This window comes from Triturus cristatus, chromosome 6 (assembly GCF_964204655.1).
Source record: "Triturus cristatus chromosome 6, aTriCri1.1, whole genome shotgun sequence".
Classification (NCBI taxonomy): Eukaryota; Metazoa; Chordata; class Amphibia; order Caudata; family Salamandridae; genus Triturus; species Triturus cristatus.
Window position 1 is genome coordinate 241,312,023 of NC_140589.1, and position 72,089 is coordinate 241,384,111.

The window sequence follows — 72,089 nt, forward strand, 5'->3', positions numbered from 1 at the left end:
CCCATTTAGCTAGAATAGGTAACTATGAGAATAATGATTTTGCTATTGATTGACTTTCATTTGAACTAATTTAGATAAAAGATGATCTTTGTTTGAATTCCAGTGTCGGGTGGTTATTTCCTTGTCATTTATTGAGTTTCAAATGTATTTTCTATGTCTAAAATCATGACTCAGGACAATTTCTTTAAGGTCGCATTGACCTCGCTTTAGATGCAGATTGGTTAGGTTTCTCTCATATATTCAGTGTGGATAGAGTAATAGAATGAATGTCAGTGTGATGGGCCCTAGCGTATGATGAGTGTATGTGCGTGCGACTGTGGATTTACTCTGTCCGTGGAAGTAGGGAGAATTTATATGCTCCGATCTGCAGCATGGTGTGCCTCCTTGACACAGACAAATCAGAATTTGCATAGGAAATTGAATCCCAACAAAACATAGGGGCAATTTATCATTAAGTGGCGTAGCACAGAGCAGCAAGTCACCTTGCTGCACAGCACTGTTTGACAGGGAAAGGGCAGGAATGCACTGTATTTAACATAATACGGCGCATTCCTCTCTTTTCCAAGTGCTGGCACTCAATGTGCTGCCTAGTGCCAACATAGAAACTCTCGCACCATGGTTAAGATATTTCTCCTCTTTACTCCTCCCCTTGGGATGCGTAGCATATTGGCGTATTCCCAGCTCTAAAGTGTTGTGTGGGAACACCCAGGCACCACCCACGGAATGCCTCCCTGGGGCAGACCAATGCATCACATCAATTTGTTCTGCAATGTGTTATTTCAGGTTTATCAAGCATCTCAGGGCCAAGCAAGGTGGCCTTGTGTGGCTTGGTAAATTGCATGTAAGGCTTGCCTTGCTTTAGCACCCTGTTTAGTGGCGCAAATGTGACACAACTCTAACTTAATTATGCCCTATGATGCACTGTTTGCGTCACTTTTAAATCATGGATTGCTGGACACTGCTCTCAAAATAGCAGTGTCCGTTTTTACTGTGAGTCTGATAGTACAGCACCAGCATCTACATGCCACTTTTCTTTCTCCCTTAATGTCTGTTTCAGTCTCTCTGACTTATTAACCTTATACTGTGTCACCAATGGCTTTCTATTTATTCTCAGTGTCCTCTATGCTGTTAATATGGGTGATTTCGTGGGGCAAGAACTGTCCTCTAACCCTGGGCGTAGTACTATGCTACGCTCCTGGAGCGTGCGTAGTTTGCGCTGCTACGTACTACGTGATTTGCACGTACCACAGTGCAAAAACACGTAGCGTAGTGGGCATTTTTGGCTTGCTCACGGTCCTCAATGTCAAGTTGGCGACCGCGAGCGAGCAAAATCAACATCCCGGCAAGACTTTTTCCTCGTTCGCGATCAGCAACATCAAGTTGCCGATCGCGAGCGTGGAAAATAAACCTCCCGGCGAGATTCTCAACGCAGGGAGGTCAGGTTTCTCATCGCGAGTGGTTGCGTATGCTCACGACTGCTCGCGATGAGAAACTACCAGTCCGCGTTGAGAAAGCTGCCGCTAGAGTACAAATCTACTTGAGCAGCAAAAAACGACCGCTTGCACTGTGCAAGATACCGTTTGCAATGATTGCACAGTGCGGACAAGCATCCGGCACTGTGCAATCAGTGCGAACAGCATTTCCCTACAGCAGTTCGCGTAGCTACGAGTAGCATGCGTAGTGCGAAGTGCACTTTGTGTAGCTACCCATAGCGCTACTACGCAAACTACGCCCAGGGTTACTGTCCTCTGCACGTATTAAGATGTACTCTTGCATCAGCAAATGCACAGAACACTTCATCTGTCCATATATCCATAAATCTATTGCATTAAAGTCCTCATCCAGTCTGCCACCACACCCTCCGGAAGTAGTTGCCTAAATTCTTTAAGGCCCCATAATAGCACTCGTTCAGCAAACAGGGTGTTTTACAGCACTCACCAGTTCAGCCAGTCCCAGATTTGTGCCTTTAGAGTCATAAAATAAGGGCCCTTGCCAGTTTGTCCTGGTTATTATATTCTCATATATTACAAATGTGCAGTGCCACAGTAACCTTTTAGAAATCTTTCTTCCCTATTCTCAGTTTGTGCCCACCACTGTGGTAAATATTAATTTTGTCAGGCAGTATGATTCCATGCCAAGGACTCCAATTCCCCCTTCTTCATATGGCAGTTGTAGTTTGTTACAATCTAACTCTCTGTCTATTACTATCCCAGATCACCTCTTTAAGCATACTCTCCAAATCCCTGTTCATCCTCTTGGGCAGTAAAATGAAACTTCCTTGCATGTAGCATCACAAAACTTTAACCTCTTTTAGCAAAGCTATTCCACCTGTCACAAAGAGCTGCAATTGGTTCCAAACCTCTACCTGGTGTCAGCATTTGTCAATATCCTAGCATTATTCTCTCTGATGCATCTGTGAGGAAAGCAGTTTTTTATATGGTGTGTTTGTGAGACCTCACCATTTAATAAACTCACTACCTGTATTGGGTCCAGTCAGATTTGTTTGAAAAACCTTAGCCAAACCCTCGGTAGCTGTGCTCCTGGCAGTCAGACTTTATTAAAGGAACATGGGTAGTAGCTCTCGACCTCTTGCTCGCTGCTTCCCTGCTGTTAATCCATTTAGCACAGCGGCACCTTTCGAGTTCTCTAGTCACGCTCAAACTGCTGTTCAACGCATGGTCCCTCCTTTTGGGATTTGTTTCTTCTTGAATAAAATTGTTTTTGGTGCTGTAAAAGTAATGTTTGGGTGAAAATAATATTTTATGTTGTATGGGTGCCTGGTATTTCATTGACACTGCATTTCTGTTTAACTGCTGTCTGCACCTCTTTAAATACTGCTCGTCAGTATCTCCTTCCCACTCCTTGATAGATTGTGTGTTGCGCTTGCTTTGTTGTTTCCTGTTTTCTTATTATTTGCTCCAGTCTGCCTGCTGCACCTTTTTTCCTGCTGCACAAGCTCCATGTCCTCCCACCTCCCGAACAGTCCCTACCACATTCCGGGCTACTTAATAGAGGGTGCAGTGTGGCCACGCAGCGGGTGCACCATAGGCGTACCAAAGTCACGCCAAACACAAGCCCATCTATGCCCATCCACCCCTGGACCGTGCCCATCTCCAGGAACCCTGGCCCTTTGAGCTCCCATAGGTACTCCACAGCAGACCTCTGTGCCCGCATAAAACAGCAACTGCTGCCTCACATCACCATGCTCCACAGCGGGACCTTTCACCTGCATCTACTGTGATTCACCGCCACCCCAATACCGATCACCACCCTATTGAATAACGCAGCACCAACCCCTGATGCTGACATCCCCCCAGATCAACTCAACTGCCTCCTGACCAACACTAGATCACTCTGCAAACAAGCCACCAAAATCTGGGACACCATCTCCATCATCTTCCCCAATGTGACCTTCATCAAAGAGATTGACTCACCCCACCTCGGCCCCAGACATCGCCACGTCAACTTCCACCGGCTACAAGATGAAACATCTCGACCGCACCAACAGACTTGGAGAGGGCATTGCTGCGGTACACAAGGAATCCATCACTTGCACCATCACCAACGATGACACCACGCTGATCATCGAACACCTGAATTTCCAGCTTCATGCCGATGCCAAAAACCCCATCAAAGGCACCCTCACATACAGATTGCCAGGACCACCAATCGGCCTCAGCAACTCTATCGCCAAATTAATCACCCAGCTCTTCAATGAATCCGAACACTACTTCTTCCTTTGACATCAACTTTCAGACAACATTGGCCTCAAACAGATAGTCACCAACACCACACACAAAGCAGGATACATGCTATACCTTAACTTTATTGTCACTGGCCTGCAGCCCACCGCTGCCCACCGCTGCCCACTGCCCTAACCAACACAGCACTCCCTAACGCAGTTGGACCAAGGTAACTCAGCAGCAATGGACAGATGCCCTCAGCACCACACAGCCCAACATTACCACCAACCTGGACCAGACAGTAGAGAATTTTAATGCATGGATCACCAGCACTGCTAACCAAGTCACCCCCACCAAACCAACCAAAACAGACAAACCCACCAAACAAGCCAGATGGTACATGCCAGAACTCAGCGCATCAAAACGCAGGTGGTAACAACTGAAAAGAAGATAGCGAACCAGCAAGAAGCACACCAACCAATCCGCCTTCAAATCAGCTCTCCACAACTACCACTGCCAGCTCAAAGCCACAAAAAGAGGCCCTGACACACCGGATCAAGGCCAGCCCCAACCAAACCAAAGAACTATTCACCTTTGTCACAGAAAACTCGATCCCGTCCTCAAAGGAACCCTGCAACGCCCTCGCCAACCGCCTACACAACAAGATAGCAACCATCTACAAAAACTTTGAACCCCAACCCTCTGACCTCTTCATCATCAACCACAACCACCGAACACAACCACAACCACCAGAAACCTGCTCACCTCATGGTAACAACTCAGCACACCAACAACGGCCACCCCGATGAACACCATCCACTCAGGAGGAACCACCGATCCATGCTCTTTTGACTTTTCAACCTCGGAAGCAACAAGATAAGCCACCAGCTCACCACTATCTTCAATCGCTCCATAACCACAACCACCTTTCCCGATGCATGAAAACACGCGGAGGTTAGACCCCTCTTCAAGAAATGTTTGGCAAACCCGAGCGAGCTCCAGAACTACTGTTCCATCTCCCTTCTCCCGTTCCCCATCAAAGTCCTGGAGAAGGCCATCAACCGTCAACTCACCAATCATCTGGAAAGAAACAAACTTCTGGACCCGTCCCAATTGAGTTTCAAAGCCAACAACAGCGCAGCTTTCAACACCATCCCCCAACCACATTTATTGATAGACTATGCCAAATTGAAATCACAGACAATGCACTCAAATGAATGGCATCCTTCCTCACAGGATGCACACAGATAGTTTGCCTCCCTTTACCTCGCAACCCTAGCACATCATCTTCAGAGTGCCCCAAGGTTCATCCCGAAACTCAACCCTCCTCAACATCTACATGACACCATTTTCAGACATCGTCAGATCACACAACATCATCATCTCCTACACCAATGACACAATGCTCGTCCTCTCACTCTCAGTGCACCCCAACTCGATGAAGACCAACTTCTACAACTGTATGAAGAACATCGCAACATCGATGAAATACAACTGCCTGGAACTCAACACTAACAAAATAGAAGTTCTGATCTTCAGCAGACACACAGCCCTTTGGAACAGCTCCTGGTGGCCAGCAGAGCTCGGACCCACCCCCATGCTGAAAGACCACACCCGCAACCTCAGCATCACTCTGGGCAGCGAACTCTCCATGAAAAATAAGGTCAACACCTTCTCCGCAGCCTACTTCCACAAGATCTGCATGCTCTGTAAAATTTTCAGATGGCTCACCATCAGCACAAGGAAAACTGTGACGCAGGCACTCATCACCAGCTGGCTTGGCTACAGCAACACACTCTATATTGGCACCACCACCGAACCCATGCAAAGAGCCCAGGCAATCCAGAACACAGCAGCCAGACTGATCCTCAACCTGCCCAAGAGGGCACACATCTCAAAGCACCTAAAAGACCTCCACTGGCTCCACGTCCAGAAGAGATGCAATTTTAAGCTTCTGACCCACGCCCACAAAGCCTTTCACAACCAACATGAACGACCACCTGATCTTCCTTCAACCTACCAGCCATCTGCGCTCTGCACACCTTGCTTTCGGTAGGGCACCACATATCTGCCTCAGTTGCTCCTGGAGGACGCTCCTTCTCACACTTCACCAGCAAAGCCTGGAACACCTTCCACCACTGCACTGCAACCTCACTGAACAGCTTCAGGAAGGGACTCAAGTCCTGGCTCTTGGGCTGATACCTGCAGCAGAGCACCTGGATACCCCCGCCGGGGTGATTAGCCACACTGTACAATTACTACTTGATTGATAGATTGATAAAACTTTAAGAGTTACCAAAGCAGTTGAATGAGTAACAAGACTCAATAAACCTCTGACTCCAATTTATTAAAATAGATTGTACTTTTATCTTCAAGGAGATACCTCAATGACATAAATCCACTGGATTATTGATAAGGGAACACTAAATCACTGCTTTTTCATTCAGCACCATGAATCATCATATTGGACCACGCTCTGAGACAGCTTTGGAAAACATTTATAAAGTTGTAAACTGCTACTCTGACTGATTTGGATGACCAACTCTGGCAGGGAGGGAGTCACAGATGCTGATCAGTATCAGGTATGTATTCCACTGTAAAGTCCATACGCTGCAGGAAAATTGACCATCTCAATAGTTTGGGGTCTCTTCTCTCACAGTTGCCACCAGAGAGGTATGTGGTCAATGTAAACTCTGAAGTGAGTCACAAAAAAGTAGTGTTTCAACTTCTCAACATCTCATCTACCTCGCAGTCAAATCAGTCTCTAGTCCAGTTCCAGGTTTGATGGGTGAACCCACCATAGACTTCAATAGAGTGGTCCTGCAAGGGGTAATTGATGCTGAAGATGCTGAAGGTTGCTGAGGATGCTAATGAAGTGACAATGGTCTTCCTGGGGCTCTCTGAGCACATTGTAGCAACTTTGGCCATAGGGTTTGATGTCCTTCAAAGTCCGGTTAAAGTCCAGCCAAAAATGAAATGCCACTGGTCTACTGGTCTCTGGTTACAGCGAAACCATCAGTTCCCTTTAACTGGCAATAACGTTCTTGCTGGGTAGCCAAACTGCACTCTGACAACTCTCCAGAGTTCAGCAGACTTGGGCACAACTTTTAAGGGTTAGGTCTTGTTCTCCCATGCAGCATGTTTGTAGTCAGCGGTAGCTAGGCATACTTTAACCTCTTCTATGCCTATGACGAGATAGTCTCGTCATGGAGCACGGTTGCGCTGTGCCCATGACGAGACTATCTCGTCATGAACCCCGCCCGCTAATGTAACGCCCGGCACAGGGCGGGGAAAGGGCGTGGCACTGAAGGGGTTAAAACCAACTCACCAAGGCAGGCTTTTCCAGCTTTTTTGACCCTGCAGTCGTAACCGGAAGTCAGACTAGTGACTCTTCAAGTCACTTCTTCTGTCTGAGGCTCAGGATGACTTTTTCTCAAGCAGTAGGTAAGTAAGCAAGTAAAAGATGTATAGAGTGGGCAAATGCTCAAAGGTGTCTTGGCACTAGCATCAGACAACACACCCAATAGATGAGCCTAAAGCGAGGGAGATTGCGCACAAATCCAGGTTTGTAGCTATTTACTAAATTGGAGTAGATCTGATTGAGCTCTAAATTGAAAGGGTAAAGAATTCCACAGTTTACATGTGTAGAAGGAGAAACTTCTACCACCCCAACGGACCTTATTGAATCTGGGGTTAGCCAACATTCTGGCTGCAGAAGACTGAAGTGTGTGCTATGGAGTGTACCATTGGAAAGCTTTTCTGAAGTGTTCAGGGCCGGCATTGTGAAGAGCATTATGGGCCATGCAAAGAGCTTTAAAATTGGCCCACTCGTAAATTGAAAGCCAACAAAGGTTAATGATAGATTGAGACACCAAACTGAATCTTCATGAGCAGTTGAGCTGCAGCATTTTGGAGAGTCTGGAGTTTCCCCAGCAAATGTTGTTGGATACCCATGTAAACAGCATTTCAATAGTCAATCCTAGAGATAACTAGGGCAAGAATAACCAATTTCTGAAGCTGCACCGGAATGAACAGAAAAATCTTTCTCAAGATTCTAAGCAGGATGAAGGAGGATGAAGTGACCTAATTTATTTGGTCAAAAAAAAAGATAGTTTTCTGAAGAGGACACTTAAGTATTTGGCTTTATTTAGACGGCAGGGAAGTGGATCAAGGTTTTGAGGCCACCAGGAAGGAGACCAAAATGATGTATCCTGGCCGAAGTAACTCAGATTTGTCGGAATTTAACTTGAGGCAATTATCTCTCATCCAGATAACAATTTGTTCCATACAGTTGTTAAACTGTTTGGTCACCACTTCGACATCACATAAGACTGAAACCACAATCTGGGTGCCTTTGGCATAGGAGATCACAGGAAAAACAAATGATTGAATAAGGTACGCCAATGGAGTCACATAGATATCGAAGAGAGTGGGGCTTAATGATGAGCACTGAGGGACCCCATATTGGAGGGAGAAAGGCTCAGATGTAAAATATCACTTGTTCTCTATCAGCCAGAAAAGACCTTAAAAGGGAAAGGGTTGAATCCCTGATACCTCTGTACTCTAGCTGGTCTACTTACAAAGAGTAGTTAACGGTATCAAATGTGGGTGATAGTTCAGAAGAATCAAGGTTGCATTTCCACCCTTTTCGATCAAGGCCCTGATTTCTTAGGGCTGATTCCGTACAGTGATTTTAAAAAAAAATTTATATAGCCAAACTAGACCCTAGACATCGGGTACTTTACATGAGCATCAGTTTCATTACAGATGGACACATTCATTTTTGGTAGCCACGGTGATTGGGCCTGGAACCATACTGAAAGCTATCTAGGAGTTGGTGTTTTTCAAGGTTAGCCATGACTTTGTATTCAATGCTTTCTCAAAAATCTTGGTTGGTAGTGGAAGGGTTTTTTAAGCAAGAGAAGTACAGATGTTTTCTTCCATGTTAAAGAGAAATGCCCTTAGATCATAATTTTGCTTAACGGTTCAGATAATTGAACTGCAACAGTCCCTGAGATGGTGTAAAGAACTTTAGGGGGACATGGATCTATAGAGGCACCTGATTTCATAGCTTTAAGAAGATTGGTGTAAAGTTCTTGGTGAATAAATCCAATGTAGCCAAAGTAAGATGAGTAGGTTTAATCAACAGGACATAGTACTCTCGCTAAGTCAATCCCAGGTAGAATGGTCCATAGAACATTCTATATGAGGTAATGACCAACAGTGTGATAAACATCAATTTGAAAACTTACAAAGGGAATTAAAGGAACAGGAGCATAAAAGGGGAAAAAGGCATTTCACAGTACAGCTATGTAACAATTGGCAACTTTTCCGCTGGTAAGAGGGGAGAAGACAAAGTATTAAATGTCACATTAGTTCAAACATTCCTACACACAGTGGGCTTGCCATTCAGATTGTAGATGAATTCATTGAAGATTGTGTTAACCTTGAAATAGAAAAAGTCAGCTAATTTATTGAAGAGAGTTTGGTTTCACTGTTTTAAATGATTATTTTGAGGAGTTTTTTGTGGTGTTAATTTTATCCATTATGTCTAGATTTTTCGGCTATAATCAGGGCTTTATGTTTCCTGATAAGTTGTTTGTATTTGTTCCTTTCATGAGGGCAGTAGTTGTTTCACCATCTTTTTTGTGATCTCTACATTTTTGTTTTAATAATGAGAGGGTTGCCTTCTGTGGTTTTTGTTCATCTTTGAAGGGGCTAACTGAGATTCTGCAGAATCAATCCAGTTCGAAACATTAGTGGTAGCCGTATCTTTGTTATTACCCAAAAGGGGTTGAGACTTCAAGAGAGAATTATTTAATTTGGTTTTATCAATTTGATTCCAGGGGCAGAATTTGATCATGGTAGGTACATGATGACTAGAACCATTGTTGGTAGGCACTTTGAGCCAGAAACACAATGCTTTGTGGTCAGTCCATGTCAGGGGCAAGGTTTTCTCAAACTCAGCGCCTGATTACCAGTAAAAACCCCATCAAGAGTGTGATTTGCCAGATGGTTGTTTAGAGTTAGGTCAAAACTGAGCAAGCTATCAATAAGGTATTCTGTATCTTTATTGTCTGAAATCTCTCAATGGAAGTCCCCAAGAATTGTAAAATTAGGGAGATCCATACGTGATTCAGGGAACTCGATTAGTGTTTGGATGAATTTTGCTCTAGGCCCAAAGGTACAATAGATTAAAATGCCATTTAAGGTAAGAATATTGTTCAATTTAAAATTAAACATAGTGATTCAGGGCACCGCAGGCACAGTCCTCTTTTTGCAATCCCAATGATCAGTAGGTACAGTCCAATCTTTGTGCAGCCTCTCTTTGCCAAGTCCTAGGAACAGCAGGACAGTTTTTCTTCAGTCCACTCTCCATTCCAGATGTGATCTGAGTTCTGGGTACCAGGGGTGTCACATTTATGTGCAGTTTGTTCCCTTGGGGGATTTGGCAACTACTACCCAATGGGTACATATCCCCTCCTGCCTAGCCACGGCTTCCTGTAAAGTGTGGCATCTAGTTATCCCAGGAATGCACCATTCTGCCCACTCCCATCATTGCAGAACCCTTCATCTGGTGTGTAGAGCTGTGTAACCCATCCTGAAGTGTGTGGCTACCTAGGGTTTACATGCCCATGGAAAAAATGGTTAAGCCATGGCTTTCATGTTTCTGTCCTCAATGCCAACCTGTGTGCAAGAACAAAAAGGCAGCTTCTCTAGTGTGTGTCCACCATTTGCCCTTTAAAAAAAGCAGCTTCTCCTTTGAAGTTCGACTTTTGGGCTCATACTCTGTTTGTCCTTCCTGTCCCGTCCATTTGGCTTCTTCCCCTCCCATCTCCATATGTTCCTCTTCTCCCTAGCCCCATCTGTGTTGCCTCAAGGAATAAAAGTGCCGTGATGCAGTCAGCGCTGGTCGTTTCAAAGGGCTTTTTAAAATGTGTACTGTGATTTATTGTTTGCACCATGCCACTATGAGGACTGTTAGTGCCCACATGTCCAAGGAACTTCTGTGAAAGGAAATGCATACAGTTAGGGGCTTGCCAATGAACAACTTCATGTCATGGTGCCAAATGGCAGCTATGTACTTCCTCAATCAGGGCTAGGATCCCCACTTATTGTTTACAGTTTGCTGCAAAAGTACGTATTTCTTCCAAGCAAAGACGTGGTCAGGGTGGTTTACTCAATTTACATTAGCATTAGCTAATTCCATTGAAAACATGTTGGCTCTCATCTTCATTTCCACTTGCCTTGTAAGCACTGGAAAGCAGGAATGCGGGAAGTATTCAATGTTCTTGAGTGACAATATATAAAAATGTTAACTGCATTGGGTTAATTTTGCTTCCTCCTCTAGCTCCCACAGTCAGTTTTGCTTCTTCCCCTCCCACCCTCTTCATTTTGCTTCTTCCCTCCCAACCCATCCATATGGCTCCCTCCCCTCCTACCTTCTGTCAATTTTCCTTCGTCCCCTCCCACCCCCGGACCAGGTTGCTTCTTGCCCTGCCACCTACCGTCTGTCTTGCTTAAAGGAGAAAAAGCTCTTTGACTTGGCCAGAACTGGCTGCTTTATATGGTTTAAAAAATTTTTTTACCATCCTGGTGACTATCCAAGCTGCTCTCCTGTTGAGCACCTGTACTCAATTAACAATGCAATAGTTTGCCATAGGCGATACCTATTGGCTTTACCAATACTTGTTACTGTTCAGGTGCTGAGGGGTGACAAAGAACGATGAAACAGAAAGGTCTACATATTTCCTCATCAAATAGTAGGGTCTGTGCTGTGAGGTCATACTATATAGACCTTTCACACACTTGCACAGCAGGACTTGTGGTCCAGCACCTCCCACTTGTCTATTGTGTTTTGCCTCTGGAACTGGCTTGCATCTGACCACAGCAAAAGCACTCTCACCAATGCCCTATCCACTTGACCCCTTTTCTAAACAAACTCCTTTCCAACATGTCACAGACTGCGGTGGGGTCTGTGAGGTGCTCTGAGCACAATGTACTCTGTGATAAGATGGGAAAGGGTGAAGTTAGAAATGAGTCTAACCCTATTCAGCAATTAAGTATCTTCCTACGTGTAAAGCACCTGGCCCAGATGATTTCAGTGTTGAATGTTGTCTTCATTTTTCACAACTTCTCTTTCCCAAACTTTTCAAACTACTTGATCACTTACTCCTCTGAACACTTCTACAGGTACTTTTTTTAGAGGCCATGATCTGTTTAATCTTTAAGAAAGACTGTGATCTGACTCAATGCAAAAAATACAGGTCCATCTCATTAATCAATACTGACTGTAAGATATTTGCTAAGGTGTTGGCTCTATGTTTACTCCCCTTTACACCTGATTGGCAATACCGGATTGGTCCAGACCAATCCGGTATTGCCCCTAGGTTCCCCTTGTCTACTTCCCATTCATCACTAATAAAGTGATCCCACCTCACAAGGCAGAAAAAAGCATGAAGAATGCTCCGCATATGCTGCTCCAATAAGGTGGTAGCCTATAAAGGCTATACTCACCCAGCAATCCTGTTTTTTCTGTCTTGTAGGACAGAGACAAGGAGAAGGCGGACTCTGCGGGTCTTGGTCTGTTGACACATGGTGGATTCCTGGGCACTGGGTCAGCATGGTATTGCTGTCTCTTCTGCACTGCTGGACTTTGGCAGGAGAGGCAAGAGGATTATTGGAGTGATTGGGGGAAGCCTGATTCCTCATGATTGTCTTTTCTTGTTGCGGTGTATGACAAGGGATCTGCACTTCCAGGTTACTGTGCCACACCTGTGTGAGGACCGGGAGTTCATGTATGCACGATGTAGCGCTGCTTTTGGATCCATGAGTCACAGGAAGGAGCTTTAAAATCAGTAGATCCAGGTAGGTCCACATAGAGTTTTTTGGAGGCCAGTATTGCAGTTTTGTGCTGATTTGTGGAGATAATTCTTGCTCTTGCCTGGGATGATTGTGGAGCACATTATGGGTAAGTGCTCCTACAAGGGGAAACAGGCTATGACCTCTCCTTCCTCTGATTCTTCTTCCTCTCCTGTGAGGAAGAGGTCTGGGGGATCTGAAGAGCTTGTGAAGCACATGATTAGAGGGACATTGCTCGAGTTATCTCCTGTGAAAAGGTTCAGCAGGAGTTTTTCAGAGCCCATTCTCCTAGGTCCTTGGGATCAGATAAGGATACTCTTGGGCCAGAAGAACAAAAGAGAAATATATAGGCAAGGAGATACTGCCTGAACGTTTATCACATGTTAAAGGCAATATCGGTTTTTAAGGAGAGCTGATGCCTGAGACCTCGTCTTTTGGATTACTGAGGCAACTCCAGAGTGCCTCGGAGTTGGATTTCCCAGTTCACCCTTTTATTTTGAGGGTCTTAAAGAAGGAATGGAAATGCCCAGACAAAGTTATGTAGCCCTGCTTCATGGCTAAGTTCCATCTCCTTAAAGACATGAAAATCAGTTTAATGGATTCCATTACTACTGATTCTTTTGTGCCGATCTTGGTGGGCAGGACCTCCCTAAATAAGGATGCCATTATTAAAGACATGACAAATAAAAAGGTTGATTCTGCCCTCAGGAAAACTTATTCCTACTCTCAATTGGCATTAAGAGTTCGTATTTATGGTTCTTATGCTTCCGCAGACCTTGCTCGGAAAATTATTCAGTGCTGTTGATGACTATTCTGAATGCTCCTCTTTGCTGGATAATATTGAGAAACAATTTGAATTCATGTCAGACATTGTTTTTGATGTGGTGCGGCTCTGATCTAACTTGGGGTGCCTGTCGCTGCCAGACGTAACCTACTCCCATAATGTACTGATGCTGCCCAAAAGTCCTCTTTCATGAGAATTCATTTTCAGGGTTCACAGCTCTTTGGATCAGAATTGGAGGAAAGACTTCATAAATTGCTCAAGCAAAAAAAACATTCCTCATCCTCAGAGTAGTCGGGTTCAGACAAGGTGACTTCCCAGAAATGCCCCTTCTTTCATCAATCCTCTTGCCGACAACAGCAGCAGCTTGCCCCGCAGAGGAAGTTCTATCCAAAGAAGGGAGGACAGAAGAAACCACAGAAACTTACTACTTTTGGTATTCACAGAAGTTAGGATTTTGTCTTAAATTTGTCTTAAGACAAACTTAAGACAGACTTAAGACAGTCTTAAGACAGACTTAAGACAAACTTAAGACAGACTTAAGACAGACTTAAGACACTTAAGTTAGGATTTTGTCTTAAGTTTGTCTTAAATTTGTCTTAAGTCTGTCTTAAGACTGTCTTAAGTCTGTCTTAAGACTGTCTTAAGTCTGTCTTAAGACTGTCTTAAGTCTGTCTTAAGACTGTCTTAAGTCTGTCTTAAGTTTGTCTTAAGACAAACTTAAGACAAAAACCTAACTTCTGTGAATACCAAAAGTAGTAAGTTTAGGATTTTGTCTTAAGTTAGTTCTGTGAATCAGCCCCTCTGTTTTGGAGGTGTTGAGCAAGAGGTGGTTCACAGTTAACCAGTTTTGAGTAGTCAGTATGGAAGTGTTGAGTGAGGTGATGTTATCCAGGGAGGATGTTGTTGTAATCCAAAAGATGTACTGGTCTTCTATAGTAGATTGGTTAAGTTCTTTATTTAAGTTGTTATGTAATCAAGAGAAACCCCACCAGGAGCAACTGTCCTGCTGCTCAGCCCATACCCAACTGACACTCACAGACATCTAACATTCCATCCATCCAACATTCCACGCAACACTCATTCTGGCTGAGCAGCTGATAAACACAAGTTACAACATATCTCCCTTCTTTACGGGGAACAAATGCATTGTGACATATATTAGATGAAACCATTACAATTAAGACAATATGGCAAATAACATATAGTCAAGATATTGAACACAATGCACTAATAATATAAAAATGCAAAACAATATAAACATCTCACATCGCAACCTGTCATACACAACACATCTCATCTGACTGACATAAAAGGAACCATCTATCCAACCATACTACATCTCCTCTCGCACTAAACACCACAACACATCTCATCAAACTGACATAATAGAAGCATCCTATCACAGCATCAGCATGCTACATCCCACCAAACTCACATGAGAAACAACTTACATTACATTCTGACCAAAGTATCACAACACTTTCCTGAATAAACCACCATCCTACATCATACGCCAAACATCATACACCAAAACCCACATGCCACCATTCACACCAGTTGGCCAGACCGGTACGACAAGCAACATACAAGTAACCAACCATAAGACAATACATATGTATCAGGAAACAACGTGCGCACCACAGGTCAGTAAACAAACACACTACTACCACTTCTACTCACACTTCCAATATAACTACTACTCTCCCTTACCACAAGAATCAATACTGAGACAATGAGTGTCTCATTCAGGTACCATTATACAACAAATAGTACCTTACAATGAGTGACTAAACAGAACACAGCCACCTCATGCACGACTCAAACCAATGAGTGGCCCAACAATTAACAACCACTTCATACACAACATTAACAGTGTTTCCGAAATTCTGGGACCTATGTCCCTTCCCCACTCCAATTATGGGACGTGGCTCTCCGTCGTAGTTCAAATTCAATACACTGTCAATAGGTGACTCATCCACATACTATCAATCTACAATAAATATGTAGTAATGAGTGACTCAACATAACACAGCCATCTCATACACGACTCAGACCAATGAGTGGCTTAACACTTACCAACCACTTCATACACTACATTAACAGTGTTTCAACATTCTGGTACACTTGTCCCCTCCCAACTCCAATTATGGGACTTGGCTCTCTGTCGTGGTTCAAATTCTGGAACCCTTTGTCCCCTTCTAATTTTGGTTCGATGACCAGCTACTGGGATCACTATCCCGGTCCCAAGCTCACTCAGGACACTAACTACTACTATGACTACCTTAATTCTGGACTCACTCTGAATTCCATCTCTTAGGATCATTGTCCCGGCTTTGTACTTGTGCCCTCTTGCTCTTAGTAAGGGTCTCTGCGGTGGTTCCGTAACTACAGTAAATACCTTTGAATATTTGAAATTCCAATACAAAGAGTGCAGACTCTCGAAGTAGTGTTCGTTTGTTAACCTCCGAACATGCAATTAATTATAAAATGCACCTAACACGCACCAATAAAGATTTGCTGAAAATAGAAAAAACAATTAACAAAAAAAAAACGGAGGACGCATACATAGGCAGAACTTCCTACACTACGACGAATCACAAGATGGCAGCACGTTTTCTGAGGTTAAGCCGGGTGGCTCTCGGCATATTCTCGAAGTACAGCATGAAGATCACAGGACAAGGCGTGGAAAGAATACAAGTCGCGTACCAATTCAAAGTTCAGTAAGAACGAGCAAAAACCGTTGGGGTGAATGTTAAACTGTCATTAGTTTTTCATTTTAAGATGGTGTAATTTTACCATCAAACAATACAATCTTGGTGTTAAATGATCTATTCCGCCGATCTTCACATTCCATTCTCACCAACTTCGTAATTTGACCATACTGCATAGTCGACAGTTATGAAGTGGATCCAACCAATTAAAGGTGTAAATCATTTTCATCAAACACCATCAGCAAACACCGGAGCCCGATCTCTGCTCCCGAACAACACTCCCCATGGTCACCTCACATTGGAACCTGAAACTTGCCCCTGATCCAAGACGTGGTTAAACATCACCACACACTGCATTGCCAACTCTCGACAACGAGGCCCGATCTATGCCCCCGATCATCATATTACACAATGTGTAATTCCACAGTGCCCTAGACCATTGCGTGGTCAGGACTTCACATCCGAGACTTTTATTTACCGAACAGTAGATTTCAACAATTACACTGGAGCTCGATCTCTGCCCCCGAACAACACTCCCCGTGGTCACCTCACATTGGGGAACATCACCACACACTACATTGTCAACACTTGACACCGGGGCCCGATCTTTGCCCCCGATCATCATATTACACAGTGTGTAATTCCACAGTGCCCTTGACCATTGCGTGGTCAGAACTTCACATCCGAGACTTTTTTTTTTCCCCGAGCAGTAGATCTCAAAAAAAAAAAATTACACTGGAGCTCGATTACCGCTCCCGAAATACACTTCTAAACTTTGTCTTTTAACACAACAAGGTCTGGCACACTTGGGTTTTCAGGGCGACCGATGACATGGTCACTGGTGGGGTTTGGGTGCCAGACAGTGTTACACACATACTTATGATTTCCTTAAAAAGACATTTACCTTGTGATTTTCGTAGCTTCTATTTTTCTTGCCTGTCAGGTTTCAGTTTTCCAACAAGCATGGACATCTCATCTCTCTTTTCTGTTCCAGTCAAATTCCATTTTTTTTTAAAGTTCCTTTAGGTGGCACACTTGGATTCTTCTTCTAAATCGTCGCCAAAATGTTGTAATCCAAAAGATGTACTGGTCTTCTATAGTAGATTGGTTAAGTTCTTTATTTAAGTTGTTATGTAATCAAGAGAAACCCCACCAGGAGCAACTGTCCTGCTGCTCAGCCCATACCCAACTGACACTCACAGACATCTAACATTCCATCCATCCAACATTCCACGCAACACTCATTCTGGCTGAGCAGCTGATAAACACAAGTTACAACAGATGTCCATGGAATTTAGTGCTTTAGCTAATGGTTCAAAGAACAAGTTGAAGAGTATGGGAGATAGGATGGACCCTTGGGGGACAGCCATGGATACAGGAGATGGCTGGGAGAGAGAGTGGTTTACCTTCACTCTTTGGGATCTGTGATGGAGGAAGGACGAGAACCATTGCAACACCGGACCAGACAGTCCCATCCTGTGCTCTAGAATGGATAGGAGGTTGTTATGATTAACAGTGTCAAATGCAGAGGAAAGGTCAAGGAGGATAAGGAGGCGCGATTCATTTTGATCAAGCATTTTTAAAATGTCATCCACGTGAGTAATAGCCAATTCGGTGCTATGCCGACTAAAAAGGCCAGATTGATGTTGGTCCAGGAAATGGAGATTTTCGATGTGAGCACAGAGTTGCGATTGGACACATTTTTCTAGGAGTTTGGCGAGGGTGGGGATGTTAGAGATAGAACAGAAGTTGTTAAGGTCAGCGCTGTCTGTGGTAGGTTTTTTTAAATATAGGTGTTACCTGAGCTGCTTTTAGGCACTTGTGACGAAGACACATTGACAATCTTTGAAGATGGAAGGTGGCAATGGGTCACTGAAGTGATTGGAAGGGTCAATACTCGGAAGAATCTTTTTAATGTTTCTTTCACTGAGGGGGTAAAGGTGTCCCAGGAGGTGTTGTTCTTGATGCCCAGGCTTATCGGTTTGATCTTGTCGAATAGGGCCAGGCGGGGTTCAGACCCATTGGATAGCAGTAGAGCCCGCATGGTATCCAGATCAATATTGATGAGTCTTTATTTCTCAGTAAAGAAAGCAGCCAGATCATCACATGATGGAGGGCTGACTTCAGACTCAGGGCGATTTGGTGCTTCCACCGATTGTTGTTTAACCAGTTCAAAAAGTTTCTTGGGGCGATTTGCGGCTTTATTAAGTTGGGATCTGAAATAGTCCACCTTGGCTCTCTTGATTTGCTTGTTATAGAAGCTCCTAACCAATCTAAGGATTTTTAGCTGGTCCGAGGATGGTTTGAATCTACAGGATCGTTCGATAGCCCTAAGGTTGCGACGTTCCGAGTTTAAGTTGCAGTTGAACTATGGTTTGTATTTGTTCTTGAGGCATTTATTTTTTGGAGTGGGGCAAAGGAATCCATTATGCTAGAGAAAGTAGAGTTGTAGAAGTCGGTGAGTGCATGAACCACAGACATATCAACTTGGGAAGAGAGGGCAAATTTACAGTGGGTTGCTAGATCAGCTGTGTTGATGTCGCTGAGGTCCCTTTTCCAGATCTTTGATTTTGTTGGTTGACCCTTCCTCCGAGACACCTCCATTTTAATATGGAAGAAGATGCTGTGGTGGTCGGACCAATCACAAGTGGTGATGGTATCCATTGTGATGGTATGTCCTTTGGTGATGATGAGATACAGAGTTTCTCCTTTATTATGGGTTGGCCGCTCACAATGTTGAATCAACTTGTGATCACTCAGGAAAGATTTGAGGCATGTTACAGCATGGTCATTAGGGTTAGACCAGTGGAGGTTCAAATCTCCAAGGTAGATGTGGGACAGAATGGAATCGACATTGCCAGAGATGATTTCCATTAATTGTTCGAAGAAGGGGAGGTTGTCCCAAGGGGGGTGATAGAATGTGTGTAGTTTGCACACTGGGTGATTGTTACTGGAGATGTTGAGACATAAATATTCACATGAGGATGAGGTAGAAGACTCAGAGAGGGAAACCACGAGTTTGCCCCGATGTATGCAGCCTAGGCCACCTCCCAGCTTCAAAGCTCTGTCTAGACAAATTATCTCATGGGTAGGAGGTACTAGGAGGTCTAGGATAGGAGTAGAAGAGGGATTGAGCCAAGTTTCAGTGATAATGATGATGTCTATCTCATTGTGTTGGATGAGGTCGAAGATATCAGAGGCATGTTTGCTGGCTGACCTGCAGTTGAGTAGTACACATTTAAGTTATGCCGGTGTAAGGGGGAGGGGAGTCTGTATGATGTTCACTCTCATGAGGTTGTCATTGTTTATGACTTTAAGGTTGTGGGGGGGTTTCTGTTTGGGTTTGCGTGAATGGCCTGAATTTGCCCCATAGGAATAGTGTTGGTGTCTAGGATAAGCGAGTAAGAGTTGAGTAAGTCATCGATATCTTTGAGCGCAAGATAGGCCAACGATATTCTGGAACGGGAGGGCGCATTAGGTAGTGGTACGGTTTTAGAGATAGAGAGGGAGATATTTAGTCAAGGCAAGCTCTAACTCTAGCGCTAGCAGGGTCACTGGGCAGATTAATACAAGGGAGGAGGGAGCTAATCCGGGGGAGATGTTCCAATGAGAGGGCTTTCAGATCCTGAAGTTCGAGGGTGAGAAGGTGCAGCTGGAGACATATATCGTCCAGGCGTGCCACCGAGTCTGGGTGCTAGGGAAGGGGTAGAGGTTGTGTGGGGAGAACTGGCGAGGAAGAAGGGACTCGTTGAGTGCCAGAAGGGTCAGTGGCGGGATTGAGAGGTTCCAGAGGAGGGAGTAGGTCACTGAGAACTTGCGGTGAACAATGCTTTGGAGTACCCTTGGCTTGTCAGGCTCTCCGCCTCTCAAACGGATTCAGCAGCATTCCTGTCGTGGGATGTCGGCCTCTTGGGCAGCACTCCATGGGGTTTCCATTGCCGAGATTTGTCAGACAGTCACTTGGGGTTCTCCAAATACTTTTGTCTGACATTATCGCTTGCATAATGTATTGCCAGATGCTACCAATTTTGGGGTGGGAATGCTGCAATCTGCATTGTCTTGAGTTTCTCTTATGGGCTATTCTCTAATAAATCACTTTTGGGGTTTGCAATCAAAAGAGGTTTAAATGTTCTTTTGTCTTTTCTGACTTAATGGTCAGTTTGATATTGCTTTGGAATTCCTCATTAATGACGAATGGGATGAGGACAAGAAGATTCTTGGGGCAGTGTCATATTACTTACCGGTAATCTTCATTACTCCTGGTCCTATTGTCCTCCTCCCAATCATCACGCCCCTCCCTCCCGTCAACCCGGCTTTCCGTTGGTGGAGAATTGGGATTTAAAGAGGAAAGCTTTGCAATTATAGCCTTAACTCCTTCCGTGCTCATGACGGAACCACACCGTCATGAGCCACGGTTGCCGTGTGTTCATGACGGAGTGGTTCCGTCATGCTGCGGCCGTTGGCGGCCTCACCGCCCACGCGGCGCTAATTCCCCGCCTGTGCGGGCGATTAGCGCTGTGGGCGCAGTCATGACGGAACCATTCCGTCATGAGCACAGCCCAACCGTGGCTCATGACGGAGTGGCTCCGTCATGAGCACCGCGCCACCGCGCTGCCCCCCCGCACCCCCCAGCGCTGCGGCGGAAGTTCCGCCGCAGCGAAGGGGTTAATAGGCTACCAATTTATGGGAGGAGCTAATACGGAGTATTCTTCTTGCTATTTTCTGTCGTGTGAAGTGGGATCACCTTGTTAGTGACAAATGGGATGAGGACAATTGGGCCAGGAGTAATGAGGATTACCTGTAACTAATATGACATTAGCCCTCATTGTAATTTTGCAGACATTTCTCGCACTTTTTAAATATTATCAACAAAGCTCATAAATTAAAGGACTATCTGGCAGCACTTTCTATGAATGCAGAGCAAGCCTTCTGCATGGCCAACAGGTCACTCTTAATGGAAGCTTTACAATGGCATAGATTCAGTCCTCATTTTTTACAACGTATTTCTTTACTGTATTCCGTGCCACAATCCTCTGTCATAGTTAATGGTACAAAGTCCCGCTATTTACCGCTTAGAGAAATGCTAGACAGGGTTGTCCTTTGTCTCCCCTGCTTTTTAGGTCTCACCTAGTGTTGCAGCGCATGCGCTGCACGCTTTGCAAGGCATTAAGTATACAGTATGGTGTGGAAGCTCCATGGAAGCTCCGCCCATTCTCCGCCTATTATTTTCATTGGGTTGGGTCTTAAATCCTGCCTTCTGATTGGTTGTAGGCTTGTTAGTCCCTCCTTATGATGACCATGTCGTCATTAGTGTCCTTCCATGGCTACTGGCCCCTTAACTGCACAGACTACTTTCTTCCCTTGCCCCCCTCCCGCAGTCTGATGATTCTTGCCCGCCCCCCCCCCCCGTGCCTTGTCACCCGCCCGCACTATCTCATTTGCAATGCAATAGGTCTCGCGTAAATGTGAGTTCTATTGCATTGCAAATGCATGTTGTAGTCCATTTTCTGTTTCCCTTATCTACATGTTTTACATCGGATTTGGAACGGAAGTGGAAGGGCAGTTCAAGCATGGGCGAGGGAGAGTCGAGAGAAAGAGTTGCTGTGCAAGGCAGTGCTCGTGTTTGGATTTGGTGCTGTGTTCACTATAGAGGGGACGGACAAAGCATCCTCCCATTTTGTTGGTATTTTTGCTGAGTATTGAAACGGGGGAGAGGGGAGTGTGATTTCCAGCCTCCCTTCAACCCTTTGGTATTTTGGGCAAGTGCGGGGCTTTGTTTGTAAGGCGGGAGCCGTCAAAATTTAATTGCAGCCATTGACGTAGTGTTTTATTTGTTGGGAGAGGTGGATAGTGGGTGTAATGTGTTCATGAGGTCTGCCTCACTGTTGCGATATTTAACAATCAGTTTTTTTTAAGAGGTTGGAAAAGCACCCCTCAAATCCGTGGGCTTGCACGTGGGGCTTTGTTTGCAACCCTGCAAGGACTGTTAAACGAGGTTCTTCCATCGAGGGGTAGAGACGGGCGAGCTAGCAGAGCGAGCGCCGAGCAAAAGTTGAGACTAGAGAAGGTCTGGTTCTTAGAACCCATGCACGAGTCAAGCCTTATAATTATTGTGTGTAAATCCGACAACAATGTTACAATCTGATAAAAATGGTTTCTAAATACCAGATAGGTGTATTTCGTCAACGTGCGTAAATGTTTCCCATTAGAAATTCACTGCATAAATGTCATAGCATAGAAGAATATTCATTAAAAGTGAAATGAACGGAGAAACAGTCCTGCCTTCCCCCTCAGATCAATGCTATTAGTGAACAATGAGGAAAGTCCATTTTCATGTGCACCCTCTATGTGACCTCGATTCTAATTATACATACAGCAACCTTGCAGTAAATTACATTGAATAAAAGGGGTTTTTGTGCTGCACAAATCCAGTTTTGAAGGTGCTCTCTCTCACATGGGATAATGAACAAAAGGTATTTGCCCAGGATCACACACTTTGGTCCACTAGGAAGCCAGGATTGATACTGGTTTCATAATTTCACACTGTGGTAATTCAGCCACTATATGGATATCTTTTTGCCATCAGAAGTTACATCTTGTCTTTAATTATTGCCACATGTGGTTAGAGCATGGTTGAGTGTTAGAAACCACTTTTTGGCTGATTTTTGTATAGCGCAAACCATGGCCAAAGACGTAAGAGCACTTAACAACACAGACTGCTTTACACCTTTATTGTTTTGTCAGCACATGAATATATATTAGACTGGATTCGCAGGATGTTGAACCAAGGCTTGGATTAGAACCTGTTTCCAAGGGGCATATCTTTCATTTTTGCAGCAGGCATAGCAGCAACAGGTTCAGACCTGAGGTGCCACTGACCTTGATTATTGCTGTATTTTCATTTCAAATAGCAGCCATGAGGAAGGGGGCACTCCCTCCCTTGCATTAGGACCCATGACACGCTGGTTCTGTCACTGCTGGTTCCCCACATACCAGGGTTGGTGTTTTAGCCACTAGACCACATCTCCTGTGAAAGCTGAGCTCCTTTTGAGGAGTAGGTTCAAACTGGACTTTTGCCAGAGCAGGCATCTAACCTGAGCCGGCCTCTGGCCATAGTGGCACTCCTACCACTATTAAGGGGGTGTACGAGCTCGCCTTTCAACACCAGAACAGCAGACTCAGTTGAATTTCATGTTTAGTTAATGCAAAAGTCTGAGTGTGTGGGATTTCATTGCAAAGGTGGTGGCAGTGGGCTTTTGTGTCTGAAAGTCTTGTTGTGATTCTCCACCAAAAATCCTGATGGGCTGACTGACACTTTATCATCTCTGATCATGCCAGGAAAACATCCTTTGTTGGCAAAAAAACATAGCACTCTAAAATAATTAATAGTGGGTCTTGGAAAGCAGAGCTATACATTAGGTGAAGACCCAGGAATGATACAGCCTTGTCACCTCACAACTTTACATATTTTATTACTGTATGTATTATGAAGAAGAGATACATACACTTTCTTGGTCTCCCTTAATATCTGCTTTTTTCATCCCCTTCTCTCCTCATTCCTTTCCTATTCTCCATTCAAATTTCGGACTGTACCCGCTTTTCTTCTCACTCTCTCTGCATTTGCTCTTCCTTCACTAACTGCTTTTCACTTTTCCCTTCCACTTTCCTTTTTCCCCATTTACGCTTTCGTTTCTAGTTCCTCTTTTTCTACCCTTCCCCCCTCTCCTTTCCCCTTTTTCAAATCTTGTATTTTCAGTGATATGACCACTGACAAACTGAAGGCCCTGCTTTTATATTAAAACAGAGCTATGGAATAGTGTCACACAGTTAGGTGCTTACTTTCCCTCCATGTTAAAGAACAGTAGATGTTTCAGACACAGGCTAACGTGCTGCATAGCTAAGTACGTATAAGGTCCCTAAGTTGAGGCCAATTGCATTGCAAATGCTTGTTTGTATTAGTTTTGAAACTTTTCCTCAACCAATTAACACATTCAGATCATTTTTTATGGATTTTAAGTCAATGACATTCACATTAAATTCACTACTTATGCAGATGACATCCTTTTATTTCTGTCACATACGGAACGTTCTCTCCCTGCATTTGTTCATGAACTTAGTCTATTCTGAAGTTTCAGGTTACAAATTTAATATCAACAAATCTGAAGTAAAGTTGCTCATAAAATACTGTATCTGGCAACCCTTTCTTGATGCAGGTCTTTCCTGGATCTCTTCCAAAAATATTTGCGTTGGAGTTTGGTACAGTGTTAATCTTAAGAATTTACCTTGAAGTAAATCCAAATGCTCTTTTTACTAAACTTCAACACCTCTCTCAGAAATGGTCTGAATTATACCTTTTATGGTGGGGTTACCTAGACACTATTAAAATGATGTTCCTCCTCATTATTCATTTTCCTCTCATGATGTTACCTATCAATATTACTAAAGTTTTTTTTAGCTCTGTTGATAAACTACTTACCAAATTTCTTTGGAATAGTAAACCACCTAGCATGTCGCTACAGAATGTAAAGCTTACCGAAGTTTCTAGTGGACTCAATTTCCCTGATTTTATTGCCTATCATAGGGCCTTTGGCATAAAACAAATACAGTGTTATTTGTCCCAATCTAACGATATTCCACCTTAAAAGTATGGTTTACTTTGTAGAATGTCGTGACATCCCCTTTTACACCCAAACATCTTCTTTTCATGCCTAACTCTCCTCAATCCTGTTTGCATGCAACTATAACACATGCTTGCACATTGTTGAAGCCATTCCTAGTCTGTCCTCTTACTTCCTCCAATAAATTCCTGAACAGTCCTATCTCACATAATACAAGGATTAAGAAAAATGGGAAAACTTTACGATGGAAAGCATGGATGAACAAAGGCCTACTACTCATTCCACTGTTATTTCACTCAGACTCTCTCATTGCATTCAATGCTTATCCTCCCCACACAATGTCGCACATACCACGTGTACCCATTATGCTGAGTTATCGGCTCTGACACAAACTGCTTTCACATACTATGTGGCAAATTATCAAGACAGGCGATAAAATTATCGCCGCTTTAGCGGCAGAAAACTGCCGCTAAAACGGCGATAATGAGCTTGATAATGTGCTCTATGGAATTCCAATTGAAGCCCATGTTAGATGTGAAGGACATCTAACCTGAGCTTCAATTGGAATTCCATAGAGCATATTATCAAGCCCATTATCGCCGTTTTAGCGGCAGTTTTCTGCAGCTAAAGCGGCAATAATTTTATCGCCTGTCTTGATAATATGCCCCTATATTTCTTCTGTTACCGTGCTCTCCTCACCTGCTTTCCTTGAACGTATAGTCACTACTATCTTTACATTGATTAGAATGCTCATTTCAGATGGCTAAAAAATACATTCCAATGCTTGCACTACTAGTCTCACTCAAACCTTATTTTGTTTCCATAATAGATTAGTTTTTACTTCCGTTTGTCTTTACAAGGCTAAACCTATTCCCGGAAACACTTGCTGGTGATGTAAGTCCAACCTAGGCATACATTTGCATGTGTTTTTTCTTGGAAAGCTCTTTCTAATTTTTGGTTAATAGTTTGGAAAATTATTACTGCTATCACTTTGGTTCATTTACCCCTTTCATATGATGTATTGTTTGTGGGCAGCATGCATGATGTTCTGGTCTACTGACAGAATGCTTGGAAAATTAGGCAACTTTCTGATTTAAATCACTATTCATGTTATCAGCTCCAAGTGGAAGTCCATGGACAATATTAATCTTCACTGCTGGTGGAATGTAATCTGCCACCATCATAGGCTAGACAGATACAGTCGGCTCAATATAGCTATCGGTTAGACGCACTAGCTTATGGATGCCACTTACTATTTATCTCTAAACCCAAGGTTTCATTTCAGTCCAGTCAATTTTTCATTCTTATTGCAATGTTTGCAAGCCATGTAGATGTTTATATATTTGATGTGTTTTATGCAAAGGATGATATCTTCTTGGCACTTCTTTTTCTTTTTTCACTTAGTAACTTGACTCAATAATTCTAGTTTTCTTTTTTTCTCTCCCTTCCCTTCTATCCAAACTCAATATGTTTACATTTCAGTTATTCATTTTAATTTTGATGTTTTCAGATTTGCATAGCTCTCAGATCTGCTTAACTTTTGAAGTAGTTTTCATAAGTTTGGCAATATTGTATTTTATGTATTGTTGTTCTTCAATAAAAATCTTTTTAACTCCCCCCCCCCCCCCAAAAAATGATTACTTTAGAATGGGATCTGTTCTAATACAGTTGTCACCACATTTGACTATGGGATGCCCAGGGGACTCAGCCACTTTGAGGACTTGCTGTCTGAGCCTTCTGCAACCTGCAGTGACCTCCAGGGGCCACCAATGCTGCGTCGCACCTCAAAAGAGCAGGGACTGCTCCCGCGATGCAGGATGCCGTGAGGACTCGGCACTGTGGGGACTCGCTGTACCAGCCTACTGTGACCTGCTGTGACCTCCAGGAGAAGGGGCCACCAATGCCACGTAGTGCTTCAGGAGTGCAGGACTGCTCCAGCGATGCGGGACACGTGCGGGCAGTGTCTGGCCCCGTCCTGTGCCCGTCAGTGCCTTCAATTCTGCTATTCAAAGGTACCAAATTTTATGATGTCACTCCCAGCTTTTTGAGCTGCTTGCTTCTTGAGTCATTGCACTTTGACTTGCATAATAATATTTTTTTTAGCACTACACTCGATCACTAATGGGGAAACAGAGGGCTGGTCCTACGAAAACCACGTCAGGTTCCACCCGAGATGGCTTTCTCCAACGTACTTTGGGGGTCATCAGTAGGTAAATTGAACTGGCTGAACGGCGTCTTACTTTGACATCTCTGCCTGAGCTGTTTTCTGAGCCATCAAAAGCTTTCCCTAAGCCCCATGTGTTTGCTAGAATGTCTTCCCCCAACAAAGATCCTCCCCTGCAAGCCTTGGGCCCTGATGAAACTTCCTTTTCCACCGGTACTAAAACCTTGAGTGTAGCTACTAAACTGTGGAGTGTGATGATAATACGGGGCGAGGCCAACCATCTGTGTGCACAATTAATTTGACTAACTATGAGATGACCAACAGCAGAGGGGGACAAGAGAAAGAGACTGGACAGGAATGATGATTCAAAAAAACTATATCCAGAACCACCTACCATGTCACCTACCCCAGCTCCAAACTGTGAAAGTAGGCCTCAATTAATGAGCTGTATGCAGGATTCTTTGTCGGTTTTGGGTAGGGAAATGTGTAAAAGTGTAATTTGTTCTCTTACTGCATCTCTGGGCCCTATTATAGACAGATTCGGTGAGGCTGAGGATGCTCTTGCCAAGTTGAGGGACACTCTGCTGGAGTGTCATTCTGCAAGATCTTTCCTGCCTGGCCCATCAGGCTGCACTACTGACTTGGCTCATTCATGACACTCTCACAGCCTTCGGTGGTATGACTGACTCCTCCAGGGCTCCCAAGGGTACTACCTGTAATTCTAGCCCAGCCAGGCCTACTCATACCTCACAGGCATGCCTGCAAAATCCTTCTGGAGGCACTAGTGAGGATCGGGATCAGCAAGCTGGATCCTGTGGGTTTAGAAGCATGAGCCTTGGCCCTGCTCAGCGCACTGGTCTCTCTAGGGACCACACATTGCATCTGCCTCCTCATTCAACCCATGTTGTTGTAATGTTAAGAAATGTACCCCACTAAGTAGGAGCTCACATGAGGATCACGACCAATTGGTCAATAAGGTCCTCCACGGGGCTAACACCTGACTGGGTGATCTTGTGCTATGTCACAGCCAGATTAATATTATATGCAGACGTCCTTGGGTGGGTAATAGCCCAACACCAGATGACACTGACTGCATTGTTATTAACTTTAGAGATAGAAGAGTAGCTAATTTTGTCTTGTCTAATTTATGCTTGGCCCGCTTTGCGCCAACTGCTATTGAGGCCCTCCAGCTTGCTACTTTTAATACACCTCAGGGTCGGCTGCCCACTCACTTGCCATCTTGACCTATTTTCCCAACCTCCAACTGCTCTTTCACAACTGGATCAACAGGACTCACTCCCTGGCGTAGTTATTTCCTTGGATATAAGTGATGTACCGATAGAGTGTGTGCAACCAGGGATTGACACTGAATCTACGCTCTTTGGGGCATATGTATGAAACGATTTTGTAGTCGCAAACGCTGCGAATCGCAAAAAAACAGCGTTTGCGAATACAAAATCGCTAAACGCGATGTATGAGACATTTTCGCATCGCAATATTAAGAAATTGCTAAATTTGCGATTTCTTAAGTTGCGAGGCAAGAATTCTGCGAACTTCTGTGCGAATTCTCAAACAGCGATTTTTCAGCTTGCGAAAATCGCTATTTGAGAATTCGCAGTTAAAGAAATCGCAAAGACATGTATGAAATAATCGCAAATTGCGAAAAATGAAAATTCGCATTTTTGCAAATCGCAATTAACACCAAGTACATGCAGGTGGTAACCAGGTGCAAGCTACTTAAACCAGCCCACAATGCTTCAGGTTCTTCCACAATGGCAGCACTATATGTAATAGCCAGGAGGCTGCGAATTCGGGCTGTAGCACAGAGGAGAATGCGACAAGAACGGATATTCAGACTGCCCGTCACTCCGTTCCAGCAGACTGAAGATGAGATCCATGAGAAGTACAGGCTGGACCCAAAGCCCATTTTAGACCTGATTAAGGAGCTGAAATCGTATCTGGAACACCCAACACGCAGGACCCAAACTATTCCCACCCATGTGCAGGTCCAGTGCTCCCGGCACCTCCTGGCCTCAGGGAGTTTTCAAGGGGTGATAGCAGTGGCAGGTGGGGTCTCACAGAGTGCCCTGTCGTGCTTCTTCCATGCCTTTTTAGATGCAATGTTACAGAGGCTACCACATCACACACACTTCCCCAGCACACAACAGCCATTACTGCTAACAAAACTGGACTTCTACCAGATTGCACGTTTCCTCCACATTATTGGCTGCATAGATGGGACCCATGTGGCCCTCACCCCCCATCCACAAATAAATATGTCTACAGAAACCGTAAATCCTACCATTCCCTGAATATACAGGTCGTGTTCAATGACAAACATATCATCAATGACATTGTAGCTAAATACCCAGGCAGTACTCACGACTCTTTCATCTTTAGACATAGTGGGATACATAGACGTCTGAATGTTGGCGAGTTTGGTGAGGGCTACCTGCTAGGTAAATGCATGGCGCACATCCATCCATACGGTACATCTTGTGAGGGGGGGGACAGTGACTCAGCTATTCTTTCTATCCCTGCAGGTGACAGTGCATATGCAGTGCGGGACTTCATCCTGACCCCGTATCGGAATCCAGCCAATACAAGGGAGAGGCGATTCAACAGGGCACACAGATCTACGCGCTGTGTCATAGAGCGTACGTTTGGGATCCTGAAGAGCCGTTTCTGGTGCCTGCATAAAAGTGGAGGAGCACCACAATACAGCCCTGAGATCTGCTGCAAAATCGTGGCGAGCTGTGCAATGCTCCACAACATAGCAATGAAAAAAGGCATCCCAATTGAAGTTACTGATACAGATACGTCGGACGATGATGGCCCAGGTCCCCCTGGCAGACCAGCATCTGGAGTTGGGGCAGCTGCTGGACATCAAAGACGTGCTGAGATCACACTGAACTACTTCTAGGTGAGTAAGGATGACATGAGGCAACATAATTATTTTAATCAGTTCTGTGTTTATTCATACCTTAACCAGCAGGATGAAAGTGTGTCACACAGTCTGACAAACACAATGACTGTTGCTGTCCACAGCACATGATATGTCCACAGTGCAGGTAGTCCTACAATTCAGTGGACTTTGTATGAATGGGTTGCATCACCCATTTGCGCGACTCTTTTAGTGTACAGTTCACCTCCTTCGGTGATGGACTGCTGCTGGCCGTTCTCCTGGCTGAGTGCCCTCTGTTGGGTACCTAGGTGCTGCACCCTGTCTGCCACTGCGCCTTCTTGTATCTGGCAATGTTGGTGTGCAGCTACTCCTGCTCGATGTCTCCTCACTTTCCTCTGAGACCATGAGTGCTGTGCCACCTGTGTTTGCCGTCTGCATCTGTTTTACAGCACTGGCGACCTGCGTCAGGCCTCTTACGATGTCGTGGCAGCAGTGTGACATTTCTACTTGCATGCTTATGCTGCAACGGGTCAAGTTGCTTGTGGTGGTGCACAGGCGGTTTACAGCCTTGGTGTAGCTGTGCAGACGGGCGTGGTCCTGGCTTCTTGGTCATGGTTCAATGTCACACACAGGTCACATATGGCACCTGCCATGGCAATGATGCCCTCCCCCATGTAGAGCTGATTTTTATTTAATTTGCAGAGCTGCCTATTTATTGACCGCAATGATTTTTGTTGCAGGCGCTGTACCTGCAGCATGCTGTTCCCCAGACCTGCGAAGACTGTGGGATCTTCTACTGTGGCAGTGCTGGTCCTGGCCCTTGACCTGCGTGTTTCTGTTGCTGGCTCCCTCAGTTGGGGTGTGTGCTATCCACGCATGTGTGAGACACCCTGCCTTGGCTCCGCTGGTTCATTATTCTCCCCTGTGGTCTCTGTGTTATCCTCCAATGGGGGCAGTGGGGGCATAATTGTGTGCTTCCTGCGTGTGATTGGTGTGGGCTCTGTGTCATCGCTTGAGTCCCCATCAACAGCCTGGTACTCAGGATTTCCAAAGTCCTCGCCCTCTGCACTGTCTTCCAGTGTCCAGGATTGTGCTGCGGATGAAAAGGGGAATTCATGAGTTTGTGACAATGTCTGCATTTTTCACTCAATAAGGTTTTTACAATTTGTGTTGGCTAACTTCTGACACTCTCTTTTCCCCTTTTCACTGATTCACATGTTGCATTTAATTTGCTATGTCTCATGGACACACTATTATGCATCTGACTACTTCTCCCATGATGCATTGCTGGGTGTGCTGTAAGAAGTGGACCGGAGTGACATGTGTATTTTGGGTTTGGTGCATTACTGACAGTGTGCATGGGATGGGGATGTGTGCAGCTATATTTTGTATGCATCTTACCTTGGCTGCTGGTTGCAGGGCCAGAGCTGTCGATGTCAGCCACACCACTGACGCTCTCAGGCAGGAGGGTTGACTTCACAAGCTTCTCATGGGTGTTGGGTCTGTTGCTGTGGATGCTCCTCCCCCGGTTTTGTTGGCCTCCTGCAACCTGGCTGCCACCCTCTCCTTCGACCTTTGCTGCATGTCATACCATCTTTTTCGTAATTCTTCCACCGTGTGATGGGTCACACCAACAGCATTTACTTTTTGCTGGATGTCCAGCCAGATCTTCCTTTTCCTGGACTCAGGGACCCAGAGTGACTTTTTTCCAAAGAGGAGCTCATGGCTGCACACCATCTACTCAATGATCACTTCCTGCTCCTTGTCACTAAATTTGTGCTTCCTCTTCCTTTTTTCTCCCTCCTTGCCCTCATGTTGTTTCTGGGACTCCATTGTGGATGTTCCTCTGCTGTGCTCACTCCTCTCACTCTCAAAACAGCCTTTGACTGTGGCTCAGGCAATCAGGTGCAGCAAATCACTCCCACTTCCTGGGTGTGATGTCATCAGGCTGCACCTGTATTGCAGATTCACATTTTTTGTGATTTCTTAATTCGCGAATTTCGCAATTAAGGAATCGCAAAACGAGTTTCTGAGAATTTTTAGCGATGTTTAAGAAATCGCGAATTGTTCGTGATTTTTTTATATACATCGAGATTTGCGCATCTCAAAATGGAAATCACAAAATTTCACATTTTGAGATTCGCAAATAGGGATTTTGATACATATGCCCCTTAGTGCCTCCAGCTGCTGGCCTATTTCCATCGAGGACACTGAAATCCAGATAAAGCGATAAAGCAATCATTATTGATAGCTTCATGGAACAATGCTGGTTTAGCTAGCAAATGGAACAGTCATGACTATCTTAGGTTTATTGAATGCCATGCTGCTATCTGTCTCCTACAGACTTGGCTTACTGACTAGGCCTGGGCGGTAAATTCCGTTCCGCTCACGGAATTTGCGGAATTTGGGTAATTTCGCGTTCCGCGGAGAACGCGAAATTGCCCAAAATTCTGCTTTCCGCGACTTCGCAAAATTTTTTGCTTGTTCGCGGTCTCAAAATGCGTGTTCGCAAGAGATTTCTCCCCGAGCACGCAAACAGCGATTGTGAACAGGAAAAAAGCATCGCGAACAAGCAATTCCGCGTGTTCGCGGAATTTCTGCGTGTTCGCGGAGATTTTTTACCGTTTCGCGGAGATTTGCGTAACGCGATTACGCAAATTCCGCCCACCCCTATTACTGACCCCATTTTGTGTACGGGTATGCTACTTACCATACACCAGAGGTGGCTGCCATCATGGGCAGGGCCAAGGGTGGTCTCACACTGCTCATCTCATGTATATTTCCAGCGCAGCTGACTTGGTCAAACTGTGCCTCAATATACTATCAGATGATCCTGCTTCAGTGTTCTGCAACAAAATTACTGCTGATGAATTTATGTAATGTATTTGACTATTCCAAGGTTGATCTAGTGTGCTCTATGCTTAAGGATATTGAGAAATGTATTAGTAACATTCAAGGGGGCTGTGCTGTGGTATTGCTGGGGGATTCTAATTTAAAAGCTCACCAGTTCTCCCAGGAAAATATCTGTTGGTTGGAGGATGAGGCTGGGGTTTCTCTCACCCACTTTGTACATTGTCCTCTTGGGGACGAACTCAATCTGCTGCTGGCTAAATTTAACCTTATATTTTCCCTTGATGCCCTAAGTTCAAAACCATATATTGCACCCACTTTTGTGGGACGAGGTACCCCGAGCCACGTTGATATTATTCTTTTCCATGCCACGTTGATATTATTCTTTTCTAAAAATCATTAAGAGATTGGGTTTTGGATTATAATCATTCAGATTTTTCCCCTCAGCGACCATAGACTTTTGTCTCTTTCTCTGCATGGCTCACTGTTTTCTAGAATGTCTGTAGTGGTCCACCCTTCTCGGTTATCATGTTCTAGGAATCTTTGGGAGATCAAAGCCTAGTCGAAGGTTGATGAACCTTCTTTTGAGCGCACTTAGGTGGATATTCACAAGGATCTATTGCCGAGTTAACAGCACTTTATCGCAGCCAAAGTTGCGATAAACTTATCACCCCAATCACAAGCTGGTGTTAACAGCCCACAGCACCAGTTTACCCGCAATATCAGCCGCAAAAAACTTCGCCACAGATGACCCCCACTACTATCGCTAATGAGATGCAGAGTAGGCGTTTCTGTGCCAAAAGCCTCGACAACACCACTCCAAAACATTTACAACGACCAGCCAGAACTGCGATAAGAACACAAAACAGGCGATAAGGCGCGTTAGCAGCAGCAAAATAACACCTGCTCTGACTTGGCGCAAAGTCAGACCACAGCCGGCACCACAAAAGGACATACACCTGAAGAACAACAGATGCACCTGGGCAACTGAACATGCAGCCCGGAGGGCCAAAAGGGCAACAACACCCGCCGCCACCAACCCGAGGACCCCCTCCCCCCCCTCCCCGGCACCCCCGACCAAAGACATGCCACATCAGCTATGCCTAAACATGTACAAAATAATCCGCTTGATGTCGCACAATCACAACTGGTGACATGCATGTGTCATCACAAAAATGAGCATCACACAATCCCTTTCGAAGCAACAAATGAAACTTTATTAAAATGAACACTGAAATGAAATGAAGACACATGGCGGCTCCCCTCGGGACAATCCGTAGGTCACAGCCTGCAAGACAAAAATCATGATGAGAAGGTGTGTCCTGAGCACATCAAAGGACAGAGAGAGAGCGAAGGAGAGAAAGAGGGGGAGAGAGAGAGATAAGAGAGGGGGAGAGAGAGAGATTAGAGAGGGGGAGAGAGAGAGATAAGAAGAGAGGGGGAGAGAGAGAGAAGAAGAGAGGGGAAGAAAGAGAGAGGAGAAGAGAGGGGGAGAGAGTGCCACCCCTGCGCAGCCAGGCTACACTGCTCACCTGCTGCCACCGGTGTGTCTCCAACCACTTGCCAGTATATATAGCAGTACACCAGGTCACACATCTGAGACAGAGCTGTCATCTGAAACAGAGTCCAGATACATGATTGGCACAGTACACACACTTGCACAAGACAACATCGCCTGCCCGCCCATGCACACCGAGGCAGAGGCACCCCAGCCCCACCCAGGCCTCACTGCTCACCTTCCACCACCGGCTTGTAGTCAGGAGGTCCCACCACATGCCGCTGCAAGCCACAAGCCCAGGGCCCTTGCACCCTCCACACCATGCAGCCCCGCTCCCCAGGCCACCGGGTCTCACGTTTGATGCTGGGTCTTCATTACTCCATGGCATAGGACATACCAGTGCACCCGCCATCATTGCAGGCTGCACACCCGCTCAGCCCAATGGGTGCCACTAACTCTGGGATCCCGGATGCTACACCACGTGATAGTAGGCCCGCGCTGCCCGCTGGCTCTGGCCTACACTGCGGTCCAGCAGGGCACACAAAACCTGAGCTGTCCGGACCTCCAGGATGGGGCATCATCGCAGGCTGCACACCCGCTCAGCACTTAAGGTGCCCCTACCTCATTGCACCCAAAGTCACCGTCCCATGGCTGGGTGCCATTGCCGGCTGCAAAGCTTCGGGTGCCACTAACCCTGTGCAACCCCAGTCAGCGCCACGTGGTGGTAGGCCCGCGACGGCTGCAAGGAATCGGGTGCCACAAACCCTGTGCGCAACAACTCATGGGCCCTTTATGATTGAGAACCGTGGAGCATCCGTCATCCAGTCACCACCGGCTGAGGGGAATGTGACGTTGTCGGCCCCTTATGTTGGCAAAGTCACATGGCCTGTGACGCCTGTGCCGGATGGGTGTGGTGTGCGTGCAAACCTGCCCTCAGGGAGTTGCTGTGACATGCTGACAACTAGACCAGTGACCTGCACACCACCAGTGAGTACGCCTGCGATGGGTAGCAATGAGGGCCCCCCTCGGAGCGTAAGCAGAGTGGTCTGGCCTGCTGTACGCCGGACCAGGGTAGGGCTTGCAACAATGGCTCATGGGCTCTGGGCGTGGTTCAGTTCATGTCTGGACATGGAAGTGACTGATGCATGTGTCCCTGTTGTAGTGTCCACGGCACCTGGTACACAATTTGCAATGTAGCAGCCCATGACTGGCATCCCACAGGATGAGCATCATTGACGCAAGGGAAATCACTGTCCCTACATTCATCCACACATTCATACATGAATGATGAAAGACATAACACAGCATAACGTCACTGGATGTTTATTGCACATCCAGGGCAGTTCTGCAGCTGGAGCTGTACAGGGCAATGCCGAGCACACTACACAATATGGGCCCGTGGAGGGCCAGCCAGAGACCATCCGGGGATGACCAGTACTGTGGAAGAGGAAAGGTGCGGTCCGCAGTCTGGTCGCCATGTCATTGGTCATCAAACAGGATATGGCAGTCCATGTCGCTGTCCAAGGTTAGTGCATTGGAGTGTATCGGGGGTCAGTGGAAGGTCAAGAGGCCATGTGCGGCACCAAGCAGAAACAGGCCAGGTGGCGGAAAGGAATGCTAGCGCCTCCTGATCACAAACTCATCCACGTCCTCATCCCCAGATGTGTGCTCTGCCACACCTCTGGGTGTTGCAGTACCGGCTGAGGCACTGTGTGCCACTGACACATCAGGTGCCAGAGTGGATACGTCTGCCGCACTGTGAGGCAATGGCACACCAGGGGGCAGAGATGTGAATGGTGTGGGGGCAGCAGCATTCATCTGCGCCACGCCTTGTGGCAGCAATGCCATGATGATGATCTGCAGGGCATGGTAGATCCCAGCTACATTTTGCTGATGTGGAGCAGTAGCTTCCATTCTTTCCGCCTCCATCCGCACCATGTCCTCCATGAGCCTCCGCATGTGTGCCAGCTCACGGCTGGTATCGCTGGTGCCCCTCTGAGCGGACAAGTGTTCTTCTCTCCGTATCAGGACTCCAGCGATGTCAGTCAGGGCTCGTTGGAGACCATGGAGCGGGCCTAGACACCCATGGATTGCGTCCAGTTTGGTGGCCATGAGGTTGAACCGCACCCACACCTGCTCAGCCGTCTCCCTCTGGGCCTCCAGCACACAGCGTTGGAAGGCTGTGTGTTGTTCCTGGGGGTCTTGGGAGACTGCTGGGCCGTGGGTGCCTCCTGCTGGGTGATTTGGGTGGTGGGTGGGGTCTCCTTGATGCAGCTGGTCAGCCCTGATCCTGGAGGTGAGTCGCAGATGATGTCTAGGAGGGCTTGTGCGTCGATGCTGAGGTTGTCCTCCTCGTCATCAGTGATGAGTGGTTGGGACTGCTCTGCAGGGGGTGTTGACGGTGGCCAAGCAATGTGAAGGGGAGATGGTGTATTGCAATGTGCCCACATGTACGTACCCGCATGGTACATGTTGACATTCAGACAGCATGGCATTGTACATTGTGACAGTCTATAGATCTGGGCAATGACCCAGAGTCATTGAGGGTGTGCACTGTGCTCTGCTTGATTGTGCATGTGTGCCATCGTGGCCATCTCCACCCATCCCCCAGTACCTGGTGGTCACTCACCCTGCTGTGCTTGTGTTGTGTCCTGTCGAGCAGTGTCCAGTCCCCCGACTCCGGCCACAGTATCCACACTGAGGACTGTCAACACCAGCTCCTCCATGTCATACAACACATTCTGTGGTGCTGGGCCCCCACCTCCAGTCTGCATTGTTGCCTTCTGGTTGGCTGCAAGTTTCTCCTTGGTCTTCCGATTGATGTCATTCCCTCGCCTCTTGACCTCGTCCATTGTCCTCTTGTGCTCTCCGACAGCATTCACCTTGTCTACGATGTCCCACCATATTCCCGTTTTAGTGCCCAATGACACGTTGGAGGTGATGAATAGTTGTTGGTGGTGTTCCATCACCTCCGTGACTATGATCCTGTCCTTGCCCTTCTCTGTCCCCTAGGTCACGGGCTGGTCTTCTGGGGTGCTTGTAGGGTTGCGCTCATCCTCTGCTCCTGCTCCGGATGCCTCCATGGTGCTTGGGTGTTGGTCAGTTTGTATTTGGGTGTTTTTTCTACTTGTATGGTGATTATTTCTGCCTGGCAGGTGTGTGTTGCAGGCCTGGAGCTGCTTATCGCTGATTTCCTCATCGCGCTTTGGCCCACCACAGGTTTTTTTGTGTTGTGTTTTTATCTCTGTCGAGGTGGTTGTATCGTGGGCATTGGCCGCGGTTTCGGCAAACTATTGCATGGGGCCGCCTTGTTGAGGAGTCCACGTTGACACAGGGTTATTTTCCCGCGATAGTCTGCGATGTTGAGATTTGCGTTAAGCTACTCTTGCGGCAGTTATTGCACATTCTTGTGAATATACCCCTTGGTGGTCTCTACATAGCCTGAATTGTTGGTCTGTTTATCAGATGATCATATTTAGGGTAGGGGTCCTGTGCTTCTCAATAGTTATGATAAGATCTGCAGAGCAGCATATGACCTCCTTCTGGTTCCAACTAAAATGGGTCGTAAGCTACCTGCAAAGTGGTTTGATGTTAACTGCACCTATGCACATAACCAGCTACTCGCTGCCCTGAAAACATCCCTAGAGATTAGGATGCTGTGCAGAGATACAGAGCTTTGTATTGAGATACCCTTAGAACCAGGAAGGATACTATTAGTGATGCAGCTTTTTCCTCACTGGTGCAGGCTAGCGAGATTGCAAGGCTCTTGGGTGACAGTGAATCGCAGTAATTTTGAGGTTAACAAAGATCCTGGTATTGATACTGTTATTCCACCTGATATCTGGTTTGCCCATTACACAAAGCTCTATGCTGTCCCTTACTCAGAGTCCTCTGATACCTCTGATTATACTCCAGTTTTACCTCAGCCGCCGCCCAGCCCTTCTACTGTTTCTCAGCCTCCTGTTAACTTTTCTGCCAGTCCAGGTATTGAATTGGTAGAGGTCTTGAGGCAGTGACAAATTGTCCAGTTGGGCGAGCACCTGGTCCATATGGGCTTCCCTCTGATTTTCTTAGAGAACTACACAATGACGATACTGCAGCATAAAGAATGACTTGGAGGGGAACTATGTCAGCCTTTAGACTTGCAAGGGGTCTACACCAAGGCTGTATCTTGCCCCCCTCCCTTTTTTCTATGTATATAAACAGTCTGGAGGAGCGGCTGGTCGAACTTATGGCAACGCCGACTGGACCCTTTTTGTGAGTTCATGGCCAGTCTAGATCTTATGGTCAATCAAAACAACACTCATATATGGATATTTGGGGGAGGGAAGAAGGATAACAGCAACAAAGTTTGCAATGTCACGCAAAGGTAGCGATGGTTTAGAACAGTTGCACATCACATTCAATAGTCCGTATAATTTTTGTTGTTTTTCACTACATTATAAGTTTCAAATGTGGTGCCCTTCGAGGTGACATGAACATCCCACAACCAAGGATGTAAGATTAAACAAGATTTCCTAAGAAACCTGTTATTACAATATGTTTCAAAAATAGTTGTCCCTCGGCACTCCAACAGTTAGTGTATTGTAGTTTTTTTTAAAAAGAAGGTGAGTAAGTATAACAAAAATGGCCTGTTCAGAATGATTTTACGTTAAGGATTTCTTTGTTTTGTCTTATAAGCAAAAACACATGGAAGAAAACCACTCCATTTAAAAAAAAAAAGAGAACATCAATTGGAGGTATTTGTGTATGGGATTTAATATTATTCCACCCAAATTTATTTTTCTTTCTAGAAAACACTATATGCCATTCACAATAGAATGCTGATAAATTACAACACAACAAAATACATTAAATAAGGATTCTGAAAGACAACAAAGTACAATCTGTGTGATCTCGACTATACACTGTTCCACATTGCCACACAGAGTCGGGGATTGGATACATTAGCAATCTAATTAAAGTTCAACCCCTCCTTCTGTGACTTAGAATTTGGACTAAAAGCCAGACTTACTTTAATAGGGCTATGCTTGCAGATTGCCTGAAACTCAACCTTTGCCTGGGTATTCCTTGGATGAAGTATAAATCAGAACATCTGATGTAGCTTGGGCGGAAGGATTTGGTTACCTCTCCAGGTAGTGCGCTAGCCAGCTCTATTGTTACTTTGAAGAAAGCTTTTTTAGAGGGATGTCTGGAGGACAGAATGCGGAGGGCTGTAGATAAGCCAACGGTCCTGGCTTTTATGGGGATTTGTTTGAGTGTCAGTCCTGCGCCATGCTTAATATGGGTGGGCAACAAGCATCACAAATATTTACTAGTCAAACCGTGCACATTTTGGCTGCTTTTTCGTCACAAGACTCCTAGTTTTTCCCAAATACCTATGTGCCCCTGTGATGATCACTCACCACAAACTACTTAAAATGTTATGTTTTTCTGTAAATTTTACATGCTGTTGAAGAAACACTATCTATTGCCATTCTTAGGGAGGCAAATACTCACTACTGCAGAGTAGCTTTCACTGATCTGCAAACTTTGCCTACCATTAAGATCTGTATTCTTGCTGCTGTATACATTGAATGTGCCATTAAGCGCAGAGGGCCAACGTTCTTAAGTGGTGTTTTATGGGCTGTGAACAATTATTTATTATGGAATCACTGTACGCTGATGTGTTTTTATATATGCTTTATGATTGTTTTTTGTATGTTTATAGCCTAACTAGAATGCATAAAGTTATTTGAACTGACTATCTTCAATTCAAGCATCAGAGAAGGTACAGGGATGCCACTGGCAGGCTGTGTGCGCGTCCTTCCTTCCTTCCTTCCTTCCTTCCTTCCTTCCTTCCTTCCTTCCTTCCTTCCTTCCTTCCTTCCTTCCTTCCTTCCTTCCTTCCTTCCTTCCTTCCTTCCTTCCTTCCTTCCTTCCTTCCTTCCTTCCTTCCTTCCTTCCCTTGGAGCACATAAAGCTCATGGGAGTCCAGATCCCCTAGATTAGCATTCAGAATCAGGCCCCAGCAGAAAAACTGAAAAGTGACAGGTCAATATAGGGCATTAAAATGTGCCTATTCAATGCCACAGGTCAGAGAAAACGTAGCCTAGCCCAGAATGTTGACAAAATGCTTGGAAATCATAAAAAATGTCAGTGGGCCTTAAAAGACTTCCAATACTGATAAACACCAATGACGACAATAAATACACATTATAAGATGGCTATCTGTCCTAAAGTAGACTAGCAAACACATGAAGGAGAAGGATTGCTAACAAAGTGCAATGAAAATACCAGGTTCCCAAGTAAACCTTTGTATACACAGGGACCCCCACAGGAAAATTAGGGGATAAATGAGAGGAGATTAGGAAAAATATATCTGGTCTCTATAAGGCCCTCAACACCTCCAGAACTCCCAGCAGAAAGAGTAGAAGATAGCAGAGCGTAGAGGGAAATTGATGAGAAGACACCACACACACATATGCACAAACATACACACACACTTATTTTTCAAACTTCTCGACCCAGAAACAAAGACATGAAAAACATTTATGCATCTTTAAAGATGACCGCCTGCCCTTGAACACCTCACATAAAAGTGGAAGCACAAGAATTGCACAAACAAATCTCCAGATCTTTAAACAGTATAATCATATTCCTATGCCCCTAGCATACACCCCTGTACAACTATATGAAGACTGAAAAAAAGGGAGCAAAATGTTAAGAAGAGGAAATTCTTGCTCCCACACACAAGGAGCTGTATTTTCAGCTGCTCCCTGGGTGCAAGAGCAATACTGGCCTTGAGGCTACCCCCCCCCCCACAGTCCCATTGCACACTGGGTGCCCTATGGGCGCCTAGGTGACATGTCCAGATGCTGGGGAATAGGGCCCAGTGCCGAATGAGCCCGTGGAGGGGGGCAGATTGGCATGGCCAATGACACCATTGATGACATCTCAAATGACACCACTGATTACATCATCCTGCCCGTGATTGTGAGAGTGTTCTAAAGGTTACTAAGCGTTAAAAATAAATACAAAGGTAAGTGGCTATGGGAGTGCTTGTATGGGTCAGTGATATATACATATTATCTACTGGCGGTCGCCAGTAGATAGTTATAGTTAGGACCGTGTTTCCATAGGAAATCCGCAACATTCTATTTGGAATAACTTTGGCGCCGGTTGACGAATCCTCGCGAAATTATCAAAATAGGTGGGGCGCTCCGCTCCGCTCCTACCCTGAAAGTCTCGGGGGGATTCGTCAAGCGGGGGCTGAGAAAAAAGGGGGGTCCCAAAACGCATTTTCCCCATGCAATTTTCCATAGGGACCTTTAGTCCAAGGTACAGCCCGAACGGCTGAACAGAATTACTTGAAATTTGGCAGAGAGGTAGTCCTCAGCTCAGGGATGTGCCTTTTGCATATATAGAGTCAATATGTTCAGTAGTTCCTGAGAAAATCAAAAGTAAAATCATATATATATATGTGGGCGGAGCCTCACCACACATCTCATCCTGAGATCTGATTGGCTGTCAGCACTTCATCCAAGAATTGTTGGCAGCCATCTTGGGACCAATATACATGATAGCACCTCATTAAAAAGCATTGCCGTTAATAGAAGGTTTTAAGACTTTAGTTACATTATAAATCATTTGTTGATGGAACCATACTCATTTTAGGAATTGTGGTATGTTCTAAGGTGATTTCACCATGTGAAAAAGCCTTCTGCTGGGATATCATGATTGAGAGAAAAATATTTTCTCATGCTTTTCCCACAGAGGTTTGGAAGGTGATCTATAAGCTAAACTGAGAGCTTATTTTCTGTAAATTCACATTATCTTTCTCAGTCATGTGAGAATTAAGTCTGACATTCTCAGTAAAACATGCACATCCAACAAGGGCAGAGACTGTCAGTTGATTCCTTTGTGTTCTACTGCAGCTTCCCAGAGTGTTCCAAAGAACAACTAGAGCGCTAACAGTCCTACTTATGATAAACGTATGGCACACCTGAAGCCATTTGCTTGGATTAAAGTGGTAACTCTTAAAACATTTAATTTAAAAAGGAACAAAATGAGGGGGTTCATTTTTCCATAAAAAGTATGATTAGTGCTGCAGAAAGAAAAATTAGGGCACATTTTGAGTGACTTCTCAAATCATCTTCTATTTCATTAAACAATTCTGACATGCAGACTGAAACATGCACTTTCAATACCAGCAGCAGTTTTCCCTGGTGAGCAGTAGCTTTACTACAGTGATCTAATGAGCAAAAAGAGTGCTAACATTCTGAATTTATGGCAAATGTGTGACACATCTGAATGCCTTCTTGATGGAATCAAAGTAAAAAACTGAAAGTATTTCCTACTGAGGAGACTGCAGTAAATGAGGAAATTAGGAAACTTCATAACAAATAAGTCTCCCAAGATGGCCACCAGAGACAAAAGAGCCCAAATGTAGCCCAAATATCACCCAGATGTAGCCCAAGTATAGCCCGATGACAGAATGTCTCAGAGTGTTCTTAAAAACAACTAGAGCGCTTACTGTCTTCATTATGACAAAAGTATGGCACACCTGAAGCCATCTTGATTGGAATAAACTGGTAACACTTAAAGCATTTAATTTAAAAAGGAACACAATGAGGGGGTTCATTTTGTCATAGAAATTATGATTAATGCTGAAGAAAGAAAATGAGGGCACATTTTGAGTGACTTCTCAAATCCTCTTCTATTTCATTAAAAAATTCTGACATGCAGACTGAAACATGCACTTTTAATACCAGGAGCAGACTTCCATGGTGAACAGTAGTTTTACTACAGTGATCTAATGAGCAACTAGAGTGCTAACATTCAGAATTTATGGCAAATGTGTGACATATCTGAATACCTTCATGATGGAATCAAAGTAAAAAACTGAAAGCATTTCCTACTGAGGAGACTGCAGTACATGAGGAAATTAGGAAACTTCATAACAAATAAATCTCCCAAGATGGCCAACGGAGACAAAAGAGCCCAAATGTAGCCCAAAATCACCCAGATGTAGCCCAAATATAGCCCAATGACAGAAGTGTGCAAAACACTTATTATTTTGTGTTTTTGCAGTGTTATATAGTGCAGACTTGTCAGGTATTGGAGTGCTTTACATGAGCATTGGTTACATCACACAAGAACAAATTCATTTTGGTTGTAGACATGGGGAGATTAATTAATTTGACCAGAATCACAGAATGTCGAGCTGAAGCAGAAACTCCAACCTGGTTCCCCAGTTGCAAAGTCTGCAGTTCTGGAAGTAACACCACATCCTCTCCCCTAGGTGCAACATTTAATCGAGTGGTAAACTGGATAAAAAAACATAAAGATAACAAATAATTTAAAAGTGCTTTGTCGCTATTTGAAAACTCAGAAAATATTTACTTATTTTAGTCGTTTAGAGCACTAACCATAATTTTGATGCCAATAAGACCCTCTCATATATGTAATTTCTAAAGGAAATGCTCTAGGTATTACAGTTTTGATTACATCAAGATGACGTCAGGCGTTCCACACTTTTGTAATAAATATAGAATGTTAGCAATCTAGTTGTTCATTAGGATACTGTTGAGAGGCAGAGGCCAGGGGCACGGACTCTGAAAATTGAAGGCAGGTAGGAGGGTGCAAAGGCAACAATTTAACCACACTGAGCAGGCAGGAAGGGCTGTGGCAGCACAACAGACTATGGAGGGCAGTGGAAAGGGGGGCAGGGGCAATAAACCAACAATACAGGACTTGCAAGAGAGGCTGTGGCAATGTAACAGACCATTGTGGGCAGAAGGAAGAGGCAATGGTAGTACAAACATACATGCCAACAGACCCGATTCAGCCAGGAAACGTCCAATGTTTTTAAGCTCAAATGGGCTTTATTTGATCTGTCTCCTGTCTACAATATCCTCTTTTTCAATGTAACTCAAAGGGGAAAATCAATACCCCAGTTTTTTTTCAAAATCTCCCTCTTACCAAGTTCAAAATGTTCGCAAGTATGGTACATTGGATCATGGAAGGAAATGGGGTAGGGACATGGACTTGGATAACAGAGGACAGGAGGGACATGGAGAGGTGCACCAAACTGACCCTGCAGGGCAGGCATCAGGGTTTGCAGCAGCACAATACACCACACAGGGCATGCCGGACGGGAGTGCAGCACAACAATCCATAGAAATCAAGAGGGAGGGGACAGGACCATGCACATGGACAACAGAGAACAGAGGGGCAAGAGGCAATGGTAGCTAGCTGACCATAATGGACAGACAGGAGAGAAAGCTGCAGCATAACAGACCATAAAGGGCAGGAGGGACGGACCAGGGGCATTACAATGGAACAGACAAGCCAGGAGGGAGGGAGTAGGGGTCTGCACATGTAAACAGAGGGCTGGGGGCAAGGGGGCAGGGCAGGAGCAGCAAGATAGCCATGGAGGTCAGGCAGGATGGGCACTAGAAGCAAGACACACCATGAAGAGCAACAGTGAGACTGTGATGGCATACACACAGACCATGGAGGGAAGGTGGGAGGGGGTCAGGGGCAGCTAACTGACCACACAAAGAAGGTGGGAGGGGCCATGGCAGCACAGAAGACCATGCATGGCAAGTGGGAGGGTTAGTGGCAGCACAATGGCTATGATGGGCAAGAAGGCGGGTGCAGGGGCATGCACAAAGGACGATGGAGGATAGAAGGGAGGGTCAGGACCTGTGCACAGACAAGAAAGTTCAGGGAAAGGGGCCTCACAACAGACCGCATGGGGCAGGCAGGAGGAGCAGTTGCAGCACAACAGACCAGGGAGGGCAGAAGGGTGCGGCAGTAAAATGGACCATGGAGGACAGGAGGAAGAGGATAGGGGCATGGCATGTGGACAGGCAGGGTGGAGGTGGCAGGGACAGGTTACAGTCATCTGACAATGCTAGGCAGGTGGGAGGGGAGTGGCAGCTCAACAGAACACTCAGAGTAGATAGGAGTGGCAGGTCCATGGAACATGGTGGGCAAAAAGGATGGAGCAGGGGCATGCACAAAGACATCGGAGGGCAGGGGGAAGGAGAATAGGGGCAGCAAGCTAAGCATAGAGTTTAAGCAGGAGGTCAATGATGGGGCATAGAATTGGGCAATGGAGGGCAGGAGGAGTGGACTGGTACATCATACTAAATTGAGGGCAGTGGCAGCACATCAGACCATGCATGGCAGGAGGGAGGAGGCTAGTCCATGGATTCACACAACAGAAGATAGGAAGGAGGGGGATGGGGCAGCAAGCTAACTGTTCAGAGAAGGCGGGTATTAGGAACTTTATTGTTTTTAAAACGTGTGTCTGTGCGAACTACTTAAAATATGAACAAGTATGCAGCATAATCTCACTTTTATTCAGGAAGAAGAGGACGTTTGTGACTGTGACTCCGGGCTCACTTGGCAGAAACACCCCCTGACCCTCCACCCCCTATCGCAAAATGTAATGCCCGTGAAAAGGGTAGGTGAACACAGTGTTATATAGAACATAGTCCTGAGAGCACGATTGAAAATGAAAACTAGATATAGTGTATGGTATAAACTATGCACCAAAAAATGTGATATAAGATGAACCGGGCGTGAAATATAATATGCAATACATAGTGCGCAATGACAGATTCATTGGAGAGCGCGAGATAGCACAGGCACTAGCGCGTACTATGCGATATGCGCCTTGGAGTGTAATATGCACAGGGCAGTGTTGTGTAACCTAACTAGTCTCTAAAGTTGTAATATAAAATATGTGCTGGGGAGTGTAATGTTGCATATGCACTGTGACAAAGATAAGGAACCCAGATTGTAAAATGTATGGCATAGCACTGTGCGTTATAACATAGGCATCGAGGAAGGCACGTTAGATGGGGCAATATAACCCTTGCGAAGACAAGTGTGGCATGACATATTCACGGGGTGGTGTTACAGTGCACATGGGCTAGAGAGTGTCATAGCATATGCACTAGCTAGTGGAATACAACACAGAGGTGTGTGGCACTCAGCAGGCAATGGTGGGTGTAACACAGCATTGGGCTCTGCCAGGAGCGCGCTGTGACTCTCAAGTGATGTTCGTCCCCCTTTCCAGAGAGTAAAATAAAAAGTATTACACATCCGGCAGTGGATGTGTGTTTTATTAACCATGAGGGGGGTTTCTTGCATAGTTTTTGTCGAATTTTTGTCGAATCCCCTTTGAATGGCTTGGTGTGCATGTGTATTAAATGTGCCCGTCAATACCTACCCTTGTTTGTATAAATAAACGACAAGGGTGTCCACCGGGATTAGGCACGGTAGGGCATCAGACATGTCAGAGCTTCACTAGTGGTGTAAATACATTCCACGTGGATTCATTTTATGCATAGTCGACTTTTAATGAATATCACGCAAATCGTCATGGTGATAGGTACGTACGGTTTGTCCAGCATGTCCTAGGTGTGTCTATAAATATATATTTTTTAAAAATAATAAAACACAGTGTCTGGCCCTGGGGATTGGGGTAAAAAAAATATAATTAGGAGACAGGCCCTGGGGGATGGGGTCATCAGGGCCAATAAATTAGAATAAGAAGGGGAACCACACAGCCCCCCTTCTTAAAAAATTAAAATAAATAAAAGACTGGCATCGTGCCGGAGGCCACGCCCCCTCCTTGCAGCACTCTGCAAACGCGCCCCCTGGCGAGTTGTAAGTTGGGGAATTATTCCTCTTCAATACTGAGGGTCCCTGAGGGCCAACTAGCCCAACAGGCATCTCCAGTATGCGCCAGGGAGCTGCGCTGCAGACAGGTGTTCTGAGGCCAAGCCCCTTTTTACACCTCTCTGCAACGCAGCTCTGTGGCGCTTACTGGAGGTACCTAGTGGTCTATTTTGACCCTAGGGACCCTTAGGATTCAAGGGGACTTAATCTCTCAACTTAGAACAGCCACAGGGCGCGTTTACACAGTGGTGAAGGGAAGGGACGGGGCCTGAGGTGATGTGTGCAAACACGCACTATGGCACGTTTTAAATTGGGGATATAATTTCCCTTCAATACTGAGGGCCGCTGGGGGCTAACTAGCCCACCAAGTGCTTCCAGTAAGCGCCACTGAGCTGCATTGCAGAGAGGTGGTCCAGGCCGTGCCACTTTTTACACCTCTCTGCAACGCAGCTCTGTGGCACTTACTGGAGGTACCTAGTGGGCTAGTTGGACTCTAGGGACCCTCAGGATTCAAATGAACTTAATCTCCCAACTAAAAACGGACACAGGGCGTGTTTACACAGTGGTGAAGGGAGGGGACGGGGCCTGAGTTAACGTGTGCAAAAACGCCCTGTGGCCTGTTTTAAGAGGTAGTTTTAATCCCCCTGCCCTATTATATACTAGGGGCTTACAGAGGAGGTCATGCTAATCACAGGGGGACCCAACGCATAATGTTCCCTAGTGTATGTAGGTGTTTTCACTGTATTCCAAGTGTCTTTTAACATAGCACTGGCTCTAGGACTGGTTAGTCAGACTCAGTTACCACCAGTATCCGTCTGAAAAAGTTGAGGGTACAGGATGATTTTGCAACAAGGCTTCTTTCTGCTCTTCTTTTTATTCTTTCTGCACGTTATCCTTCTTCCTGCACATTTCTTCGTCTTTGAGGACTTCTGTTGCTTCTTTCTGCACTTCTTTTTTTTCTTTCTGTGCATTTTTTCTTCTTTCTTCACATGTCCTATCTCTGTAGGCATAGTTAGAAATTAGCATTTAAAAAACCTTTGAAATTCACAGAAAAAACCATAGGTTTCAGGCACGTTATAGTTAGGAATTAGCATTTAAAAAACCTCAGAAATTCACTTAAAAAACCATAGGTTTCAGGGGTGTTATAGTTATCTGGACTTTTCACTTGTACAAAACCATTGAAATTCCCCCGTTATAGTTAGTTCCGCTAACTATAACTCGCGCGCCCACAATGCACTGCTGATGACGTCACATATTACATCACTCATGACATGGTCAGTGACATCACTCATGACATCACTGATGACATCTCAAATGACATCACTGATGACATCATCCTTGTGATAGAGTGGCAGACCTCCTCTCACCCTAATATAACCTTTGATACACACATTCAAAAATAGAGACTAAAATTTTCAAAACAATGGACATACCAATACCAGTTACAACAACCTCTTCAGTAATTCTAAGATCCACATACACATCCACTCATTCACCAACAGTCCTATACAGTCACTCATACATGTACTCACTCATCATATGTACTCATACACCTATACATCCTGTTACACAATGCCACTCATCCATAGAGTTACTCAGACACATAGTCACTCATGCTAATAAAGAATCAAACATACATTTACTTGCATATACAGTTATACACACAACACCACACTTACTTCTACGGAAACTTATACATACTTAGTCTTTTAAACAATCACTTATAGAAACACATACGTATTCATACAGGAACTCTTTCAATCTCTCACTCTCACATATACTCACTTATATACACTAATAGTCACATATACTAGTTTAAAACATATGTAGTTACTCATAAAGACACTATTGAGACAGTCATTCACTCACTAACACACCCATACACACACTCATCCACCCATACAGTCCTGCACACATGCTGTCTTCAACACATACAAACAGTGAGTCACTCATTCATGCACCTATGCACTACATAATACCCCCACTGAACCATGCAGACACTCAGACTGATACTCAAAAAACCAACTAATAACCTATATAGACACCCATGTAGCTACTCACCAACCCATGCAGCCACTTATACACAAAGTGAGAGACTGATACAGATATTTACATATTTAAGCATTACTCACTAAGCCATGTATTCACTATGATACACTTAATCAGTCAGTTACACAATCAATTTTTCAAAAACAAATCATCCATTTAGACACTTATATACCCATTTATTCTTCCATCGACCTTGAGATATACATGTATAAAACATATTTAATTTTCAGAAAAACACACATTCACTGGATGATGTCATCAGTGATGTCATTTGAGATGTCATCAGTGATGTCATGAGTGATGTCACTGACCATGTCATGAGTGATGTAATATGTGACGTCATCAGCAGTGCATTGCGGGCGCGCGAGTTATAGTTAGCTGAACTAACTATAACAGGGGAATTTCAATGGTTTTGTACAAGTGAAAAGTGCAGCTAACTATAACAACCCTGAAACCTATGGTTTTTTCAGTGAATATATATATATATATATATATATATATATTACCTGCTGGCGGTCGCCAGTAGGTAGTTATAGTTAAGACCTAGTTACCATAGGAAAATGGCAACATTCTATTCCCAATAACTTTGGTGTCGATTGACGAATCTTCGCGGAATTGTCAAAACTAATTCTTTGTTGAGATCAGCTCCTCTGTTGAAAGTTTGGGGGTGTTTCGTCAAGTAGGGACGAGAAAAAAGGGGGATCCTAAAACGTGTTTTCTCCATGTTAATTTCCATAGGAAACTTTATACAAGGCTACAGCACGCTTTTGTTTATTTGGTGTAAATTCGTTCAGTAATTTTTGAGAGTTATCAAAATTTACAGATATCGATAATTGGGAATTCTGCCATCTAATTGGCTGAGGCGTTGCGAGCACAAGCTTGTTGCTGATTGGCTGAGAGTGGTTGCAACTAGGAAGTGTTGGCCGCCATTTTGTGATTCCATTGAAGCGAGTAAGGTGAAAAAAGGTGGAAAAAAGTGGGGAAAAGTGGGAAATAGGAGGGTAGGAGCACTGTAACCTCTGTGGAGTGTTTCGGGTGTGCTATAAAGGGGGTGCGAAGCGAAGTATTTACCCCTACCGGTGTGTAAGTGGTAGGCTACAGATATTATGAGAGGTATTGGGTAGAGTCTGATGCGGGGAAGGTGAGCTGGTGTGGGACTCGGGGATTCAAGCGTGAGCCCAAATTGTGTGTCTTATGCTGTGAAGTCATGTGCTGTGAACGCTGCACTACAGTTGTGGAAGTAGTGTCCGGATGTGTTTATAACTACTAGGACGAACTACTGACCCGTACTGGTATGAAAGTCCTGGGGTACGGAATATATGTGAGGTATTGTCTAGAGTCTCATGTTGCTAAGCTGAGCTGCTGCTGGAGTCGGGGGTTAAAGCGTGAGTCCAAACTGTGTGTCATATGCTGTGAAGTCATGTGCTCTGGCCGCTGTGCAACATCTGTGCAAGTTGTGTCAGCATGTAGTTATAGGTACTGGGATGAACTTTTGTTTAGAACATTGTTAAAATTATCGCCGCTTTAGCAGCAGGAAACTGCCACTAAAACGGCGATAATGGGCTTGAGAATATGCCATAGAGAATTCCATAGAGAATTCCAATAGAAGCCCATGTTAACACCCGAACATGGGCTTCTATTGGAATTCTCTACGGCATATTATCAAGCCCATTATCACCGTTTTAGCGGCAGTTTCCTGCCACTAAAGCGGTGATAATTGTAACACCATTCCTTGATAATATGGCCCTCAGTATGTAATGTTAGAATGTAGGGCTGCCATGAGGGGAACCTTGCGGAGTTTGTACATGGTGCTGGATTAGATGGTTGCTTTGCTGCCTGCTCCTGTTGGTAGTTGTTTCAGGTGTCTTGTTTTCTTGTAATAAATCTACTTATTGGATTCACTGCTGTCTGTCTGCCTCTTCACTACATAAATTTGGCGACGAGTGGGAGAAGGCAAAAAGAAGGCACCACTCAGCAAAATTGCTTGCGTTGTGCTGAAGACCCGTTTTGTTCGTGTAGCTGTTTCTACTCATGCCAGGGTCGTCGGCTCATTGAACTATGTCATCCGACTTCTGGTAGGATTTTTTTTTTTAACTTTATTACATAACGATACATAGCGATACATTATGCAGTGAGTCGCAGTGCAATCCCCATGTTCCACACAGGTAGGTACCACATGTGCAAACGAATGCAGCAGAGTCAATCTTTGAACCAATCCGTACAATCAAAAGGTATACATGACACATAGAGATGAAGCATTGTGCGCATACACGTAGAGATTCACCAATCAGGAAGCAGTCAAGGGGCCGGTGATCCGAGCCTCTGGCGACAATGCTCAATGGGCATGCGGCGTCCAACCTCGACGGCCCCAGTGAGGCTGAAATCATCAACATATACATATCCAACAAAACACCCCCTATCAGCATTTAATCAGTTACATTTGGAGCAGAGTCTCCATCTGCGGATCTAAGTAATAGTAAGTACCTCTGGAGAGGTTTCCATATATCTCTGGGCCTGGAGTTGGGTGTCACTGTCTCAGCATATATAGCGGTCTGTTCTTGGCAATATGTTAAGTCTGTCAACCAGTCTTTGAATTTCGGGGCCCGGCCCTGTCCCCACCTACATGCCACTCTCTGTTTGGCTAATAACAGTGAGATAGCAAGAAATTTCCTATGGGCGCTAGGTATCTGTGCCGTGTACCCCAAGAGTGCCATCAGAGGGTCTCTCTCGAGTTCTCTGCCAGTCATCTTTTCTAGTGCCACTAACACTTGTACCCAGGACTCTTGTATTTTCGGGCACTCCCACGCCAAGTGTAGGAACCCCGCTCCTGGATGGTGACATCTCTCACACCTATCAGTTGTAGCCAATTTAAATTTATATTTCTTCAGTGGTGTATCGTAAAGGCGATGCAGGTATTTATAGTGTATCACTCGCAGTCTACAGCTCGCTGAGATCTGTGCCGTCTGTAGACAGCAATATTTCCACTGTTCGTCTGTGATTTCCCGCCCGATATCTTCCCCCCACTGCACTCGCGCCGAGCTGTGAACTCCTTCCCTGTTGGTTCGTATGGCAGTGTATAGGGCTGATACGAGATGTTTTCCATCTTTGGAGCCTAGCATGTTATGAAGCGGAACTAGACTTAAGGGTTCCTGCGGGAAATCCGGAATGATTGAACGCATTCCCTGCCTTAAACGTACATAAAGGAATGCATCCAAGGGTGTATGTTGCATATTCTGTAAAAACTGCTCTAGTGTGCGAAACTTCCCAGCATTAAACAAATCGCCCCACGTGGAAACTTCCGCTCGTTGGCATAGCTCCAAGAATCCCTTCTCCTGCAGCAATGACAGCTTGGGATGATATGTCAGCGGTAGCCTAGGGGAGGAAAGGACAGGTACAGCCAGCAAAGCCATTATCTTGTTCCACGCGTCTACTGTGCCTGTGATGGTAGTGGGCGGCATCATGCGTGAGCGCGTAGATCCATGTATCAAGCCACTCAGTGGCACCGGCTCTGCCAGCCAGTCCTCCACAGCTATTTGCGGCATATATTTGGGGGGATGTATCCAATAGTATGCATAATGTGCCTGTGCACTTAGAAAATAAAGTTCAAAATCAGGAATATCAAAACGCCCCTGATCGTAAGGTCGTATTAGAGTCGACCATTTAAGTCTTGCTTGTTTCCCTCCCCATACTAGTCTGATCAATTCAGAGCGCAACGTCTGAAAGAAATGCTGTCCAGGATGGTATGGAATATTGAGAAATAGATAAAGCAATTTCGGTAATGTAATCATCTTTATGAGGGATGTCCTCCCTGCCAACGAGAGCGGTAACGAAACCCAACGTGTAATGTTTGCTGTGAGTCGTGTGATAGCCGTACCATAATTTGCCCGTATTGTTTCTTCTTTATCCCTGGTGATCTGTATGCCAAGATATCGCACATCACTATCACACCAGTCCAGTGGGAAGTCAAGCGGAAATCTAGGCCTGCTGGTGTGAGAGGGAAGAACTGCGACTTCCCCCAGTTGATATTAATGCCCGATAAACTTCCAAACCGAAGGAACTCTCGCAATATAGGATTGATATTCTGCATGGGGTCCCTGACATAAAGCGTCATATCGTCAGCATACAATGTAATTTGTATCTGACGCATGCAGCAGCTAAATGCCTTATCCATGTGGATTTGGCGTAATCTGGAAGCTAGAGGCTCCACAGCTATGGCAAACAGTAGTTGGGACAGGGGGCACCCCTGTCGAGTGCCTCTCGAGATCACTATTGGCTGGGACAATTGTCCATTAATTAATATCTTGGCAGTGGGGTGTTGATATAGTAATTTGATCCAAGATAAGTAGATATGTGGGAAGCCCATTCTCTGTAAGACCCCAAACAGATAGTCTCACTCCACGGAATCAAATACCTTAGTGGCATCCAAAAATACTGCAGTGAGTGGGAACTCTGGGTCTACCGTTCGAATTAAGGAAAATAAGGTTCTGAGGTTATGGGATGTGTTTCTCCCCGGTACAAAACCTGATTGGTCCGGGAGTATTAGTTTATCCATTAGTAAGGCCAACCGATTAGCCAACGTTTTTGCTAGGATTTTGGTGTCACAGTTTAACAACGACAACGGACGGTATGAGTCACAGGACTCAGGGGGTTTGCCGGGTTTCAGCAAAGAGGTAACTATCGCTTCCTTCATCGAGGGGGGGAGTATACCCACCTCCAGGGATTCTTCCTACACCTCCTTTAACACTGGCGCCGTGATGTCAATATAGGCTTTATAAAATTCTGCCGGTAAGCCATCAGAACCCGGGGCCTTCCCATTCTGCAACTGCATGATGGCCTCCCTAATTTCGTCAACCTCCAACGGGTGCATGAAAAACTCTCTTTGTGCATCACTAAGCCATGCAAGTGCTATGTCCCCCATGAAGTCATCTAATTCTAGAGGCCCTTGTCTCTGGGATGTGTACAGAGTGCCCTAATGTGTGAGGAACGCATCTAAAATGGCTTGTGTGTCACGCTGCAACAATTCCCCAGGTCCCTGTATCTCTAAAATGTATGCATTGAAACGTAGATTCCTTATCATCTCAGCTAGTGCCCTGCCCGGCCTCTCCCCTTCCCCGTATTTCCGGGCTGTCCAATACTTGCCCCTAAATTTTGACTCTCTGAGTGCCGTGTCTTCATAGTCAGTCAATTTTTCCAGAAAATGTGTTTGCACTTTTCCCACTTCTCCTCTCCCCATCCGCCTCTCCAGCTCTCGCAATTCATGTTCTAATTTACACAAGGTATTCTGTAAGTCCTTCAACACTCCAAAACTTTTGGACATGCAGAAACCCCTGATCGTTACTTTGAAAGCTTCCCGTATCACTTCAACGCTATCCACTGTCCCTTTATTCCTGGTAAAAAAATCCTTAATCTCCTCTCCCAACTCTGCCTGAAACACCGTATCCAACAGCGCTGTGGGCTGCAATCTCCAGCTTGGCCTAGGCCTATCATACCCCGGGGGAGTAAGCGCCAACTTCACCGGGCAGTGGTCCAAAAACGTCCTAGCTAAATGTGATACACTACATATGGTCGGCACCAATCCCTTAGACAGCAGACAATAGTCTATCCTCGCCCATGTCCCTCTATGGGATGTTAAGTGTGTGCCTTCCTGTCCCTGCGGATGCGTATACCTCCAACTGTCTATTAGTTCACCTTCTGCAATGATCCCACTCAGCGCCTCCTGCGCTTTCGTGTGATGATGTGCAGCCACATTAGATCTGTCACGGAGCGGATTCAAAGCCACATTAAAATCGCCGCCCCAGATGATATAAGTGGAGCCAATATTTAGTATTTTGCCCCATAGAATAGTAAAGAATTCAGGGCTGTCCATGTTGGATCCATAACAATTCTCAATCGTGACCGACTCCCTGCCTAGCCTCCCCCATGTGATGACAAACCGGCCCTGCGGATCCACCTCCACCCCCGCCACCTTGAAAGGAGTTTGTTTTTTAAACAGTGCCACAAGCATATGTGGAGTAGGATGAAAATAAGCGACAGCTTGCCCATTGACTGGCGAAGGTGTTAGTCGCTGTTGGGCTGATATGTGTTTCCTGCAGCAAGGCTATTTGTATTTACTGCCGATCCAGATATGCTAGAATTTGCCTCCGCTTTCTCGGGTCTCCCAGGCCCCTGACATTCCACAACAGCACCTTCAGTACGGCTCTATCCTCCTGTGCCATCGCACCTCTGTGTCACCACCCGACCTGCGCATCGTGTACGCCCGCACAGTAGCAAACCCACGTCTGTATAGATATCGTTACCATCATGTGATCGCATTACTTCCTCACTGCAAATATTAAGTTCTCCCCCATCCCTCCCCCTCCCACTGAAACATCCTAAACATGTCAGCCACAGTGAACCCACCCCCCACCCCTACACCCCTTTGCTCCTGTATCATATTCTCAAAACCTGTGGTTTCCCAATGAGAACTTAAGAAGCAATTTAAAGAAAACTAAAAACATACAAAAAACAACAAGGGGGATCTCCCAATTGGAGGATGCATATGGGTGATCCATGAAAACCTCTTCTCAGTCCAAATGGGACAAAGCAACTTGTATGTCTCTGGGTAGGGTTCGAGGGTGTCCGGCTTCAGAATTATTTAGCATTCCCTACGAAGCGCACGTCTTCACTCAAATAATCCCAGTTCCACACTTCCTCTGTGGTGACATGCTTGTGCTGCATTAACCCTCGGTTGGAGCTATAGTCATCCTCCATGAGTCATGTCTTGGTAATGGCGATTTACAAGTAACGGCGTCAGTAAATGTATGGACTACAAGTGATATCATGGGGAGTCCTCCTGCGTCTCCGTGTGCCGTCTTGACCTCTGGAGTCGCTTCAGAAACTCCTCAACCTGTTGAGGCTTTGTGAAAAAAGTTTGGGCTCATTGATGCGTGATGCGCAGGCGAGCTGGGTATAATAAGGCGTAGTCAATCTGAGCTTGCTTCAGCTTCTGCTTCACAGCCATGAACTTGCGGCATTCCTCCTGCACATGCAACGTGAAGTCTGGGTACATAGTAAATGACACTCCGTCATAGGTCAGCTGTTGCTTCTCCCTGGCCACCCTCAATGCTGTATCCCTGTCCCTATAGTTCAGCAAACGAGCAATTATGGGCCTGGGTGTATTTCCAGGGGGCGGACGCGGACCAAGCAACCGATGAGCCCTTTCCACTATGAAATGAGGAGATAGGAGTTCAGGCCCCACAACTGCCACCAGTAATTTCTCAATATATTCTTCCATCTTGCCCATATTTGTACTCTCTGGTATACCCAAAACGCGTATGTTATTCCGTCTACTGCGCACTTCAATGTCCTCATTCTTAGCCGCTATAACTTTAAGCAGCTTATCCAGCTGCGCCGTCGTTTTTTGTACTTGAGTCGCGGTGTCCTCTACGTCTGAAATGCGGTGTTCTGCCTCATTAAGGCGCGTTTCGTGCCCCTCTATTGTACGGGCTAACGCATCCATGTGGGTGCTTATCGTGTCCACTTAATCCGCAATGGTCGCAAATCCCTGCCGCATTTCTAGCAGAATTGAGTTCAGGTCTACCCCCGATGGCGGCTGGGAATCCAACTGTTGTGTGTCCGTCGCCCCAGCTCGTTCTGGCGAGTGCTGCTTCGTGGGCTTCCTGCTTTCAAACGGCAGTCAGGACTGACGGGCATCCGTCTTCCCCATCTTGGCTTTGCCTCCCATGCCGTCTATCCCCTCCGAAGGAAAGCAGGCAACGGGCGGTATCACCTCCTCTCCTCTTCCACACTACTGCGCAGGTCCGTCTCGCGCTGTTCCACAGCCGCGATTCACAGGCCCGCATTCACAGCACGCTCATTCCATAGAACTGTCCACAGGGAGGGGGGGATATCAGTGATGAACACGACAATTCCGGAGGCCACAGTATGGTGTACTCCAATGCCGTTGTCCCTCAGTCTGCGTGCTGCCGGACGCATCACACCAGTCACTAGCCAAGGCGCAGCAACCACCCGTAGTTTCTTCCAACACACCACGCAGTACTCATGGTTATCAATGGTATCTGTTTTGCTGCAGGTTCCTTTAATGTGAGCAGATCCGGTGTCCGTGATCTCCTTTACCTAGCCTTGCCTCATTTTCTCTTCGTTTCCAGCACAGCATCCCCGGAGCACAGACTGGGGAACCGGGACAATGTCAAGCCTCCTCCCAGCCGCAGCGTCTCCACGTTCCGAGCCCCACCTCTGAGTCACTGGCAATCGTCCCTGGTGGTCTGTGTCACTCCCCGGCTACGCAGATGATCCGCACACCCCTCTGCTGAGATTCTGAAGTGGGTGCTTAAGCCCTGAGCCGGTGCATATGCTGGGGCCCGTAACCACTCTCAGACGCGGGCCGCAGCACTCCGTGAGATGCGTGGCAAATAGTCACCGCGCCCCGCTGATCGGTGCGCGTTTTCCTCTCCACTCCGCCAGCAGACTAAATTCTGCTTCCTGCAGCTCAACCACGTCTCTGCGCTTCTCCGTTTTCTTGGCGGGAGTATCTGCTAACCGCTCCAGTGCTCACCACCGTACTCCGTCAGCCAGCGCTTTCCGCCATGAAGCAGCCCGCTCGTCTCACAGGAGCCTCGGCCCTCGAGTAGTGCGCCACATCTCCCAGCCACTCCAGACTCTACGGCCAGCGCCGCCGGCAACACCGCCTCGCGTCGATCTCCAGCGCCAGCACGCTTCGCTAACAACAAACACCACACCAACAAGTGCCTGTCCAATTACGCTATAGATTACCGACAGGTTGTGAAGGCTCTCCGCCTCAGAGAGAGGATAAATATCGGATCACGAAGCCGGACTGCGGGAGCCTCACAGAGTGGCGGCCATTCCGCTCGTGCGCCTCCTAGCGCCCCTTCTGGTAGGATTTATATTTTTAGATTGTGCACTTCCTCTGCTTCTTCACTACATTCTGGTCGCTGTACTACAAGTGTGTAGGTAGTGTTAGTATGCGTTTATACTAACAAATGCATCATGGTAGTAGGGAGGGTGACCTCTCAGGCGCAGCTCATACAATGTCCCGGGGTGTGCATTCGCTGGACATTTGTGCTTGCTATTAGAGGGTGGTGCATGGCTTCCACCCTGTGATAGCAAATACTTGTTCGACTACTTGAAGCGAGAGGAGGAAAAATTCGTATCGCTGTAATAGAGGGGATGCAGATGTAAAAATGGAGAGAAAAGAACAAAAAAAAAAAGCGGGGTCTCACCCGTTCTTTTAAATGAGGCCCCTGGTGGGTGGGTAATGTTCCGTGGCCAATCCAATTATTATATTGCGGGGTATCTGTAGGATTGGGGATCTTAATGTCACATGTAAATTAGGCGCGGAAGGGCACAGAGACGTTTTGCAGCCTAGGGGAGCGCCACCTTCCTGGGTATTGTTTACTAATTGTTCGGGGGGGTTCGAGGCCAACTGAAGTCCGGGGATCGCCACACTCCGGGTCTTTATTTAAATATGCAGGGTGGGCCTCGGCAGTCCCTGAAGCCTCGGTGGTCCTAGGCAGTGCCTTATTTGTTCTGTAATCACACGGGCAGTACTTATGGTGTTATACAGTGATACACTCATAGAACTCTTGCAGTTGTACAATTACCCAGGCTTCATTTGTCTAATAGTCAGTTAGATTATGTTTGGTAGGTGCACTCTAATATTAAATAATGTTGTCGTTAAAATCTCCTATAAACAGATGATTTTCACAATAAAAAATAGACAAGTGTCGTCAGATAAAGAAGACCTATACACTCAGTTCTTTATTTGCAAAATGAGTAACCTTCATTAAAATAGAAATGTAACTTTAATAGAACAGTATAATAAAAAAAACGTGGGTTGGACTCAGCGTAGGAAACCTGCAAGACAAAAATGAAACATAAGTATGTGTGCTATGTGGAAGAGGTAAAGAAAGGTAGTCTGAATGAAAGGACCATAGTGAGAATGAAAGGGAGGGGGTGTGAGTTTAAGGGAGAAGTGGAGGGAGAGTCAAAAGAAGAGAGGAAGGAGGAGACAGAGCGTCGGCATATTGCACCCAGCCCTTAGTGTTTACCCTCCGTCACCCATTTGTCTAGGATGCTGGGGTCTGCGAGAAAGAGTGTGGTTCAGAAAGTCCTTAAAATTAAATACATGAGGCCAGAGATTATGGGCCATATTATGAAGGAAGGGCGATAAGATTATCGTCGCTTTAGCGGCAGGAAACTGCTGCTAAAGCGGCGATAAGAGGTTGATAATATGCCCTTGTGAATTCCCTTAGAAGCCAGGTTCTGGTGTGAACCTGGGCTTCTATGGGAATTTACAAGGGCATATTATCAACCCCTTATCGTCGCTTTAGCAGCAGTTTCCTGTCATAAAAGTGGTGATAATGTTATCGCCGTTGTTTGATAATATAGACCTACATTATTAGCTACGGGAAAATCGCTTGCATGCACCTGTGCACCCAGGGTGCTCCACCCCAACCCCTTCCCCCATACTGTGCTCAATTGTAGGTCTTGCACACCGAGGCTTCACTGCTCACCTGCCACCACTGGTGTTTCCCACGATGTGTTGGTGCAAGCTCCTAGTCCGGGGTATGTTTGTATGATAGACCAGGTCGGGGACAGTGTCTTGATACCACGATGGAAGGTGTCAGAATGCCAGGGCATCATTGCGGGGTCAGCTCCCGCTCCGCCCTTCTTGTGGCAATCAATGGAATGTCTGAAAAGGGAGAAATAATTTAATGGTGGAAACGTCTGGAGGTAAATGAAGGTTTATTTCAAGCTTGACAGAAAATAGGAGTTGAGTGCATCCTTCGTTTTTGAAGTACGATCTACCAACTGTTAGTGGTAATCGTGGTTCAAAGAGGAGTTGGAGTGCACGAGAATACACGAGGGTAAATAATAATATGTTATGCCAACGTTCACACACAAAGGAACAGAGCGCATGCTAGAAGCATAATGTGCATGTGTAATGCAGTGGCGGGAACCTGTGTGCATGTACACTTAGTAAGGAGCTCACTACAGTGTCCTAAAAACCAACGCCACGTGTCTGTAGGGCAGAGCTGACCGCTGTCTCAGGCCTACAGTACGGTCCAGCAGGTCCCTAAAATTAGACCGATGTGACTGAATGAGGTCAGAGATCACATCATTACGCAGAGCAACATCGCTTTTTCGCACGTGCGCACTCAGGGTGATGCACCCCACCCCTCCCACTGAACCACCTTCAACAGGTGTCTGTAGGGCAGCACTGCTCATAGGCTCAGGCCTACCTTATGGTACAGCAGGTCTTTAAAATGAGACAGAGATGTGACTGAATGAGGTCAAAGATCACATCATAACACATGGCAATATCGCTTTTTCGCACGTGCGCAGTCTGGCTGATGCATCCCATCCCTCCCGCAGCACCGTGCTGAAGAGGTGTATGTGGGGCAACACTGCCTGCTGGCTCAGGCCTACAGTACAGTCCAGCAGGTCTTTTAAATGAGACAGAGATGTGACTGAATGAGGTCAAAGATCACATCATAACACATGGCAATATCGTTTGTTCGGACCTGCGCAGCAAGGCTGAAGCACCCCACCAGTCTCGTCACAGCACGCTCAAATGGAGGCCCTGTGCACCCAGGCCGCTCTGCTTACCTGCTGTCATTGTTGTGTGAGCAAACACTACAGGCAGAAGTGCTCACAATTCAGATGGAGTGTTGATTGAAGGAGAGTGTACACCTCATGGATCCCTTTCGTAGACGACGGGCAGTAGGGTTCAAAATTTAGAGCCCGAGTTGATTGCCAGGATGGCGTACACCTCATGGATCCATTTCTTTTTTTTATTGCGCATTGTGATATGCGAGGTGGATGCGGCAAATCATTTGAGGTAGTGTGGAAGAAGAGGGACGTGTGGCGTCGTGGTTATCCTATTTATACGTACGCAAAGTGGGCTGGGCTTGCGTACCCCAGGCTAGCGTAGGAGTGTGAATAATTATTCCGGGGACTTGGGCGTTGTTCACTTCCTGTCTGCCAAGGAAGTGTACTTATATGTGTTTCTTTTGTAGTCTCGCAGAGTGTGCAATTTAGATTAGTGTAGCTTGTGTCGGGAGGACGGAAACTATCGTTAATGAGATGGCATGTGATCTAGGATGTGCCGTCTGCCCATGGCTGATGATGCTCCTTAGAGCCAGCAATACCCAGGCCAAAAGGTAGCACAATAATATGCAGACACACACACCAGGGGCATCGTGTAACACATATTTGTTTTTTGATGGAACGTTTGAGATGCATGGCAGTCACACGTGGAAGGCTAATGTACAGAGCATGAATATTGATCAAGATGATCGTTGCATGTTGTGTGTAGTATAAGATATGTGTATACAGGAAAACACTTTTCAAAAAAGCTTTCTAAGCAGAAGAGTCGTCTCTCATCAAACGCTTTAGAGAGAATGAGTAAAATAAGTGGGGTCGTACAACTGTTACAATGGGAAATGTTATGAACCAATCAAATGCTTTTTTTAAAGGTCACCTGGCAATCGCGCACCGAGTGCGCAAGGAGGCCGCACCCGATGCGAATTTGACAAAATATATTTATCATGTTATAAGTTTATTACAGTTAGAAATATATAAATGTTTAAATTAATTTAGATTTTCGCGTGCTCTCACATATTGTTTAAAGTTCTTTAGATATACCTTTGAGACAAAAAAAAAGGGAATGGCATACCCGGCGCGATACTATACGTCTGTGACGTAACACAGGGCCTGGCAGCTTTTACTCGTCGAATACGCAATGCGCAGCAGGCGCGACCCCATACGTACATGACATAACGTGTGGCTTGGTACTGCGTACCCGTCAGATACCAAAGTAGTACCTGGGGTGACTTCATGCGTATATGATGTTACGTGGGACGCGGATACAAAATGCGCATCATTTACGAGTTTAGCAATATGGCAGATAGGATTCGTGTGGTGATGGAGCTTGGTACGCTACCGCTATGGGAGTGCTGTTTCCTCCCCCCCAAAAAAATATATATATATTTTTGGGGGAAGATATAAAACATTACATGATTTTTAAAGTTAAAAACAGGAAGTATATTGGAGTTCCAAAATATTTAAAAATATAATAGAAAAAATATAGGTTTTATAAACATTAAATATGAAATTAACATTTAAAAAACCTTCGAAATTCCCTGAAAAAGCCATAGGTTTTACAGATGTTATAGTTAGGAATTAGCATTTAAAAAAACCTTAGAAATTCACCAAAAAAAAACACAGGTTTCAGGGACGTTATAGGTAGTTATATATTTCACTCATACAAAACCAGAGCAATTCGGCCGTTATAGTTAGTTTAGCTAACTATAACTCACACCCCTGCAATGCACTGCTGATGGACATCACATATTACATCATTCATGACATGGTCAGTGACATCACTGATGACATCACTGCTGACATCTCAAATTACACCACTGATGACATCACTGATGACTTCATACATGTGAAAATCTGATGCACCTCCTCACACCCTAATATAAACTTTGATACAGACATTCTAAAATACAGATTGCCATTTTCGAAACCATAGACACACCTATACCAGTTACTACATACCCACTCACTGATTCCTAGGTCTACACACATCCAATCATTCACCCATACAGTAACTCATACATGCAGTCACTCATCAATACAACACTATCATATGCACTCATACACCTATACAGACACTCACACACCACCACGATCCCAGAGTAACTCAAACACCTAGTCAGTTATGCAAATTTTCAATTACACTTCCATTTACTCACCTATACATTTATACACACACCACCTCACTTATTCATACAGATACTAAAACATACTTACTCTCTTATACAATCACTGATACAAGTACACACTCATCCATACAGCCACTCTCACAATCACTGACTCTCACGTATAGTCATTTATATACTCCAACTCTCACAGACACTGCCTTTTACATATGTAGTTACTCAGACATGTACCACTGAGACATCCATTCACTCACCAACATACCCATACACACACTCACCCACCCATACAGCTGTTTCCACATGCACTCTCGAACCAATACACCCAGTGAATCAACCACTCACATATCTATGCACAGAGTCACACACCTCCCACCCATCCACACAGACACTCACATAACCAATCAATAACCCATATAAATACTCATGTAGCTATTCACCAACCAATGCAGCGACTTACACATCAACTGACAGACTTATACCGACATTTACACAGTCATTAACCCATGCATTCAGTAAGACACATTTAATCACTCACTTATACAGTCAGTTACGTGCCTACTAAATCATCCATTCAGACACTCATACACCCACTCATTCTTCAATACACCTTGGCATGTATATATATATAAAACATATTTAAACTTTACAGAAACACACAGTCACTGGATGATGTCATCAGTGATGTCATTTGAGATGTCATCAGTGATGTCATCAGTAATGTCTCTGACCATGTCATGAATGATGTAATATGTGATGTCATCAGCAGTGCATTGCGGGGGCGCAAGTTATAGTTAGCTGAACTAACTATAACGGCCGAATTTCTCTGATTTTGTACAAGTGAAATGTCCAACTAACTATAATGTCCTTGAAACCTTTGTTTTTTTCAGTGTATATCAAAGGTTTTTTAAATGCTAATTTCTAACTATAACGTCCCTGAAACCTATGGTTTTTTCAGTGAATTTCAAAGGCTTTTTAAATGCTAATTTCTAACTATAACGTCCATGAAACCTATATTTCTTTCCGTGAATATATATATATATATATATATATATATATATATATTTTAAAGCAAAGGAACCTCGATTCGAAGAGCACTCCGAGTCAGACCAGTAAGGCAGGCGGCTTCACTTGCATTCCAAAGTTATTTCTTTTATTAAGCCTAACGAGTTTCGGAGCATGGGCGCTCCTTGGTCACAGGCAATGTCAAATGCAGGCACAGGCATAACGGAGAGGCGCTGCTACCAGCACGTATTTCTTACGTCCCTCATTAGTATCAGGTGCGTTCCACTTGTGTGGCATGCTGGGAATTGCAGTTCAGTAAAAACCTTTAGTGGGTGTGTGGTAGCTTTCCGTAAGTTTTCCCAATAGTTGGTCCCATGACTTGCAAAATATTAATGAATTTTTTCTTTACCCTCCAGTGGGCCTCTGAGTTGCAAGATCTGCCCATTGATGCGCCGTCTGATTCCCCAAGCGGAGACTTGACACAGTTCGGTGTCTCCGCGGCCCCTCACACACAGAGGGTGGTGCTTCTTCACGGCCGGAACTGCCGCATTATTTATTTTAAAGCAAAGGAACCTCGATTCAAAGAGCACTCCGAGTCAGACCAGTAAGGCAGGCGGCTTCACTTGCATTCCAAAGTTATTTCTTTTATCAAGCCTAACGCGTTTCGGAGCATGGGCGCTCCTTGGTCACAGGCAATGTCAAATGCAGGCACAGGCATAACGGAGAGGCGCTGCTACTAGCACGTATTTCTTACGTCCCTCATTAGTATCAGGTGCGTTCCACTTGTGTGGCATGCTGGGAATTGCAGTTCAGTAAAAACCTTTAGTGGGTGTGTGGTGCCTTTCCGTAAGTTTTCCCAATAGTTGGTCCCATGACTTGCAAAATATTAATGAATGTTTTCTTTACCCTCCAGTGGGCCTCTGAGTTGCAAGATCTGCCCATTGATGCGCCGTCTGATTCCCCAAGCGGAGACTTGACACAGTTCGGTGTCTCCGCGGCCCCTCACACACAGAGGGTGGTGCTTCTTCACGGCCGGAACTGCCGCATTATTTATTTTAAAGCAAAGGAACCTCGATTCGAAGAGCACTCCGAGTCAGACCAGTAAGGCAGGCGGCTTCACTTGCATTCCAAAGTTATTTCTTTTATTAAGCCTAACGCGTTTCGGAGCATGGGCGCTCCTTGGTCACAGGCAATGTCAAATGCAGGCACAGGCATAACGGAGAGGCGCTGCTACCAGCACGTATTTCTTACGTCCCTCATTAGTATCAGGTGCGTTCCACTTGTGTGGCATGCTGGGAATTGCAGTTCAGTAAAAACCTTTAGTGGGTGTGTGGTGCCTTTCCGTAAGTTTTCCCAATAGTTGGTCCCATGACTTGCAAAATATTAATGAATTTTTTCTTTACCCTCCAGTGGGCCTCTGAGTTGCAAGATCTGCCCATTGATGCGCCGTCTGATTCCCCAAGCGGAGACTTGACACAGTTCGGTGTCTCCGCGGCCCCTCACACACAGAGGGTGGTGCTTCTTCACGGCCGGAACTGCCGCATTATTTATTTTAAAGCAAAGGAACCTCGATTCGAAGAGCACTCCGAGTCAGACCAGTAAGGCAGGCGGCTTCACTTGCATTCCAAAGTTATTTCTTTTATTAAGCCTAACGCGTTTCGGAGCATGGGCGCTCCTTGGTCACAGGCAATGTCAAATGCAGGCACAGGCATAACGGAGAGGCGCTGCTACCAGCACGTATTTCTTACGTCCCTCATTAGTATCAGGTGCGTTCCACTTGTGTGGCATGCTGGGAATTGCAGTTCAGTAAAAACCTTTAGTGGGTGTGTGGTGCCTTTCCGTAAGTTTTCCCAATAGTTGGTCCCATGACTTGCAAAATATTAATATATTTTTTCTTTACCCTCCAGTGGGCCTCTGAGTTGCAAGATCTGCCCATTGGGAAAACTTACGGAAAGGCACCACACACCCACTAAAGGTTTTTACTGAACTGCAATTCCCAGCATGCCACACAAGTGGAACGCACCTGATACTAATGAGGGACGTAAGAAATACGTGCTGGTAGCAGCGCCTCTCCGTTATGCCTGTGCCTGCATTTGACATTGCCTGTGACCAAGGAGCGCCCATGCTCCGAAACGCGTTAGGCTTAATAAAAGAAATAACTTTGGAATGCAAGTGAAGCCGCCTGCCTTACTGGTCTGACTCGGAGTGCTCTTCGAATCGAGGTTCCTTTGCTTTAACATAAATAATGCGGCAGTTCCGGCCGTGAAGAAGCACCACCCTCTGTGTGTGAGGGGCCGCGGAGACACCGAACTGTGTCAAGTCTCCGCTTGGGGAATCAGACGGCGCATCAATGGGCAGATCTTGCAACTCAGAGGCCCACTGGAGGGTAAAGAAAAAATTCATTAATATTTTGCAAGTCATGGGACCAACTATTGGGAAAACTTACGGAAAGGCACCACACACCCACTAAAGGTTTTTACTGAACTGCAATTCCCAGCATGCCACACAAGTGGAACGCACCTGATACTAATGAGGGACGTAAGAAATACGTGCTGGTAGCAGCGCCTCTCCGTTATGCCTGTGCCTGCATTTGACATTGCCTGTGACCAAGGAGCGCCCATGCTCCGAAACGCGTTAGGCTTAATAAAAGAAATAACTTTGGAATGCAAGTGAAGCCGCCTGCCTTACTGGTCTGACTCGGAGTGCTCTTCGAATCGAGGTTCCTTTGCTTTAAAATAAATAATGCGGCAGTTCCGGCATGCCACACAAGTGGAACGCACCTGATACTAATGAGGGACGTAAGAAATACGTGCTAGTAGCAGCGCCTCTCCGTTATGCCTGTGCCTGCATTTGACATTGCCTGTGACCAAGGAGCGCCCATGCTCTGAAACGCGTTAGGCTTAATAAAAGAAATAACTTTGGAATGCAAGTGAAGCCGCCTGCCTTACTGGTCTGACTCGGAGTGCTCTTCGAATCGAGGTTCCTTTGCTTTAAAATAAATAATGCGGCAGTTCCGGCCGTGAAGAAGCACCACCCTCTGTGTGTGAGGGGCCGCGGAGACACCGAACTGTGTCAAGTCTCCGCTTGGGGAATCAGACGGCGCATCAATGGGAAGATCTTGCAACTCAGAGGCCCACTGGAGGGTAAAGAAAAAATTCATTAATATTTTGCAAGTCATGGGACCAACTATTGGGAAAACTTACGGAAAGGCACCACACACCCACTAAAGGTTTTTACTGAACTGCAATTCCCAGCATGCCACACAAGTGGAACGCACCTGATACTAATGAGGGACGTAAGAAATACGTGCTAGTAGCAGCGCCTCTCCGTTATGCCTGTGCCTGCATTTGACATTGCCTGTGACCAAGGAGCGCCCATGCTCCGAAACGCGTTAGGCTTAATAAAAGAAATAACTTTGGAATGCAAGTGAAGCCGCCTGCCTTACTGGTCTGACTCGGAGTGCTCTTCGAATCGAGGTTCCTTTGCTTTAAAATAAATAATGCGGCAGTTCCGGCCGTGAAGAAGCACCACCCTCTGTGTGTGAGGGGTCGCGGAGACACCGAACTGTGTCAAGTCTCCGCTTGGGGAATCAGACGGCGCATCAATGGGCAGATCTTGCAACTCAGAGGCCCACTGGAGGGTAAAGAAAAAATTCATTAATATTTTGCAAGTCATGGGACCAACTATTGGGAAAACTTACGGAAAGGCACCACACACCCACTAAAGGTTTTTACTGAACTGCAATTCCCAGCATGCCACACAAGTGGAACGCACCTGATACTAATGAGGGACGTAAGAAATACGTGCTAGTAGCAGCGCCTCTCCGTTATGCCTGTGCCTGCATTTGACATTGCCTGTGACCAAGGAGCGCCCATGCTCCGAAACGCGTTAGGCTTAATAAAAGAAATAACTTTGGAATGCAAGTGAAGCCGCCTGCCTTACTGGTCTGACTCGGAGTGCTCTTCGAATCGAGGTTCCTTTGCTTTAAAATAAATAATGCGGCAGTTCCGGCCGTGAAGAAGCACCACCCTCTGTGTGTGAGGGGCCGCGGAGACACCGAACTGTGTCAAGTCTCCGCTTGGGGAATCAGACGGCGCATCAATGGGCAGATCTTGCAACTCAGAGGCCCACTGGAGGGTAAAGAAAAAATTCATTAATATTTTGCAAGTCATGGGACCAACTATTGGGAAAACCTACGGAAAGGCACCACACACCCACTAAAGGTCTTTACTGAACTGCAATTCCCAGCATGCCACACAAGTGGAACGCACCTGATACTAATGAGGGACGTAAGAAATACGTGCTAGTAGCAGCGCCTCTCCGTTATGCCTGTGCCTGCATTTGACATTGCCTGTGACCAAGGAGCGCCCATGCTCCGAAACGCGTTAGGCTTAATAAAAGAAATAACTTTGGAATGCAAGTGAAGCCGCCTGCCTTACTGGTCTGACTCGGAGTGCTCTTCGAATCGAGGTTCCTTTGCTTTAAAATAAATAATGCGGCAGTTCCGGCTGTGAAGAAGCACCACCCTCTGTGTGTGAGGGGCCGCGGAGACACCGAACTGTGTCAAGTCTCCGCTTGGGGAATCAGACGGCGCATCAATGGGCAGATCTTGCAACTCAGAGGCCCACTGGAGGGTAAAGAAAAAAATTCATTAATATTTTGCAAGTCATGGGACCAACTATTGGGAAAACTTACGGAAAGGCACCACACACCCACTAAAGGTTTTTACTGAACTGCAATTCCCAGCATGCCACACAAGTGGAACGCACCTGATACTAATGAGGGATGTAAGAAATACGTGCTAGTAGCAGTGCCTCTCCGTTATGCCTGTGCCTGCATTTGACATTGCCTGTGACCAAGGAGCGCCCATGCTCCGAAACGCGTTAGGCTTAATAAAAGAAATAACTTTGGAATGCAAGTGAAGCCGCCTGCCTTACTGGTCTGACTCGGAGTGCTCTTCGAATCGAGGTTCCTTTGCTTTAAAATAAATAATGCGGCAGTTCAGGCCGTGAAGAAGCACCACCCTCTGTGTGTGAGGGGCCGCGGAGACACCGAACTGTGTCAAGTCTCCGCTTGGGGAATCAGACGGCGCATCAATGGGCAGATCTTGCAACTCAGAGGCCCACTGGAGGGTAAAGAAAAAATTCATTAATATTTTGCAAGTCATGGGACCAACTATTGGGAAAACTTACGGAAAGGCACCACACACCCACTAAAGGTTTTTACTGAACTGCAATTCCCAGCATGCCACACAAGTGGAACGCACCTGATACTAATGAGGGACGTAAGAAATATGTGCTAGTAGCAGCGCCTCTCCGTTATGCCTGTGCCTGCATTTGACATTGCCTGTGACCAAGGAGCGCCCATGCTCCGAAACGCGTTAGGCTTAATAAAAGAAATAACTTTGGAATGCAAGTGAAGCCGCCTGCCTTACTGGTCTGACTCGGAGTGCTCTTCGAATCGAGGTTCCTTTGCTTTAAAATAAATAATGCGGCAGTTCTGGCCGTGAAGAAGCACCACCCTCTGTGTGTGAGGGGCCGCGGAGACACCGAACTGTGTCAAGTCTCCGCTTGGGGAATCAGACGGCGCATCAATGGGCAGATCTTGCAACTCAGAGGCCCACTGGAGGGTAAAGAAAAAATTCATTAATATTTTGCAAGTCATGGGACCAACTATTGGGAAAACTTACGGAAAGGCACCACACACCCACTAAAGGTTTTTACTGAACTGCAATTCCCAGCATGCCACACAAGTGGAACGCACCTGATACTAATGAGGGACGTAAGAAATATGTGCTAGTAGCAGCGCCTCTCCGTTATGCCTGTGCCTGCATTTGACATTGCCTGTGACCAAGGAGCGCCCATGCTCCGAAACGCGTTAGGCTTAATAAAAGAAATAACTTTGGAATGCAAGTGAAGCCGCCTGCCTTACTGGTCTGACTCGGAGTGCTCTTCGAATCGAGGTTCCTTTGCTTTAAAATAAATAATGCGGCAGTTCTGGCCGTGAAGAAGCACCACCCTCTGTGTGTGAGGGGCCGCGGAGACACCGAACTGTGTCAAGTCTCCGCTTGGGGAATCAGACGGCGCATCAATGGGCAGATCTTGCAACTCAGAGGCCCACTGGAGGGTAAAGAAAAAATTCATTAATATTTTGCAAGTCATGGGACCAACTATTGGGAAAACTTACGGAAAGGCACCACACACCCACTAAAGGTTTTTACTGAACTGCAATTCCCAGCATGCCACACAAGTGGAACGCACCTGATACTAATGAGGGACGTAAGAAATATGTGCTAGTAGCAGCGCCTCTCCGTTATGCCTGTGCCTGCATTTGACATTGCCTGTGACCAAGGAGCGCCCATGCTCCGAAACGCGTTAGGCTTAATAAAAGAAATAACTTTGGAATGCAAGTGAAGCCGCCTGCCTTACTGGTCTGACTCGGAGTGCTCTTCGAATCGAGGTTCCTTTGCTTTAAAATAAATAATGCGGCAGTTCCGGCCGTGAAGAAGCACCACCCTCTGTGTGTGAGGGGCCGCGGAGACACCGAACTGTGTCAAGTCTCCGCTTGGGGAATCAGACGGCGCATCAATGGGCAGATCTTGCAACTCAGAGGCCCACTGGAGGGTAAAGAAAAATTTCATTAATATTTTGCAAGTCATGGGACCAACTATTGGGAAAACTTACGGAAAGGCACCACACACCCACTAAAGGTTTTTACTGAACTGCAATTCCCAGCATGCCACACAAGTGGAACGCACCTGATACTAATGAGGGACGTAAGAAATACGTGCTAGTAGCAGCGCCTCTCCGTTATGCCTGTGCCTGCATTTGACATTGCCCGTGACCAAGGAGCGCCCATGCTCCGAAACGCGTTAGGCTTAATAAAAGAAATAACTTTGGAATGCAAGTGAAGCCGCCTGCCTTACTGGTCTGACTCGGAGTGCTCTTCGAATCGAGGTTCCTTTGCTTTAAAATAAATAATGCGGCAGTTCCGGCCGTGAAGAAGCACCACCCTCTGTGTGTGAGGGGCCGCGGAGACACCGAACTGTGTCAAGTCTCCGCTTGGGGAATCAGACGGCGCATCAATGGGCAGATCTTGCAACTCAGAGGCCCACTGGAGGGTAAAGAAAAAATTCATTAATATTTAGCAAGTCATGGGACCAACTATTGGGAAAACTTACGGAAAGGCACCACACACCCACTAAAGGTTTTTACTGAACTGCAATTCCCAGCATGCCACACAAGTGGAACGCACCTGATACTAATGAGGGACGTAAGAAATACGTGCTAGTAGCAGCGCCTCTCCGTTATGCCTGTGCCTGCATTTGACATTGCCTGTGACCAAGGAGCGCCCATGCTCCGAAACGCGTTAGGCTTAATAAAAGAAATAACTTTGGAATGCAAGTGAAGCCGCCTGCCTTACTGGTCTGACTCGGAGTGCTCTTCGAATCGAGGTTCCTTTGCTTTAAAATATATATATATATATATATATATATATATATATATATATATATATATATATATATATATATATTCTTCACCACACATCCTCCGATTACAGGAGCCCCCGACCCTACAGGGCGGTCTCTTAGAACAATGGGCACGGAGCAGCCCATCAGTAACCAAAACGAAGAAACAGAGACCCAATACTGGAGACGTTTGCATTTATTCAGAGGCACAGCAGCACAAACCAGCTTCCTTCTCCTTACGCGTTTCGGTGCTAAATGCAGCCTTGCTCACAGGTGGAAGCGATATCAAATGCATGGTGCAAGCGTGCTTGCTTAAAACACTTAAGTCACATGACCAGTCTATTGAAAATACAATTCCCATAATGCAGGCAAAATTCTCATTACAATCCAGGTAAGGAAATCCTTCTCTTTGTTTTTGCCTGCACAGAGTTAGTGTCGAAATAAAAGACAACTGGCCAGGTGCATTTAAAGTAATTGCAAAATGCTCAAATGTTAATTTAGTGTCCTGAAAAGTGCCCGTCTCCAGCACGATCGAAAAAGGAAGTGCTCCTTTCCGAATCCCTTCCTTAGCGCTCTCGGTGTTCGCTTCATTAGCATAACCTTTGTAGGTCCCGGGAGAGCCAGTGGGTCATGCTCCCAATTTAACTTCACCACACATCCTCCGATTACAGGAGCCCCCGACCCCACAGGGCGGTCTCTTAGAACAATGGGCACATACATATACATATACACACACACATGTAGAAATAGTAATGTAAGAGGCATCCATTTTTATTTTCAATAGAACTTAGCTTGAAATGTCTATGATGAAACAGGTGTCTTTGTAAATGTAGTTTCTTTATGCCAGGATCATAGACACTCACTGTAAACACTACTCTGCATCTCCTGACTGGCCTCTCTCTGAAGCTCCTAAAATCAACTGAGTTCTAGTGTGAGAGCTGTACAAATAAACACAAAAACTCATTTAGTATCTTTCAATAAGTAATCACTTTAAAGTGTAGCAGAGCCTATGTAATTAAATATACGACAGCAACTATTTCAACAATATTTTTACTATGAATACACTTTT